At 39.9% G+C, this 71,338-nt stretch overlaps 1 long non-coding RNA gene across 1 annotated transcript; it reads left to right on the top strand.

Moving 5' to 3' along the window:
- The first annotated feature begins 27,612 nt into the window (after nt 1–27,612).
- Nucleotides 27,613–55,329, top strand: LOC308064969. Its single transcript, XR_013928613.1, has 2 exons — nt 27,613–29,692; nt 32,626–55,329. It is a non-coding gene; the product is annotated as an uncharacterized lncRNA (long non-coding RNA).
- The last annotated feature ends 16,009 nt before the right edge of the window (nt 55,330–71,338 follow it).

Here is a 71,338-nt window from a genome sequence, read left to right as displayed (position 1 = left end):
ATGCACACCTGGTGCAAATTTCAGCTAATCTCTGCCATTTACTTAGGCACTATCATTTAAAATCAAATACACTCTTACAATCATTTCACAATCAGTTCAGCCTGGCTTAACACAGAATGACTCCCAGTAACTCCCAAGGGAGCGTCATATTTAAATAATCCTGATATTTTATGTCCATTTTAATGAGCAAATGAAAATGCATTAAAAGTAGCTTTAGACTTATTTTTATAGAATTAAAAAAAAATAAAATAAAAATCTTACATTGCCCTTGAAAAACAAATTCCACCACAGAGTACTGGTAGAAGCACTGCAGATCAAACAGAATCCAGTTCTTGATGCTGAGGCCCTTCTATACTAGTGTTTGACTCAACATTATGGCAGATGTGCATGGTTTTGGTATGCATGAAAGTGCAGAGAGCAGCTTTTAGCACTGAAAGCCACTCTGTCAGCCGAGGAGCACAGCAGCTATCTTTGTGTTCTCTCTAATACCATGTGTATATTATGGAATAGGCAGTTTGCAGCCACGCTGACTGTTTACCAGCTGAGGACTCCCTCACAGTACAGCCGTTCCCAGCTAGCTTTGAGGAATTCACTCGCATTCTCCAGAGGTTAAGTCTCAAAAAGGGTTTTAGGCAATTTGTTCTATACTGGGTCTCAGTAATATTTAATATAGTTTTCCAAATGCCAGAGGACAGAAGTTGAAGCACTCATGGTCAGGCAGCATCTGAAAAGCAGATTGGAAAAATGGCTGGAATAAGCAATTAGATTGTTAAAAGATTTTACCCAGAACGTCAAATCATGTTCTCAAAATATAATGTAGGACAGATGTTTGCTCCACATTATAGGAAACTCAAGGATGCAAGATTAGAAGGGACTTTCTGAGCTCTTAAGTCTAGTCCCACCAATTTTACAGATAACTGAATTAGTTTCTTTTCAGTTCATAAAATGTCCTCTAAAAAGCAGTCTATATTTCTTGTCACAATAAGTTGTTTCCAGACTTTGGCCAAGAGCTTTAAACTATTAACAGCTTCTGTTGGGTTGTTAAGGGAGTATGTTAAACAGAAATACAGAATATACCATTCCTCAGTAACAAGAATTGACTTCTTGCTAAACATGAATTATCTTTCATCATAGAAAATCAATATTATATTTTTCTCTGAGTACAGATACGGATTCCTGACTGAAATTTACATCATACAAGCACTGATAGTCTTTAACCAGGAAGAGCTCTCCCAACTGTCCTCCTTGAACAAGGGAAAGCAGGAAGGAGACTAGCAAAATTTTAGATATAAAAAGATAAGATAAAATCATAGTCTTTCATTTTTTAACCAGTTCATGTTTAATCACCATTTTCTTTGAACCAGTAGAAGTATTCAGAGACCTTGTGGTGCCATGGATAACAAGTTGAAAGCCTTGTTAGAGTAAGGCAGCAGTATCTTAGCCAAATCTCAGTAATTTCAAAGCTTAGTCAGAGGCTTGTGAATGGATCACAACTTCTCTGCTTGTTAAGTTTGAACAATTCACCACAGAACAGTTCAGCAACCTTTATATACCCTTTCTCTTGAATGTATGCAAGGTGCTACCTTGGAAGTAATCAGCTCATAGCAAAGAGAAACTATGAGATCATGGGGCAGATCATGTGCACATAGTTTAAACAGAAAGCAAGTTGGTTGCGTTTGTTTAATCATGAGCACTCAGCATCTCTCTCTTGCATTTTAATGGCATGCTTTGTAGCTCTAATCTTGCAATTTAACAGGAGAAAGGAATAATGCAAATATTTGCAGTGGTGGAGAGGTACTGATATTTAATATTCAGAGTAACCATAAAGATAGGAACCCTGCATAAAGTTCATGGCCTTATGCATTCACAACATTAATTATGAAGGATGATATTAAGGCCTTTTAAAAGAGCAGGTAGCCCCTTTTGCTTCATTTCCTTCAATTTCATTTGCTTCAATTAGATCCCTAGAAATAGGTAATAAAATCTAGTTAAGTTGTTCACTTGCAGTTATAAAAATATTTTCAGAGGTTTGCCATTGGACCATTATTTTTAAAAAATCGAATTTAACTGAAGTGCTATAGATTCGAAGTGCTGTTATAACAATCAGATTCACAGATTCAAGTGATCTGTTTTTTCTTGAGACAGTCATTGTACCTACAGTTCAAAATCAAAGTTTACTTAACAGAAATCTCTTTTCAGAGAGCCTGGGACATTCAGGCAAGCTGATTTCTGGTCTGTTTCCTTACTCAACATATGCTGTGGGATTTCATGCCCTATTTCCTGCTTTGAGGACAAATCTTTTATGAAAATTGAAGAAATTAGGATTGCACAGAATAACCTTAACCTTTATAGTAATTGCTCCATGTACCTGTACCCTGGTTGCATGATTGTTGTGTGTCGGTTTGTTCACCTGAAAAAAGTCTCTTCCATGACATCTCAGTGATGATTTATAATCAGTTGGCCTGAAAGTGGGTGGTAGTAATCTCATATTTGCATTTCCTTCCGGATAAACAGGGAGATAAAGCAAGGATTACAAAGTTTGAACCTGGGCCATGGCAAATGAATCTTCAGCGTAGCTAGAGTATCCTTTTTTCCCTCACCTTTGCTGCTGTAGAAGGCCAAAATATTTGCTATTTTCTTACCTTTATTCAACCTCTTCTCTAATGTAAAGGGATATAAAATGCTCCAAAAGGGATAGATATGGCTTTTCCAATATAGTATATATTAGTATATACTTTATCCCATAATTAAGGTACATGTTTTCCTGTTGCTTAACCTCCTCCTTTTTTAGAGGTGATATGAGACACAGGTATTTATAAGCTGTATCATCTCCAACACTATTTCAGAAAATTGCTGACTGCTCACAGTATTAAAATATTACTCCCGTGATATCGACTGGCTAGCGAAATAATGAATTTCCTTTAGCTGGCACTGAATGTAATGGATGATGATTATACAATATGTGACCTTTTCAATGCTTATAAATATTATACGGGCTTTTACAGAAGACAGTTTCAACACTGTCAAAATATTTACTTACTTATTGTGGATTTGGGCTTATAATGAGCTGAAGGATCCTGCCTCATCCATCCAAAGTAATTGAAGGCATAATTGACTGAAAGCAATTTCTACCAGCCACCTGCATGAAGGAGCATTTGTTGAAATTGCCTTTTCCCTGTAAGCAATTATCAGATTTGTTACTGACAGTATCACATCGAGCTTCATTAACCAACAGCTCCTGAATCCTGCAAAACAGAACATGCTTAATTATAATCCCAGCCTACTATGCTTATTATTGCAAATGCATCCTAACCATAAACATTAAACTTATTAATTGGAGCTTTAATGCTAAATGAAGCAATAGCTAACGTAGATTTTTCTAGTTTGCGTTTGGCATGGAGGTTGTGTGGTTGGACAGGGAAACACTATAATTATTGCAACTGAAGGGAGTTTTTGTCACCTCTAATATCTCTGAAAACTGAGATGTGATATCATGCTAGCTGGCAACTTTATATTGCAGCACTCTCACTGCTAAACAATAATTTTGTGGGCAGTGGAGCTACTGAAGCTGCAGATGCGATTTAGCTGACAAATTAAGATGTCTACAAGTGACTACACGTAGGTGTGCGCTAGGTATTCAGATCACATTGCAGTCAACAGAGCTCAGACAATACAGGGAAACCTATAGCTGTTCTGCTGACCACGTGTCTGGCTGAAGAGCTCCAAGACTATCACCACTTTTCCCCTGTTAGGGGCACAAATTTCCATTTTTGTTCTCTATCTAGTCAGTGATTTTCACATCATTTTAGGTTACGTACCTACAATGAGTCTGATGGCACTAAGTGAAGCAATGCTAGGAAATGATCCTGAGCACATGGTTGCTGCGTTTGCGTGGGTCCTGGCCTGATGTCGGCCTGGGACAATCTGTGTTCTTCCAAACACCTCCTGGGCATGATCGGGGGTTAACATGGGCCAAAACCCATTACTAGAGACTGTTTGGATGTGGCTACCCGGTTTGGGAAGTTACAAAGCTGTGATAGTATGGCATGGCTGGTCCATGCCCTTGCGCCTATGGGCACAGTGTTAAGTTTAGCTGCAGCCGGTGAAATCTGGCAAACATAGGAGGGTGAAGAGTGGGTTCGAACATTGTTCAGGTAAACAATGGCTGCCAAAAATAGGTGTACAGATGAAAGGTGACTAGATATCTTGATAGCATTTTAACGAGGCTAATAATACGCTACCTGAAGTAAGCATGACTCAATTATACCAACCTGAAATCATGTAAGTCATATCTGGGACACAAACACCATTTCATATTTACCTAAGAGTGGGTTGCCATGGCTTCATCTTGAAGGTCATCTCTGAGAAGTTTCAACCGCACCACTGCCCTAGGACTTGTGTGTTTACCAGTGTGGTGATTTAGTGCATTCTGTCATATCCACAGATGGCAAGGGCATGCCAACAGACCCCTCATTACTGGAAAACTACCTGGGTAAGCTAAACATTGTCAGCTCCTATTCTGCTGCCATGAGACCAACTGCCACAATCTGCCCCATTTGTGCTCTGAAAGAGGGAGTGTGCACCTCACTGTGTGCTCAGACAAGATCTGGTGTAACTCCTGAACCCTGCCTAAGAAACATATGGGACGGTGCTTACGGATCCAAGCCAGATCCAGGGACCATTCTAACACCTCAGCATCATAGGAAAAATTCAAATTCTAGTGCAAAACCGTGTTCCCCACCACTGTTGGATTCACTAATACAGGTGAAGCTTCTGAGAATGGGTTCATTCAAGCAGCAGTCACAGTCTTTCACTAACCCTCTGAACATGACATGTAGTTTAAGTGAGTGCAGTACAACATGCAATGCCCCACTGAGGTGGACGGATACATGGTGTTAGTGGGACTCTGAATAGAAGTGTTTGCTAAATCTCTTAGGATATGACCTCCAAAGCCTTAGGAAATGACCTTTAGTCTGAGGACTTGTAATAAATCATATTATTCTGCAACAAAATTTGCAACTTAAAAAAGTTCTGACTGTTTTAAGGAGAATAAGATGCTTTCAGCTTATGCCCACACCACAAAGACATCCCAGCAGGTATAGCGTGAGATAACTCAGAACCTGAAGTGCTGAAAGTAAATTTCACAAATGCTTACATTGATCTATCTGTGCCAGGAAGCACCAAACACTATGTACTTGTTGCCTCAGGTTGGCTCCAGTCTGATGATTCTTTATTGCATGCCGTTCCATGCTGCATAGAAGACCTTCCTCGCTTTGTTTTGCAGATCATTCATTGAATTCAACAGCCCTACCTTTCAAGCAACGTGGTTTGGAAGATGAACCAGGAATTCTCTCTCATAGTTGAGATTTAACTTGATTAGAAGTGCACAAGTCATGCAAAACAAATTTCTTTGTTACTATGTAACAGGACCTAATTCTGAGTCGCAAAGCTTGCTGTTCCTTTCTCATGTTGCCTTCTTATGCCTCATTAAACAAATGGTGCCTACCCTTAAACTTTTCCTTACCTGAGTGTGAAAATCTGTAAAATAATTGATGAGAGCAGGCTGTGGGTCTAATGAATTGTTCCTCTGGAGCTTTCTTACTTTCTGTTCCCAAAACTGTGCTTAGGGTCTTTATGTATATTGAAATATTTTTTTTAAATCTTGGGGGGAAAAAAGAATGACATCAAATCCTCTTATGAAAAATCCTGTTGTGAATCATAATGGATACAAAAAAAGAGTTCAATCCAACTGTCTTTAGTAATGCCTAGTAGTACTGCTCTGCCTACATGGCAAATAGTACATTATTCTTCATGGGTGTGGATTTGTTTGATGGAGGATCATCACAAAATTGAAGTCAATATCTTTAAATCAATATCTCCTGAAAACTTGCTATATTAATGACACTGTGTTAAGCCTAGTGATAGGGAAGTCTGGCATGGAAAAACATTTTGCAATAAATCTTTGTAACATTAAAAATCTTTCCTTTCCTGTGGTGTCAGCTGCTCCCCTTCCATTCACATATGAAACAACTTTTAAATGTCAGAAAAAACATAACTCCAAACAATCAGAAGAAATATAGGTATATTCAGGGTTCACTGAAATGCCTTGGTATGCCCATATTGGCACATGCACACTCCTTTCTTTGACAATCCTCTAGCTGAGAAACAAAATACAGCCTGAAACTGAATTTTCCCCGACATCAGGGATATTTGGAATCAGGTTTTGATTTGAATGCATTTTGTCAGTTATGTTACTGACATTTGATGGGAATTATATCTAAGATATTTTTGTGTGCGTGTGTGTGACATTTGGTTTAATTAGGAAAAAAAAACCCTGCAAATGTGAAGGCAGGTGAAAATATTCGTTGAATTGTTAATTCACCTTCTAATTAGAAGCAGTGAAGTACCTTTGAAATAGTCTCTGGCTGAGGGAACACAAATTCAACAACTCTTTTTCTTTTCTTCTTTGGTTATTGACTAAATAATTTTCAGGTATGATTTGGCTGTTTTTAAGTCAGGGGAATGCTTTTTATGTTGGAAATCATCTCCAAGAAAAATTCTACCAAAACACTGTTTTATTTTTGTTTGATGAAGAAAGAATGAATGAAAAATCAATAAATTGATAGAAGGCTGATGTTCTCTGTCTTGGCTTTGTAATGCCTTTGGCATGATCCCACACAACATTCTGGCCTATAAATTGGAGAGACATGGGTTTGACAGATGAACTGTTAGATGGATAAGGAACTGGCTGGATGCCCACATCCAGAGTTATAGTCAATGTCTCAATGTCCGTGCGGACACCAGTAATGAGTGATGTCTCTCAAGGCTCTGTACTGGGATCAGTACTGGTTAATATCTTCATCAGTGACATAGTGGGATTAAGTGTACCCTCAGCAAGTTTGCAGATGACACCAAGCTGAGTGGTACTGTTGCTTTGCTAGAGGAAAGGGATGCCATCCAGAAAGACCTTGACTGCTTGAGGTGTGGGCCTGTGCAAACCTCATGAAGTTCAACAAGGTCAACTGCAAAGTCATGCATCTGGGTCAGGGCAATCCCCAGTATCAACACAGACTTGGGAATGTGCCCCTCTACTCTCGTGAGACCCCACCAGGAGCTCTGCATACAGCTCTGGGACCCACAGTGCAAGTAAGACATGGACCTGATGGAGCAGGACCAGGGGAGGACCATAGTCAGAGGCTGGAACACTTCTATGAGGAAAGGCTGAGAGAGTTGGAATTGTTTAGCCTGGGGTAGAGAAGGCTCTGAGGAAACATTACTGGTACCTTCCAGTACTCAAAGGGGGCTTATAAGAAAGATGGAGAGAGACTTTTTATCAGGGTCTGTAGTGGCAGGACAAGGAAAAATGGTTTTGAACTGAAAGAGGGTAGAGTTAGGTTAGATATAAAGAAGAAATTCTTTGCTGTGAGGGTGGTGAGACACTGGCCCAGGCTGCCCAGAGCAGCTGTGGGTGCCCCATCCCTGGCAGTGCTCAAGGCCAGGCTGGACAGGGCTTGGAGAAAGCTGGTCTGGTGGAAGGGGTCCCTGCTCATGGCAGGGGGCTTGAAGCCAGATGATTTTTAAAGGTCCCTTCCAACCCCAAAATTAAAAATTATGTAAACATTTACATTCAGGCAAAGAATCAGTATTACTCATCCATCAATCAATCAATCAACTGATAAATTAGTGTAGGACAAGCTGTATAAAGGCATACAAGTTTCCAAGGTTTTTTGGGATTTTGGAAGGTAGACAATACTTAGTGAAAAAGCAGAATTTCTCTCCTATCTTTTTCCTTTGAGTTTAAAAAAATCATAATAAGAAATCTGCAGTACCAAAAAAGCAGTATCTGCTTTTGGTCATCAACTGTAATAATCTTTTTTTGAGAATACTGATTAATTTCAGCCAGTGAAAATGAGAAAATTATTTTAAACTGATTTAACTGTAATTAAAGGAAAGCAAAGCATATAAGTATACCCTGAATTTGCAGATTCTAACTCAACACTACTGTCAGCATTTCCTAGAGTCATTATCTGTCCATTATAGCAAATTATATTGAAGATAGGATTTAAGATGCTAAGCATTTTCTATGCAAGCCAAAAAAAAAGTCTTCTAGCAAATCTCATGAGTTTGATTACAAACCAGTTGATCACAACTTACATCAAATTACCTGATCAAAAACTATGAGACTTATGTAAAACTTCCTATAATTTTTAAAAGCTTTAAGTTTATGAATGGGAGCTAGATCTTTCATCAGATGATAATGAGCTGATAAAATAAATATAAATGAGTTAAATTATATTTATTTTTATGCTCACTAATGTAGAAAATATCTGATTATTTCACAAAAATCAAGGAGCAGAAGAATCTTCTTTGTCAATTATTAGTTTTCAAATGAAAAGGTTGTTTCAAAGAACCAATACTACCTATAATAAAAATAATGTTTTTCAGTTTTTCCTTCAGAAATGTTGATAGAATGATCTGTAGGAAAAATGAACTGTTAAGCTATTTTTATATGTTCCATCAGAAAAAGTAATTCTTACTTTTCAAAATGCTGAAGTAAAGATGATAAAGAGAAAATCAATGTCTTATTTAATTTGCTTGCAGGACACTCCATGTAGTCCTTGTTTATGGATCCTAAAAATAGGATCCACTTTTTTTTACACTAGTTTTTGAAATCTCTCTGAATAACATCAATAATTTTCCCAAATTAATCTTGCTAATATGACGTACTTTAGATCAGAATTGTCCTCCTCAGAAATAAGCAAATGCTTTAGTTCAGTCCCAGTCTGTTGGTTGTTTTTTTTTTTTCTGTCAAGGTTATCAACAGTCTGATAGTTGTAAAGTATCTTTTAAATGTAGATTCCTTTTTGTACAGAGACGAAAAATACTTAATCTGTGTCAAGCAACAGGTCATGCTTTCAACTATGTGCTTCAATTTTTTAGCTTGCTTTTCCTTTTTAGGCATATCTTAAAGCAAGCAAGATAATTCATGATATATAAATCACGTGCAATGAGTTTGAAGTCAAGGTATTGGTTTTCAAAGTGATATGTGAGGGTTAAAGAGGTTTACTTTTGTTCATAAATATCATTATAAATCATATCAGTTATCCATAAAACATTTAGCTAGGCTTAAGCCACCTAAGCCAGTGGCACTATAGGGTTGTTCTTTAAGGTGTTTGCAGAGATTCTCACCATTTGTCTGGGGTTTCCTGCTTGCTGCACCAGCATATTGTCTCAAAGTACACCATTCATGAACTCTTTGGAGATGTTGCTTCATTCTGCCTACACACCCTGCATGATCGGACCAAAATTCACCACTGATGCCTTTGGACACTATTTCCACATAACCCCTGTTGCCATTACTTACCACATAAGCAAGGCTACTTATGGGGCCTCAGGTATGTATCCAGAAGTAACAGCTCATTACTTTAGAATATTATCATGAAACGAATGTTAGATCAGCTTAAATTTTTCTCATATAAAAAATATGGCTTAAAGAGTTAAACATGAGTTTCACAATTTTGTGTGGAGTCATATCCATGTAATATGTTTATGGTTTTGATTTTGATACTACAGACTAAGATGACACAACAGTAGTAACTAGCTTTAACTGTCAGGTTATCTGTGTAAAAAGTGTAGACCACCAAAAGCACAGACATCACGACAGATAAAAAGGGTGGGACAAAATTACTTGGAGTAGAGCAGGACACAGCGACAGAACTTATGCCTTAAATATTATTGTAGCATTCCTGTAAACACAGTTGTCTATATCTGAAGGTAGCAACTTGATTTCTCTTTGAAGCAAATGAGAAGAAGGCAGCATTTTAACAGTGTGGTTCGTACCAGAGAGTTTAGTGTTTGCTGTAGGATAAGATGAACTGAAATCTGGAAACACCCATTTCCTCTTTAGACCACAATAGGGAGACTAATAGGCTTTCAAAAGGATTTTCACTTCATTGTTTGCCAGAACTGGAGGAACTGACCTTCAGGGCTTACTTCAATGGCCTACTTTGCAAGCAAATAAAGTGTAACATCTAAGTAGGGAACAATTATTTTCTTGTTGTGCTTGCATCTGGATCACCTAGGAAAAGGACAAAAGCTTACAGAACAAGTTGGGTTTTTACCTATGACAGAAATTTCATTGAACATCAGTCTACTAACTGTAAATGAAATACATTCACAAATATGTCTGTAGATATATATACTTAAATATATACACATATATGTAGTTTGCATTTTCCTCTATACTGATGTTTTAAAGAGGAACTTTTGCTTTTTTAATCTAAAAGTTTTTATTTCAAACATTATTACTTACATAAATATTTTCACAAAATTTAACCGCAAAAGTTGACAAAGAAACCCAAAACAAATTTTCAGGTTTGTTATTGAAAACATCCTTCTTCCCTTCCAGGCTGACCGTCATCCCTAATAGCCTTAATGTGGAGAACAGTTCCTTCCCAAACCTGATTTTTTTTTTTAAATGGGCACAGCTCACTGCAATGTTACATGCAGCAAAAAGACATACGGCCTCATGGCAAGAAACTTTTTCCTGAAGTGGGAAGCTTATGAATGAACAAGTGCCATGATTTAGACTCTTAATTTTTCCTTTTTATTCTCAGGCTAGGAATAAAGAAAAATTACTTAAAACGTCACTATATAGGTTTACTGTACATCTACCAATCTCGCTGCTTATGAAAAGCAAGGACAGCAAATTTAAAAGGAGATATCATCATCAGTTTCAGTAATGTGGCACTCTTAAGACATAGGAATAGGTACAAAGTAGGAACAGTGATGAAATTAGCAGTGTAGTCACTGGGGTGGAAAAGGAACATCAAATATCCTGGCTGACATCTTGCATGTCTGTATGACTGAGCTCCAGTTGTACTGCCTCAAAGGAAGAATTCTAGAGTCATATAGTCCCACCTCCTATTCATTGTGGAATTGAACAGAAAATCAGTCTCTGACCCAACTCTCAGAGTTCTTAATTTAATAAGGTTTTTATAAGTAATTAGTAAGGGATGACTTCTGTCTAAAAAGTAATTAATTTAATAAGGTAATGATACTACCCATGTACAGAAATATCATCAACATACTTCATATCTGAAGATCGTCAAAGATATTGAATGTTGTCGTTTTATGTAGGAAACTAAATATGGTGAGAATAAAGGTTTGGTAACCAGAATAGTAATGCCGGCGGTTGGACTAGATGACTTTCAAAGGTTCCTTTCCAACCCAAACCAGCCTATGATTCTATGTTTAAAATGAACAGCCTCTACTACCTGGATAAAAGTGTTCAAACCTTCAAGGAATTCATTAAAATGCCAGAACTCTCCTTATTATTCTGGTCTTTGATTTTAGCTGAACTCACTGCTGAGTATGCTTGCAAGCTTTGATCAGTCAATGACCTTGAGAGCGGAATACATAAATTGTGTCTATTTTTAAGTACAAACATGGTATCCACAAAGTCAGTGCAAGGAAAATGGAGTCTGTCCTTGCTTAACCACCTGAGAAAATGGTTTGGATAAACCTATGCAGCTGCAGACTCTTACATGATTAGAGCTAGGAGGTGCTTTAATGGATGGGTCCATTATAATATATTGGCCCATACGGACAACAAAGTGCCATCTCTGTTTTAAATGAAGTAAATGTGTGTTGGTACACACTTTGTTTAACTGTGAAAATATTTTGCCAACATATAATGGAACTTACATAGGATTAGGTATTATATTTTTTAAAGTTCAGTTCTCCAACTGCCTTAGTCAACTGTATAGTCATTTCAGAGCTGTAGCTGTCTCTGTTTTGCAGTAATAAAATTCCCCAGAGCTTGATACACTGTACATGAGCACATAAGCATTCATTTCCTGCCTAGGTTCAACTTTGACTCACAAAGATAATGTTCCCTTGCCTGTGTCATTTGAGGAAGCAGACCTTGACCTCATCGGCATCCTCTGAACAGGCTTTGTGTGTGTCACAGAGACCAGGCACCACAGTGAAGCCTGGCTGCTGTTCTGATGTACTGAAGTGAAACATCAGCAACAGAAGCTCCTGGAAGCAGCTGGCAATGGTCCACTTCCCGATGACACTTCAGTAGCTAAAACAGGTACAAAAAATGTGGAAGGAAAGGGCTGAGGTTCTTTTCTTCCTAAATGGAAGTTTGGTCTTTTCAGACAGAACCCCAGCACGAAATCATTCTGCTTCCAACTTCTTGTTTTATTTCCATCCCTGTGTCCCTGTAGAAACCTTTCCCTTGGTTGCTTGCTCAGGGCTTGACTGAAGTGAAAGGGATTCAGAACTGAAGTGAGGATGAATAAATTAATACCAGCAAGCTGCTCAACAGAGTAGTTAAAATGTTAGGAAAGAAACTGAAATATGGATCATTAACCAGGGCTTCCCATTTAATTGTAAAGTTTGGTTAACCTTTAACAATGTTCTCCTTTCTGGAAGAGGTGCTTTGTTTTTATGGCTTTTGAACTCTTACCTCCATGTAGCCATATAATTCTGTATACCTATGTACTGTAGGTAGATTACATAGCAACAAACTACTGTATCTATACAGAGAACAAGCGAGAGGGAGATAGTTGGTCACAACTCATAGCATTAACTCAAACATTTCTTCAGCAATATGTAGCACAGTGAGGCCTGCTTGAATGATTGCTGGAGTTAAATTATTCTGCAATATGAAAGCGTCTATAAAATGTAAGCAATAACCTTTACCCTAATAAAATCTTAGCATTAACAGTTCATTCATAGAATCAAAGAATCATAGAATCACTTAGTTTTGAAAAGACATTTTAAGATCATCAAGTTCAACTGTTAGCCCAGGACTGACAAGTCCACCACTAAACCAGGTCCCTAAGCACATTTTTTGAACACTTCCAGGGATGGTGATCCCACCACACCCCTGGGAAGCCTGCTCTGGTGCTTGACCACCCTTTCAGTGATGAATTTTTCCTAATCTCCAAACTAAACCTCCCCTGGTACAACTCGAGGGGGGTTCCTCTTGTCCTATTGCTTGTCATCTGGGAGAAAAGGCCTACCCCCACCTGTCCGCAGCCTCCTTTCATATAGTTGTAGAGAGAGATAAGGTCCCCCCTGAACCTCCTCTTCCCTAGGCTGAACCCCCCCAGGTCCCTCAGCCGCTCCTCATCAGCCCTGTGCCCCAGCCCCTGCCCCAGCCCCCTGCCCGGCTCTGGACACGCTCCAGCCCCTCCACGTCCCCCTGCAGTGAGGGGCCCAACACCAAACACAGTAGTCATGACTCATGATTCAATATTCATAAGGGCCAAGGATAATCTGCATCCTTTATTAGGTGTTGCAGGGAATGTTGCCACAAAGGATGAGGAAAAGGCTGAGGTGCTTAGTGCTTTCTTTGCCTCAGTCTTTAATAGTAAGACCAGTTACTGTTACCCTCAGAGTCCTCAGCCCCCTGAGCTGGAAGACAGGGACAAGGAGCAGAATGAAATTCCCACAAGCCAGGAGGAGAAGACCTGCTGCTCCACTTAGACACACACACGTCTATGGGGCTGAATGGGATCCACCCGAGGGTGCTGAGAGAGCTGGTGGAGGAGCTTGCCAAGCCACTGTCCATCATTTATCAACAGTCCTGGCTAACTGGGGAGGTCCCAGAAGATTGGAGTTTAGCCAATGTGGCACCCATCTACAGGAAGGGCAGGAAGGAGGATCCAGGGAACTACAGGCCTGTCAGCCTGACCTTGGTGCCAGGGAAGGTTATGGAGCAGCTCAGCCTGAGCGCCATCATGTAGCACATGCAGGACAACCAGGGGACCAGGCTTAACTTAGCTATCTCGCTGGCACAGAGTCTGAGAACTGAACAAGGGGAGAGTCACTTCAGGCATGATCCATTTCCTCTACCTTTAGACACCTACTGGATAGCTGTCTTAATTTAAGTTCTTCATCTAGACTCTCTCTAAAGTCTGGGAGAGAAAGTTTCTGGTTGCAGTTCGTGTTATCCTAACTGGATGGCCAATAAGGGTGGGACACAACATATTAAATGTATCTATTTCTTTCCATGGACTACAAACTGACCACACAGTGATTTCAGACATAGGCAATTGGATTGTCAATATCTGAAGCTTGGGGATGTGAACCTGATCATCTTTGCCATCTCCTAATGACAGTGTGAAGACTAGACTTGCTCATCTTTAATATCACATCCCTCTGCATGCAGCCTTTCTCACTTCCAGAACTAATGAACACACTGCTAGGAATAAAGTAATGTTCAAAAAAGATGTATGAGATGTGGAGCACATCCTGTTTACAGCGTCTCCAGAGGATAGTCTTTGAGGGGTTTATGGCAATAGCATTTATCCCAGAGGAGAGGAGACAATGGCTGTGCCTGTGTTTTCCTTGATTTTGTTTTTCCACCAGGGAGCCTATTCACAATACCCTCAAAGAGCCTATTCACAATACCCTCAAAGCTGTTTGCTCTTTGGGCTCTGAAGGGAGGCTACTTTTTTTAAAAGATAGTTTATCTAGGAGCAAGAGTAACATCAGGGAAGAAAACACTATGGGAAAATGCACCACAGAATACAGTGCAAGCAGAGATACTCTTCTATTTTCTGCCCCCTTACATGCATAATATGGAATGACTCTTCCAAATTAGACTAAAGAAAAGATATAATGCAGATTAGATGAAAAATGTGATCTGGAGTCAAGTTCTTCCAGTCTCTCCTATTGAAGCAATTGAATTTTTGGTTAAATAATGAACTATTACTTTAGCTGGAGAGATGTAAGGCAGTGTCATTGTATTCCTTGATAGCTGCAGAACACTTCCCTGTTCTGTGGAAAACCAGATGTTTCTGTTGCACCCAGTCAGTCTGTGTCATCATTTGAAATCATATCTCCAAGTCCTGAGTATTTTATCTACTTCTAGTTCACTTGTAATAAAATACCTTGTAATAGAAAAGATTTTAATGTCCCTAAAACCCCTGTTTCTCATCTGTAGCTACATATTTTATTATCAGAAGACACTTAACTAGCTTACATATCTAAATTTAAGAGAGGGGCTGTGATGGAAACCCACTGTAAATTTATCTTTGGGGTGCAAGGCTGCCATTAGCTCTAGTGTCTCTCCACAGAGTCCACCAACTGTGTGAATCTCACCCTTAAGTGACAACTGTATTGTATGTGGGCATGGTTAACTAATTTAAAATTGGAAAATCTTCTCTGGAGAAAGAAGCCTAAAATTAGGTTCTGCAAAATCTCAAGGTCCTTAACATGTCAAGTTCCCTGCCCATGCGTGACTGAACCTCTTCAAAATAAGACAATTTATAAATTCTGCAGAGGTGTGAAGATAAAATTCCTGGTTTCTAATATTTGCCACAAATTGTGGACTAAGGGTATTATTTACAGCAATTTAAATCTGCTTTCAGTTGTAGTTCAGTCAGTGTTCAGAAAGGAGCTGCTGTAGGCTGGCTGCAGTACCTCTGTGAAATAAATATTCCCTGGGGCACAACTGACCTTTTCCCCTGAATTCCTCTGTCCAGCTGTAGAAAATACCCCTAAAAGATTGAAAACAAAAGGTTCCTGCTAAAATGGACTGAGAAAACTGTGATTTTCCCAGTTCTAAAGTAAAGAATTCAGAATTCCTGAACACCTACCAGGGAGCATAAGGCCTCGCTGATACATATCCTTAGACCAACTACATTTTCTTCCAAACTGGGATCAGTCCCTTTTTCAGTGAAGGGAACATACAAGTCCACACACAATGATCTGAGTTTTGTCATAAAGAGAAATGTCAAACAGCTGTAGAAGCCATCTTAAGTTAATTATTTTACTACTCAACAGTTAATTAGAAAGGAAAGACAAGTCTTCAAGCAGTATGGGTCTCTACTATGTAGGCTATATCATGCACCCCACTGTGCATGAGCACATACCAATACAGATGTTCAGGAACACTTGCATTCCCTTGAAATAGCGTGTTTGCAACTGTTAGTGATTTCTCTAAGGCTGTTGTGGCATCTTAAATCTTTTCCCATGCCTTGTAGCAGAGCTGGTTTGAGACATCTTAGGAAAAACCGCATTTTGTGACTGTGACAGAAGAAGTGTGAAGGTTTTTATGGAGATAGATGTGATGATAAGTCAAAAGAAGGATCAGTGAGGTTCTGGAGGATGAAGATGTGGGTTTAAAGAAAGCTCCAGGCATGTGAAGGGGGGCTTTAGGGATAAGACCAGCAAGGTTTGATGAACATTTGAAGAGCAGTGAAGAATTTCAAGAAGTTATTCCTGAAAGAAAACTACCTTTCCTCCTTTCTTACCTTTCATTAACCTCCCCTTGACAGCTGATCAGACTGCGAGGTTGCAGTGGGACTGCAGCATGCTCTTCCACTCCCAGTCTTTTTCTCCCCCAAAAGCACCTTCTATCATCTCACACGTTCCCTTACGGAACTGTAGAGTCATAGAATGGTTTGGGCTGGAAGGGACCTTTAAAGATCATCTAGCTCCCACCCACCTGCCACAGGCAGGGGATTTTTCACTTGATCAAGTTGCTAAAGCCCCATCCAACCTGACCTTGAAGATTTCCAACAACAGGGCATCCACAACTTGTCTGAGCAACCTGTTTCAGTGTCTTACAACCCTCACTGTAAAACATGTCTTTTTCATATCGAATCTAACTCTGCTCTCCATTTAAAACCACTGCCTTTTGTTCTGTCACGACAAGCCTGGGTAAAAAGTCTCTCTCCACCTTTCTTATGAAAGGTCCCACATGAAAAGACCTCCAGACCCAACCTAACAGGTCCGTGTTTTTCCTGTACTGGGGGACCTAGAGCTGGAAGCAGTACTCTAGGTGGGGTCTCAGAAGAGTGGAGTAGAGGAAGAGCATCAACTCCCCCAACCTGCTGGCTACCTTTCTTTTTATGCAACCCAGGAGATTATTGGCCATGATTGACTTCCTAGGACTCTTGGGCTCCCATCGCTCCAGTGAAGAGTGGGAGGGGTTTTGAATGGGGGGAAAAATTGCCGGGAGCAGCCCTGGGAAGCTGGGCTCAGGGCAGAAGAAATCCTGGGAAAGGCAATGGCAGTGCTGGCGGGGACCTTCCCCCTTCTGCTCTGCCAGGTTTATCTCAGTGGCAAGAGCAGCGAGGCTGTTTGTGCTGAATTGTGCAGGCAGGAGACAGGGGTTAGCGTTTCAGATGGTGCAGCTTGCTCAAATAACCAGGCCTTGTAACCCCTAGTGTAGGAACGGCAGTACAATTACTTTATTGTTCCAGCAGACCTTTTTCTGAGATAAACCCTTACTGTGCCAGCTGTAAAAGCCACTTCTCAAGAATTCTGTTAAGGTAAAGCATGAGCCATACAAACACGTCTCCAGTCATTAGCTCTACTGTAACGCAGCAGTAAAAGGAGGAGACATTTGTCTCAGAGTTCAGCTTCTATTTTTTTCTCCATAATCTCTACCTCCAAACAGTACAGGAGGCTGAAAACCTGCTTGGACCTGATGAACTCGAAAATCTACTACAGTTTGGCTGTTATTCACTGGGATTTGATCAATTGCATAATCAGAAAAAAAATTATTCCATGAAGTTTCACTGTGTTCAAGGTCACAGCCTGGAACTGATGGCAGACACTGCTCCAGGCTCCTGGTCTGACCAGGTGAAATAGGTGAGCTTAGCCCTATAACAGTCCTCTGAGGTGAATCTTGCCAACAATAAAAATGTTGTCAAAGGGGAAAGACGGTTGTGTAAGATTTTTCCCACTGCTCCTCACAGTGCGAAACATGGAAAGCAGAGTGTAAGAATGTGGAACAACAGGAGACAAGTAAGGCCAGAAGGTCACTCCTGTAGCTCAGCCAAAGTTAAAAACAAAACAAAACAAAACTCAACATCTGGTATTATTTCATGTCTGATTCTTTTAGATGAAAGAAGCTGAGCTCCTAGGCCCAGTAAGTCACATACCAAACCTTCACATGTCCAGCTTTACATCATGGAATGAGGATACAGATGTATAGCCACATCCCTGGGCAATTTCGTAGTGGTAGCTTCAGCAGCTCCCACTGCTTTATCTGCTTTCACCAGAGCCAGATTACGCAGCAGGTGTTCAGCCAGCGCAAACCCAAGGATGGTTTTGTGGTGTCTTCATCATTCAGTGCTGCTCTGGGACACCTTCTAAATGGCTCAGGAGCTGTAGGATGACAAATCAGACAGCTGATGGGCTTCTCTTCAGAAGATAGTAAGAAGACCTGTTGTGACACCCATGTTTCGAACTCCATCTATCCACTGATGTCTTCAAGCCTCAGTCCATCATCCTGCCCGATCACGCTTCCTTGGCCACTGAAAACCAGAGCACAGCTATCTGACATGGAAAATGGAAGTTGTGGAAGCAGAATTGAAATGAACAGCTTAAATAACAAATCAACCCAAAGAAAGACAGAAGATCTAGTGTAGAATGCCCTATTCATTATTGTCTACTTCATACTAAAGATTTCCATTACTTATTTGAATCACATATTGATCCACATTCTGTCAGAGACATCAATGAAGACTCATTTCTGTCTTCATGAAAAGTGCCTAAGGAAGACTTCTCATACACAGACACCCTGAATGGAGGGCTTCAAAAAACATGAGGCTTTTAAGCTCTTTCAAGTCACTTTTAGGAAGCTAAAAATAATGTCCAAGAAAGCTCTGAGATGAACTCATTCTTAGTTATCCATTATTCAAGGAATGCTGGGTTAAGTGCAATGGTGTGGAATAAGAAAATGAGTCTACAAAGTGTGCATATATGTTGTTTTATGCCACACCATTGTGCTTAATCCTCTGTTCACTAAACCACACTGTAAAAATAAATTGGCATAAAATTAAATATATTCTGGAAAGAAGTAGGAAGTTCCTCCTGACTGACAGCGGCTTGCAATGCCAGGGCTTGTTCTATATTCATACTTACAAAATGCAGATTATATTTCTCTCATGCTGGCAAGCCAATAACTAAGCTTCACTGCTTTTGGCATTCACTAGATTTTTGTCATACCTCCCTAATATGCCTTAAGGGTACTTGTTGATACCAAGAATTGAAACAAAGCTTATGCTTTCGGTTGCCAAGTCACTTCAGCCAGATGGAAACATAAATCTGGAGCCAGAAAATATTATTACTGTTATTTGAATTTGGAATGTACAATGGTGGCTTTGTCTTTACCATGTAAATGTTTCTTATCATGGAAAAGTCTAACATAAGAAGAGATGTATCTTGTTAAGGCTTCCTTTGTTGCCATCCTAGCAAGTTGGCTTGAATATGTTGCAAGGTATACAGCCTACTTGTGGCAAATAAATGTACGGTGTTCCTTTATGGAGTTTACTTCTTCTTTAGCTGAGGAAGGAATAACAATGAGTAATGTTTGTAAGATGAAGTCAGGCAAATCACAGCAGAACAGTGCACGTGCATTTAACAGAGAAAGTTGAACATCTCTGGTATTTCATCCTGGTGTCTTTAAATCAAGACTGGATACCTTTCTGGAAGATCTGTTTTCATGCAGCTTGAGGAGTTTTTAGTGTAATGCAGTGGTGTCTGGACAGGATATTTATTGCTGTATTGTACAAGATATGTTAGGAGTTGTAACCATCTCAGTTGGCTTTATAAACTCATGAAATCCTAAAGTCAACAGCAAAGGTCTTAATTTGTTGGCATTCTGCACAGGGCATCTTTAAAACAGCAGTACAACTTGTATTTTTTGTCAGGCAAGGTGTAGTGAAAGGAGAAAAGTGACATGAAATAGAGAGCAAAGTATCACTGCAACGCTAAACTTCTTCAGTAAAAGGAGATATTTCCCTGTGTGTATCACACATTAGTACTGAGGTGCTCTTCTGAACATCAACACTTTTTTTTGGCATTTACTTCTGAGGCTGGGAATGAAACTGACCTTTAAAAGGTAACAACTAAATTAGGCAACGTGTATTATCTATTGAAAGCTCTCTGGATTTGAGAGGTTGCCTGGAACTACATGGTGTCAGCTGAGGGTGATGAAGACTTTAACAGTTGTTCTTACATCACCGCAGCCATTGCAGCCCCATACTCTTAGACCAGACGCTCCTTATTCTTTGTGGGAGACACTGATCAAATTAAGATGACACTTCCAGCCATCCCAACTTCAGCATCTGCTTCAGCTGTTCTGCAACAACCAGCAGCAGAACAATGAGGTTCATCAAACTTTCCCAAACAGTGACATAGGCCAGGGTTCTGCCAAAGGCTGTACAGTAATGATTTTCAAGAGTGGTGCTGTATTTTCTTCAAATGTGGAACTGACCATGCAAACAAAAAGTGATGGGCCCACACTGTAGGAACCATCAGTTTTCTGATTTAAAATTTGAAGTTTTATCAGCCCAGAGAGACTGGAGAGAAGCAGCACCAGCTGACCAGAACAAAACCTAAGAGAATACGTGAGAGTCAAGGAGAAATAATTGATGTTTTTTACGTATTACTTGCCTTATATCAAACGACATCAGAACCAGAGTCTTTTCTTAACGCGCGTGCAGCCGAAGGGATGGCTGCGCTGCTGGGGGCACGTGGGGTCGGTGGCTTCGGTGAGGTGCTGGATGCCCAGAGCTGCCTGACTCCCGGGCCAGCTCTCTCACCAGGCTGTCCAAACACCTGCATCCCACCGGCTGGTGTCCAAGCCAGGAGCCAGATGGTCTGGGAGTCTGGAAACAAGAGGACCGACGCTTCCAGGGCAATCTGCATACATGCAGCCTTTCCAGGGCTGATCTGGAGCTGCGAGCCCTCCAGCCTGCGCAGCCCTGATGGAGCCTGGCCAGTGCCACTGTTAAAAAGCACTGCTGTTACAGACCAGATTGTCCCTTACTGTCAGCAGCTGTCAAGGTACCTAGGGAGTGCGTTTTGCTTCGGGATCACAAGCGTACCAATATTACTGAAAGAAGGCAGTGCGGATTTATTATTATTATTATTTTCATTTTTTAATTTACTGATATATCTCTGTTTCTGACCGTCTTTCAGGCAGAACAATTTTTTCTTTCCGCAAAAATCCCTCTTCCCCAAGACTCCGGAGTTACCGTGTGGTGGACAAGCCGGTGCCTGCAAGCACGGCAGATTTTCCCGGAGATTAAAAGCTCCATCTAGTGGCGTCAGGGTGAGTCTACAGGGAACAGGGAAATTGTGGCTCGTTTGTGGTCGATAAACTGAGTCACAGGCAGTAGAGGTGTCAGGGTCCTACTTTGGTGTTTCTCTCCATCAAACCATACGGAAAGATGCTTGCTGCGTGGAAGACAAGCTTGCAGGCTGCACGGAGCTTTGTCACAGGTTCAGCATCCCACCATCCCCACCCCACTTATTGCCTGCTCACAAACAAGACAGTGGCAATTTTACTTGGTTACCAAGAAACTGCTGACAAATCCTTCAGACCAGGACTTAGGTACTTTAGATAATTCAACAAGACAGGTTTCAAGCCAAAGGAAAGGTTCTTCTCAATGCCTCCCCCAGCCCCCCCCCCCCCCCCCCCCAACCCCACCCGCCACCCCATCCAAGACTTCAGTCATTCCTATTTGGCTTCAGAACAGCCTATGTTATCATTGTTGGCAAGACCTACCTTTGAGCATAGTGGTCAGCTTTGGCCTGCACTTTCTTCCAGCTGGTAGCCTGAATGACCAAACTCCTTCACTTCTACCCCCACAGACATAAGGATTCACCTATCTTACTGGATACTTGCTTTCCAGACACATCTATCTGTCCTGTCAAGATGTCCCACTGTTCTACTCTGTAGGATACCCCATCTCTCTAAGCTGTGATGGTGCTATAATGATGCAGGCCTAAAGCACCGAGAGATTAGCTACTGGAATGATGGATGGGAACTAAACATTTGGTTAGTAAACTAATGAGCTGGATGCCTAACATCTAAGGATTAACCAAGAGCCTGCACAAGACAGCTGATGCATTGCAGGAAATCCAAGGAAGTCCAAACACAGCTCTTCAGTTATGTATAAAGACTGACAAGACCTTGCTGTCAGTGACTGGAGCTGGTGCTGGTAATTAACCTTTTCAAATGGATCATATTTTCTGTGCGACTTGCTCTAGGAGAACCTGCTTTTGCAGGGGGTTGCACTAGATGATCTCCAGAGGTCCCTTCCAACCCTGGCCATGCTGTGACTTTGTGATACTGCCATGCAGAGGCACAGGGTGCTCTGTGAGCATATGGTGAAGGGAAAGGAGAGGAAGGGCAGGAACCAGAGCCCAAGACTTAGACACCTAAGTTTATGCACACTGTTTTGTTATGCTTGAAGGCATGGGTCTGAAAATTTCTCTTTCCCATCAAGCAGGGGCCCCTTTCCACATAACTGATCTGCCTCCCAAGCTTTATCCACTTCCTTATGTATTGCATTATGCATTTGCCTTATCACCTTTTATCAGCAGCCTTGCTTCCCACTGACTAGAAACACCAAGGGTCACCTTCAAATTTTGGGATCATTAATAAACTTGCAGTTGGAATCATTAATAAACTTGCAGTTTGGATCATTAATAAACTTGTGAGTTCTCATGAACTGTTCTTTCTTGGAGTTAGCCTCACTTCAGTGCTAGGGGCTTCATTTTTTCAGCAAAGTGATGGCTAAAACTCATGGAAATCACTACCAGGTCAGGGAACTTCTGCTGGGAAAATTGCTTCTTTTCTGCAATCCAGGTCCAGCTACTGGACTCAGAGGAATTAACAAGGGTAGTGATGCCCTCTTTGGCTGGCTAACCCATGAACTTCAGTTCTTGCCTGTTGACTGTCTCAGTGGCAGTTCAGTGCCCTCATGGAGGTGGGATTTGAAGCTTTGGTGATGAAATCAATTGCAATAAATGATGTATTTTAGGGACACACTTGTCATATTAAGTCCTTATTTTTCACATAAAATACAGGAGGAATATATCTTGCTCACCTCCTACATAGAAAATAAATTTCAAGACTTGTCCTAAATCTAAAAATATTATTACAAAGAAAACATTCTGTCCATATCACCCTCACATAATTACATCAACACATAGATGACAGTTTGACTGACTAAGTTGATTAACTACTGGTCATATATTTCTGAAAGGATGCATTTGTCCTAATTTAGAGAAAAGCCTTCCATTCTTCTGTAGTACTCCATATCTAGTAGGTAGATTTTGTACAGTTCAAAATAAGTTTTAGCTAGCTAAATCTAAGCAGCAGTCTAAAAATCATGAAAAAAACAGGCAAGGTGTCTTTTAACGTACTGAGATACACACACTCTTTGGTAATATAAGGTTGGCCAAATGGCATCTCTTAAGTTTCTTGTAACTCTTCCGGGGTGAAAAAGCAGCTCTTGGAGCATAAACAACAACATGAGTAACAATAATTAATGATCATGGTCTCTAAGCTCAGCTGGAAGTGTGAACTGGGGGCTCACACTGAGGCGAAATGTGTGTGAAGCAGCAGCTCCTGCCTTCTGCTGAGTTACAAAATCAGCTTGAGCCAAGGAATAAAAGAGGTTGAAGGCATAAGGGTGGGGTGATTAGAGAGGAGGAAGGGGAGGGACACAAGACAGCATGTTGGTGGCAGGGGTGGAAGGGGCATCCAAAGTCAGTAAGGTCAGTAATGCTCCTGGTGATACAATATATTTTCCTGGTGTTTCATCAGGGAAAGAATGGTTATGTCCAGGCTAAACTGTTTTCAATCGTGCAGGAAAGCAATGCCCTTGAACCCAAACCTGCTAACATAATTCAAGGGCTGGTACAAGAAGCAAGCACTTTATGCAGGAAAACAACCTGTTCTGAATCTGTGTTTATCTTTAAGCTGCTGAAGTTGATCGCAGTTAAGCACGCGTTTAATTAGAAAGGTACACACGTGCTTAGAAGCATATATAGTTTTAAGATATTGCTTATATTTTTTTCCTGTATCCAAGATTTTGCATTTATTAATACTGTTATAACATCACATATGTGTATAGCTTTAAAAAGCAAACATGAACCCAGCATAGAGAGAATACAGCAGCAGAAAAGTGAAAAAAATTATGAAGATCATCAGCCCATGCTGACTTGTATCTGTGTAATTTCATTATCTACTTAAATAAAATGAGATTGATTCTTATTCTGAGGTTGTTTAGTTCTTGGGATCTTTTCCTTATCAAGTTTTTCTTTGCTTTTTCCGTCTGCTTTCACATTTTAGTGAAATACATGCAAGTTCTGATATAGAGCAATTTGATTTCTTATGCCTTTGAAACCCTAAACTGTGCTGACAAGACAGGTTACTGTTGATCTGTCAATAGCTCATATTTGATGCACTGGAGAAAATGCGGATACAAGATAAAAATGTGATGGCTTTAGAGAGAGATTGAGCTTAATCTGTTCTTTCTTGCGTACAAACATTAGAAGTTTCAAAGTGCTCTCTCAAAAGCATTTCTCCAGACAACACATAATCTTTAGGGAGATAAAATCAAGGGAAATACTGGAAAGTAAAAAGAACAAACTTAAAATACCCCAATCACTGGCCACAGAGTAGCGTGAAGAGAGCAGGAGTCCTTCCACAAGGAATATCACTTCAGGAGTGTGTGGACCCTCTCTGGGATGTGCTAATATCAGGGATATTTAAACTATGGACAAAAAAGTTTTAATACAGACAGACTGGCTGACCATGCAGGGTGGAGCAGAAAAGATCCTTTGCATCCTGAAAGAACCAAATGCAGAGTTAGAGAGGGAAAAGAGCCTTCAACCACTCCTCCCATCATCACCATCCATCACCATGGAGATTCCTACATCACATCACATACCTGTCATTGAAACCACAGAAATCTTCCCGCGCTACACCTCTCCCATTTTGTCTGGAGCTGTGTCTATCCAAGTGAGTAACCTATATAGCTGCTTTTTACGTAAAAATTGTAAATGACAGCCGCAGGTCCCTTTAAGTTTTGCTGTCTTAGGTCAGTTGATTTGATCTCTGGACATGTCGTATCTTTCCATCAGCTATAGAGAGATCTCATGTGTTTAGCAGTCCAGGATAACTACCTGTACTGTACCACACAGCACATTTGTATTAGCAAATGAAACAGGACTGTGGCCTTGGACAGTTGTGGGTTACCAATGACCAGGGACCGTTTCTGACAGATGGCTTTCATGCAGATGCATTTTTTTTCTGAGAATAAGAGTGTCATAGTAGGGACATAACAGACTGTGGACAAAGAATGGTCCCGGCAACTGCTTAGTTTAGTGTTATAGGTACAACCACAAAGTCATTTTTTTCTTTGGAAAAATGAAGAATATATGGATGTAACTATGTTAGGTTTCATAACCAGAGGTCATGGACCAGGGAATTCTTCCTCAATACAATTGCTTCAAAGCCTGTGGTCTGGCAGATAAATTGACTGATTAGTCAACTATGCATTTTATGTACAGGATCATTAAGAAAAGAACAGCAAATGCTTTGTCCCATCAGCACACAATGAGCACACGGACTCTCAGAGGGTTTAGGCACTTGACTTCTCAACAGCTGTTGGGTTCCATCTGTAGAAACCCGAGTGCTACATACCTGGTGAGTATTTGGTACTTGCATACTTCAGGGGAGGAATCTGGGCAGAAAAGCCCAGTTTCAAGAAGGAGCCACCACAGAAGCTGAATACTGTTTTATCGAGAAGGAGCTATCTGACTTGGCTTCATTACAGATTCACACATTCAATCACACCAACATCACTTTTCAAATACCATCTCTTACAAATGGATGTTGTTAACTTTCCCCGACAGTAAAGGCACAGCATGTGATTTTCATCCATCAGAGGAAGCTTAATAAATCAACCAGTACATTACAGCTTCACGCCAAGTTAGCACCTTCATCATGGAATGAAATTAGCAAAGCAAATACACTGGCTAATTGTGAAATATGCTAATTACTAGCTCAACCCGTGAAATAAGGCATGAGTGATGTGTGACGAGCTTTGTACAGAGTCGTGAACACTTGGAAATGCGACACTTAAATAAAGTCTAAAACTGCTTATGCAGAGAGAAAGGAGAACAGACAGGGCTACGGAACAGGCATGGTGGAAAAATATTTTCATAAGAAGTTTGAAACCTTTTCACTTCTGCTACTCTCATGGGATTAAAGGCTGGGAGTAGGGAAATGCACTGATAACAGGCTACAGACCATTTTTCATCTATTTCACACCAATCTAAATCTATTCAAGGTCATTACTGAAGAGAACTGAGCCAGCACTTTGGGATAAATTCACCAGTTGGCACAGTTTGACTTGAAGTCAACAGAGTTGTGGTTTTCCATGAGTAGAGAATTTGTCTTTTTATTTGATGAATTCAGACTCTTTGCTCACAAGCTAGGCACTGACAGTTAGTCTTTGTAAATGTCTTCATTAATGAGAATGAGAAGATGATGCATGGGAGCATATCCCAGACTAGGGGTTTCTTTGCCATTCACCTTGGCTATTATGTAGACTCTTACTTGTATTTCTGTATTGATCTCCTAAATTATGTAGTGTTTTCTATATTTAAACAACAGCCCTACCCACCCCACCCCCCTCAGTTTTTCATCCTGCTAGGGGTAAAAAAAAGCCATCGAGAGAAGGATAAAGTCTTACTACAGTTCGTCAACGAGGGAAAGCTGCACAGATGCAGAGCATGAGTCCTCTTTCAATAAAGCTGCCCATTTAATGCCCAGCTGTTCCCACTTCAATTCTTTCCACGGAGTCCAACCAGGTCTATTCAGATGCATCCTTGGATCAGAGGTGCAGGATCTAAGCCTTCAGAGACTTGAAAAGCAGTGTCAATGTCTGAAAATGGTCTCATATTCTGATTTGTAAAAATGGAATTAACCCAAAAGGTTATTTCATAATAAACAAACAAACAAGATATCTATTTTTAAAAGTTATTTTCTGAAAATTGCTACCTGGAGCATTCCCAGCCCTCCATTAGGTTGGCATACATTCAATGTGGTTTTTTTTCAAATTCTGCTGTAAAACAAGTGCTAGAATGAAAGTGTCCTAAATTAAATATTTCCAGAAGTGCTCAGAGAAACTCAAGACTGAAACTGAACAGAGTTTGCCTTTTTATATCTCACTGGGTTGAAAAAAAAAATGCAGTTCACTTAAACAAAAATGGGACGTTATCTCATGATTTGGTATTAACAGTAGAACAATCTGCAGCTGACCACATGTTAGTAAAACAGAAATTGTGTCGACCCTTAGCTTTTCTACCTTTCCAGTGGCCCCTAATCTTTGTTGACAAAGATACAGACATTGTCTAGCTCATGCAAGCTTTTTATAGTAATCTCAGTCGAGAAAAATGAGTAACTCCATGAACACTTTAGTTAACAGAGCTCAGCACCATTGCCAGACTATCCTATCCCCCAGCTCTTTACTGTCACATCCTCCCTCATGCCAGCATGGGTGCTTGTGTGGCCACACTGTGAGTTGGATCAGGAAACCGATCCAGCTGAAAACTCAGAGTGATTCTCTAAAGATCTTGAATTTGATTTATTGCGTGCATGGGTGAGTCTTAGAGAAGATCTGCTTAGTTCAACACTGTCCCCAGCAGTGGCTGGCAGCAAATACTTTGGGAAGAAGAGCATGCAACTGCAGAATGAAATGTCTCCACAATTCTTTGTTTGTCTCTAGGCAGTTTGTAGCTCAGGGGCTACGCACTTTCGATAGATGCAGAAGCTCTTTGCCTCCAGACACCACAGAATGAGTTACTGGGTGCCCAGAATGAGTGCATAGTAGCCTGGAAAGGGTTAACATGCAGGTTCTTGATAAGTTCTTGCAGCACAAAAAGCCCAAATGTATATTCACCCTTTTTTCCTGATTATCAGCTACTTGTTGAAAATATAATAAGGGCAAAAGCAGGTGAGGATTGATATTTTTCTATAAATTTGACATAATTTTAGCTACCTGTCCCTCTGTCTACACTTAATTGAAAAAAAGAAAAAGTTATGAATACCTTAAAATTAAAACTGAATTTTTGCAGTATTACTTTGGTTTGTTCCTGGTAGGGTTTTTTTGGCTCTGCTAAACAAAATATTAACCTTATTGTTGGGTTTTAGCTGGTTAAGGATCCGTGTTCAAGACAGGCTGAAAGGCAGCATCCTGACAGAGTTCAGATGCTGGCTTCTTGCATTAAATTGTTTCAGTTTTTAAAAATTTCTCCTCTTGAAGGGTTAAATAGCTCAAATGGTCTATCAAAAGTTTGTTGCTGGATCCTAACAAGAGTAAGGAGATGAAAAAAAAAAGACATCCTGCAGGTAGGGCCTGTTCATTTTGCCTCTGACAGATGTGCAGAGAGGAAAGGGTGGGAAGGGATGGGTAAGACCACCAAGAGCACTTGTCTTCTTGTCACTCTGGAAGAAGGTGATGAAGACACTGGTGGCAGTAAGGCCATCCTGTGATGCAAGGACAGGAGATCGAACACTATAAATCAGATATGGCCAAGATGAGCAGTCTAGAGCAGAAGTGCCAAAGATCTATATAGGCAGAATACGGATGTCTCACAGCATGTAAATCCAGGCTGGGAAGCAGACCATGGAATTTTGAGAGAGGCATCTGTGGGAAACGAAGTGTCTCCAGGTCAAGACTCACAGTGAAAGCCAAACTCAGCACACCCTGCCTCACACAAAGGAGAGGTACCACCAGTCTTCTCATCACCAGGATCAAGCCCGTGGCAGAAGGGGATATGCCTCACTCTTACACGAAAGGCAAGTTGGGTGTTGCTTCTGTCAGAGCCCGAAGAAAAGGAGATTTCGGACTCTGGTGCATTGCGGGATTAGACTTTATTAACCTCATCTTCTTCTCACATGCTGGTGGCCTGAATCAGTCACTAAAGTAATGCCCACATAAGGCTGGTAAGTCTGGCAGGAGAAGCAGGCATGAGATTTTAGCGTTTGGAATATTAGGTGTATAGGGGATGTGGGGGGGGAGCAAGATGATGTAAAGAGACAGTGTGTTTAGAGGAACTTACATGTTCCTCAGTGAATTTCCCTTGACAGTTTGCAGAAATACAGTGAGTCAGCTGTCATCATATAATATATTAGTATAAAACAGTGTAAAAAGGGACAATATGCTTAGGCACTGATTAAAAAGAAAAGGGGAAAGGAAAAAAAAAAAAAAAGCCCACACCAAAAAAACCAACCAACCAATCTCTTTGTTAGTGAAAGGGAATTGTGAGAAAGTTTGGAAGTGTGCCTCCACTGAACTTCAGGAATTAGTTTTGAATTAGTTGGAAGTATTTTCATTCAGGCTGCAAACCAGCCCAAAGACCACCTGCTGTGAAATAAAGGAGCACAGACCAGCGGTTATTATAGCAATAGCCATAAGTTTATTGCTTATTGGTACTAAACTTAAATCTTAGTAATTTTGAATTACTGAGTTAGCTTAGATTTATGGAGATGCAGGATCATTTAGAACCGCAGTCATTCCAGAAGGGTATATTATCTAAACCAATTTTCTTATAGTGATGCAATTGCAATACCATAGTTACGGTTGTATCAGCTTTTCCATTATAAACTCCTATTTTCAGGGTTTTGTAATTTGACCATAAAAATTCACTCCTTGTTGAAACTTGGCACACAGGGTCTGAGATGAACAACTTTTTTTTTTCCCAAAAAAAATTTAAAGAAAACAAAATCTGATCTGTTCAGCCTTTTCTAATGTTCCAGCTCTGCAGACAACAGCAAGAACAGAGCAGAAGATGGCTGTTTGACATCCTTCACTGTCCATTTACCATAACTTAGATGAGAACTTTCTGGGTAAGTAGAAGATGTCAAATCACTCCTGTGTTGTGATAGGGAGGAAAACAAATCGTATGCATCGTCGAAAACACTTGGGGAAAAATTTGCACTTCTGTGTAGCTTTTCTAATGTGGATGGATGAGATTGCAAGTGTTCATGAAGCAGTTAAGAACAGCTTTTTAAGAATCTCTAGAAGCAGAAAGAGGGCTCACGTTTTGGAAAGTTATGTGGTTCATATGATGGCACAGGCCTTATGAAAACACCTTCTCTGAATTATTTTTTTTCCCTTTTAAAAATTTTGCTCAGAAACATTATCAACCTCCTTCTGCTAAAGAATTACCATGGATGTAATTAAGCTAAAATATTAATATTTACCTAAATTAATTCAATGTTGTTTCAATTTGTTAATTTAAATTCTGATTGACTTATTAGCATTTCCTCATAAATCAGTTATGCTGATGTATTAGGAAATGTACCTCTCTATCCACTAGAAGGCACACCTTACATTCAGATTAATATATTTACAAACGATGCAGTCTTATTCAGAACCATGTTGAAAAGCACATTTTTTCCACCTGATCTTAGAATAATGCAGATAAGGACTGACATTTCAGCCAACAGAAAATATACCAGGTTTGGCTTTAGCAGTAAATGAAACTAGCAATGATTATTTTGCCTCTGGCTGCTAATTATTGCCGTATAGTACTTCAGAAATACTTAAAGCCACACAGTGTGTAAACCTACAGCAAAGTTTGCAAAGTCACAGTTGGATGAAGTACCTACAAAGCAATTGCTCTGGCAAAGCCTTATTTTAATCTCATGGTGCATTTAGCTGAAACTGAGATCCTGTAAAATCACCCCTTTTTAAGCCATTCTTTGAACGGTGAGAAGGACCTGTATTTTTGTTTATTCCTCCTGTGGTTAATAAGCCATTGAATTGGAAGGTTTGGGTTAACCTCAGAAAGGATGTCAGATACTACTGCTGATTGAGGGGTTGATCCGATGCTCAAGGAAGCCAATGACAAAATGCTTATTGGTTGCAAAGAATTGAGTTTAAAGTAAAACCAATAATAATAATAATAATAACAACAACAACACAGTGTATTATATTCCTAAAAATCTGAATTTTGAAAGTGGAAATGATGTGATTCTACATTAGACATAAATTGCACACATGTTTAAAACATGCATACGGTGATGTTTCTGATGGGGAATAGGAATGAGTGCCAGCCATAAGATTTAAGTTACAAATCCCTGCCTGATTTACACAAATCAGTATTCATGAATGTCAAAAGTAGTGAAAATTCTTTTTCTATTATTGAAATGAAGTAATCTTTTTTTAAAGCCTCTAAAACTGCCTCTTATTTATTCCTGTACTCATGAAGAAAGTTGGTAAAATGTTGAAACTGCGTAAAAAGCTAGGGATAATGTCAGGATTTCTTTCTGCTGTCATTTGGATATTTAGCCTCAAACATTTAAAATTATATGGTAGACACGCAATTTACAGTGCTTACCGTTTACTGTATACTGCCAGCACACCTCAAAACCAAGCTAAGATTTAAACCAAAACGGAAGTGTTGCAAGAAAAAAAAAAAAAAAAGCGTTGCCTTGCATGCAGTCCTGCGAGTGGTGGTAAGTTGTGTGATGTTTTGAAAGTGCTAGTATACAATGCCTCCACTTACTGACACGTGAGTTGTGACAGTTAAAGGAGTGTGCATCTTCAATATGGCTACTCAAAAGAAAATTTTCAGTAGACTTAGACATGTGACCTCAGTCAAACAAATTTGGTAATCTTGGGCTAACACTAAACAGTTGAAATATCATGTTGTTATCATTATGAGGCTGTATTATTGGCTTTATCATAATGAAACACTCCTCTGACTGCATTTATATTGGTGTCCTTAAGATTGGGCAACTATCTTGCCATGATAATCTTTTGCTTCTAATAGAAAAGATCAACACTGGGTAAGACCAAGGAACTATATAGCCTTAGTATTTTACATATACAAAATCAAGGATGGAATAATTGCAAGTTGGAGGGCACCGTTCAGATGTGGAGAATGAATGTTACATCCCAGGCAGTTCTGTAGGGGAAAAAAATAAAGTAGAAATTCAAAGCAGTCGGTCTTTTTAAATTCCCCAACACCTTGACAAAGCAATTCAGAATTACCTGTCTCCCTTATTCTGGGTATATTTTGACAATGACATGAATGGAGCTTCAGCAGTGGACTTTGCTTCTGCTCTGCTCTGGAACACTTCAGTGGAAATCCAGAGGCAATTGTCCTCAGCAAATCAAATTGGCCTGTGCTATCCTAAGTCCATATAAAATGTATTCAAAATTTAAGACTTCATGGGGTTTCTTTAAGCTCTCTTTGATGGCACTGAGACAGAGGTGAATGACTCAAAATCAGAACTGACAGAAAAGAGCCTCTAAACAATGATAATTTAAAACTTTCACACTTTTTTTTTTTTTTTTTTTCAATTCTGGTACAAGACGAGAGTCAAATAGCAAACAACTTCACTAGACAAAATGAAACCAAATAGACACTGCTTTGGATCAGGTCCAAACCAATGTTTGTTTTGATAATTTTAAAACATTTTGTTTAAGAATCAGGTGTATTTCTACATATTCTTAAGTGGCAAATTAACTCACAGTTTGGAATGCTCTTGGGTAGAAAAATCCTTGCAAATGATGTTTTCTTACACACTGAAGGATTTGTTTCTGAAAAATGGGCATATTCTAATATTCTGCTGAGGGGAGTGGGGAAAAAAGCTTCAGCTGTAAAATTCCTGAACAATATCGCTTAAAATGTATAGCTGTTAGGAAAGGTGGGGGAAAAGATGTGGATCCCAGGGGATACCTTTCATGTTGCTTGTACCTAGCTTTGGTTTTGCCACTGTCAGTGAGAGGACACTGTTTTTCCAGGAGTTAATCTAGCTCTCGTTTTCAGGTATTCCATCTTTATTTCTGAAACCGCCTCCTGCCCACCTCCCACATGGAAGATATATTCACACAAGCTTCTTGTGTCGTCAGCAAAACAGGGAGCTGAATTCTTATGGCATCTCACCTTATAGATTCAACATCTTTTATTCTTGCTTTCCACATTGACAAGAGCAATGCTTTATATTTCATTTTCTTTCCTTTTAGTGTTTGTATGCTCAAAGTCATTAATCTGGATAAAATCTGGGTTAAAAAAAAAGGTATGAATGTATTGTCAAAGACAACCAAGTTTATCAAAGTCAATCATTTATCAATTAGAGAGCTGATAAACCTCTAGTGTTTATTTCATGACAAGCAAAAGATTGCATTGATTAGGTAGAGAAAGAAGGCATCCTCATAAGCAGATGCATGGATTTACATTAAGGGATGAATCTATACTAGCAAATAAAATGGGCCATAGACGTTTCACTGGAGGGAGATGGCATTATGGACTGCTAGCAGGCCCCAGCCAAAGCTGTGTTGAGGAACCTGCTAAAAAAATGGTGGGAAGGCTTAGGGGGACAGCTCAGGTGCCTTGGAGATGGCTGTTCATTTGTATAGATGCAGTCCAGGAAACTGGGTTCTGTTCTTTTCTCAGTTTTTCGTATTTTAGAAAAAAATAAAATCTTAGTAAACACACTTCGCCTGCTTATGCTTGTTTCCCCATTTGTTAATGGGCATAAAAATACTGACCTCCTTTGCAAAGATCCTTGCAATCTGCTGATGAAAAATGATACGTCAGCAAAGTTTTTTTCATCAGCGTTATGCACACAAAAATTTTGAAGGACAATGAAATTAAATCACGTAATCTTTGCTAGGAAGTGAAATGAACATGAATGACTTTGGCACCAGGCACTACAAGTGGAAGTATTGGTGTGATCAGGGCCAATAAATTTGGAACAACTCTGGTTGTTCCAGCCAAAAATGTGGCTTGCTGGCAAGTAAAGAACTAGCCAGACCTTTGCCAGGTATGCATGCACAGCTGTATAGATTATGTGCCATTGCTGTTCCATCTGTAAAACAGGCCCACAGATCCAATACTTCATGACTGGACTGAGGTTGAAAGGGAATTCATTAGGAAGAAAAAATAAATAACTAAAGGAATGACCTGTATCTTGGAACAAGAACTTTTTTTTGTCAGATTATCTTCATTCCTTTTCCTTTTCCTTTGTATTTATACAAATCCACTAAAGTAAAAACTACTAGCATTAGTTTACTTATTACTATAGGGATGAGAAACCCTTGTTCTGATCCAGAACTCTACTGAGACATGGAGAGAAAATGCCCCAAAGACAGAATCATCTAGACTGTGTTCAATCATCTAAGGAGCTGAGACAAAGCACTCTGAGTGAGCGATATACCCAGGGAGCGATATATGCCTTAGATAACTATTTTAGGAAAGCATCAAATATTTCTGCAGAAATATTCTCTTTCTCTCTATTCCTGCTAATATTCTCTTTCTCTCTATTCCTGCTAACTAGAGAAGGTGTCTAAATGACCATGGACACAAAGACAGAATCTTCTGGCATCTACCCCTTCATCCACTGAGACCTAGGATCTGAAGATAAAAATCCTCTAAAAATCATGCTGAAAGAAAGTTTAGAGGGATTGGAGGAAACTGTAAAAACACAACTACACAAAATAAGGGGGAAGTAATATGGTTTAAAGAAAAGCAGTTTGGATTTTCTTGGTCAGCTTTGCAGAAAACGAAATGTGAAGAAGAAAGATGACTCTCTGAAGCTGGTTCTGACATATGACTAGAGAGGATTGTATCAGGAGCCAAATCCATTTAGTGGATGGTTTAGGAGGCAGTTCTGAAAGGTCCAGTATAAAGCAGTAGAAAATGAATTTCTTTATTTGTGAAATCAAGTGTGATATAACTTTACACCGAGTGGTCAGATGTATCAATAATCTGTACCAGCTTCTTTGTTTATTATTCTTTGAATAAACATCTGAATTGGGAACGTTAAATACCCTAGAATTCTAGATTAGAGAGAGACCAAACCTTCCTCATAGATGTAATTTGGCAGAGTAGGTTTAGGATTTTTCCAGGAGACGCATGTCAGCCTTCAAAGAAGCCTAAATTCTGATTTCTAGTTTTCTCCTTTGCTTACCTGCTACATTCAGAAAGTAGTGGAACTGGTCCTGTATGGAAACAGAAGGCATTTGAATTAAGAGGGAACACAGCCTTTAAAATACAGTATAAGAAAAAGGTATCTCAGCTATCCCAGCCTCTAAAAATATGGTTCAACTCCTGTGATCTTGTGTTCAAATGCCATGATGTGCTGCCCAACCCACTTTCTTAAGTAATCCTCTCCTTTTCTATGCTGGTTCTATCTCAAAGACAGATCTTTTCTCTTTACTTCTTTCAGAAATATTAAAATTTATAGAGTGTTGTTTTGAATAAATGCTGAGGTCAGATACCATCCTTAGTGGCTGTAAAGACAGAACAGTACTGGTTGTCTTGAATTGTTATTACGAGATACCCTTACTTTGTTTAAATCTTTGTCTACATTGTGTAACTAAATAGGCCAAAAGGCAAAAGTAATGAACACAAAACAAACCAAAAGTGGAGTTAATGTTGCTCTCTTCTTGGAGTTAATAAATAAAATCAGCTTGTCTTCTAGGGCAAACTGGATTTTCTTGTTCAGCCCAGTCCGTTTCACCAGTTTACTTTTGCTCTCTTTCCATAACGATAAATTAAATTTACTTTCAAAGATCTTTCAGTCTTATGACTTTGTTGTTAATTTCCTCCTAATTCAGTGTCTTTCTGTCCAGTCTACTGATTCTGCCGAAGCATTTCTTTACTAGAACCAGTACATATGTCCCTGCTTGTTTCATTTCCTTTGCTGAAATCAATATCCAACCAAATGCACTGCAGCCCCTCGGTCTGAGATTCACTTCACTCTGATTTTCTGGGTTTTTTTCCACCAAATTTAGATTCAGAATTCCCTGCCCAGTAGGAGAGGGAGGAAAGATGCGTGCTGGTCATTTGCATATTTTAACAGACGGAGCTGCTTTTGCTGTGCAGCTGTCGATGCAGAAGAAATATTCTTTGGGGTAAAGCACTAGCCTAGTCAAAAAAGTCTGTGAAGAATTCCATCTCTTCCACTCCTGCTTTTCCACCAATGGGCACAGAAGATCTTGTCATGGTATAAGATTATCTGCCCTCCTGTAGTCAGGACAGATATCCCTGGTGGCTTCTGGAAAGCTCAGCTGCCCCAGACACTAAAATCCTTTCTATTTTAATACTCCAAGAACAGATGAGTATGCTTTGCAACTGCTTGGATTTTGTTAATCAAACAGATTGGATTAAATTTTGCACTAGACCCACAAAGCAGAAAGTTTCTAGCTCAATGGTCAGTGAGGGCATCTGCTGCAGCAAAATTCAGTGTATTCTTTCTGGGAGAAATCAAGGCTTAGGATCACACTAAATTCTGCTTCTTTGCAAAACCAGGCATTTGTGATCTTTAAACAATAAAAGAGTGATAAAGAAATGAACAGAAATGATGAATTTGTTGCTGAAAATGGTAGAATGGTAGGATTAACCTATGTATTTTTAATTGACTACAGATCAGATGTACAGGAATGTATTACCTAATTCAAAGCACTTAATACTGGAGGCCTAAAAGTTAGGCTGAATATATAGCCTGTTTCCTCATTCAACAGGGGGAAAAAACCCATCTTGAAAGAGTTATTCATCATACCATAATATCTTCTCTTTAAAGTAGAATGTTGCCCTGGAGCTGCCCTATTTTATTAAATGTGAGGAAATATCAATGATTAGCTTAAACTCAGCACACAATTTTTAGAAGGCTAAACATGGATGTGAACGTTTAAGCCTGGCTGGATTTACTGAGTTGCAGTGACAATGATTCTTCCAGTCTTTTGGTAATGGTGCTTAAATATGTCTGGTTTTCAGAAAGCTTCCTTGTCTTTAAGTTTTCCAGGTTTCAGCTTCTGAACACAGGGATTTGATATGCCTTTGTCTATTCCATCAAACTGTGTCCAGAATTGCTATCAGGGTGGAGGTAGTCCCTGCATCAAAGGCAGTAGCACCAAAAGTTTGATAGAAAAAAATGGGAACACTGAAGGAAAGTAGCAATATTTTATATACGAGGACTGCAGGGAGATGTCAAGATGTCATCCACTCCCTCTCTCTACATCCAGTCCTTCCCTCTGACCACTGATGCCATCCGTGTGACCCAGAGCATAGTTATCAATCCTGGAAGTTTTAATTTAATTCATTTCGGTCCCCCTAATAAATTTTCAGAGTTATATTTTCCACCATGCTTATTGTTAGAGCATAACCCAGTTTACTTTATATGCTTCACTCCTCAATACAAAATGTCATGTCTTCTTTTTTTTTTTCCCCATTTATTTTGTGTTTGTGAATTGTGTCCAACAATACTGCCCACATATTTTAAAAGTGGCAACATAAGGAGTTATTTGCAAGAAGTCTTGAAGCACCATCAAGGACACCTGCTTGCATGATTGTATTAAATTGAGATCAGCCAACATTACAGTGTATTTCAGCACTGGAATCAGCCAAAAATATGTCCCTAGCAGTGCTATTTTCATTATTCAGACCTTCACCCAAAATCTGTGTAACTGCCTCTTAAATTAATTTTCACACTTGCCTGTCTCTATAACTAGCTTCAGCAGCGTGCTGTATATCTTAACTACAAGGAAATATTGCAGGTAGAAGAGTTCTCCCTGAAATCACTAGCATCCTCCTTAAATTCAGTTCACGGTCTCTCAGTCCCACGCATGCAGTGGGGGGCACCTGTCATCTTTTTCATCATGGCAAGCTATGCCCTAGATTCTGCACCCCCTCCCCTTCCCACTGCACAGGTACATGTGAGTGCATGTTCTTTTCTAACTGAATTTTTTATTTGATAAATAAATAAAACTTTCCTGAAGTTGCTAAGGTCTCAAACGTGCAGGAACTTGTAATATGAAAAAAAAAAAACAAAAAAAAAGAAAAAGAAAAGAAAAAAAAAAAAGAAAAAGAAAGAGTTCAAAGACAACCAGGCAAGGTAGAAAGGAAAAGATCAGTTTGCTGGGACATAACAGGAAAATGTAGTTGTTCTAGACTAACCAGTGGAAGGGATGGGAAATTTTAACAAAACCCAAATCATATTGGTCTTATGCATTTGGGCCAAAGTCATGTGGGCTTGCTGCAGAACCTAGAATGAGCACTGAAATACTTAGGGAGTGCAGCAAATTTTCACCGGTAGCTAAATACAGATTTTCCAGGAAGGCAAAAATTAATGATACCATAATGAAAGTATCACTTCCCCCCTGAGAAAGATGCAGTTGTACTGGACTTTTCTTCCTCTGAGGTGATGTGTAGACTAGGCTTTGCTAACGTCAGGCATAATGTATAGAGCAACATTAGCTTTTTGTAAAATCAGGCTAAATCTCAGAGTTTTCTGAAGTGCTTTGCCTGTCTTTTGCCTAGTTCCATATGTTGAAGCGATTGCATAACCTCTTTATTACATTGGAAATCATATTAAAACTGTTGGGACTTGATCTCAAACATAATACTAATCTGTTTATGTCTACAGCTCCCGTGTTTCTATCACAGCAACCATTTAGGTATCTTAGAGGTAGAGAAAAAATGCGTTTAGATTATTTTCACTGAGTAATTTTCACCATTAATCTTCAGGCTCCACCTAAAGGAGAGGCAACAAACAAAAGGGATGATCCCTACCCTGCCTTGAGCGGTCTTTCCACTCCAGCTTTCTATCTGCAGCATGGACCTTAGCTTTCTTCACAAAACATTTGTTCATTGAAGGCCAAATATTCCACCCCAAACCTTTTGATTTTCGTGAGGGAGCAGCAGGTTCCCATTCAGGTAACCTGGGATCCACAGCAATGTTTTTTTGAAATATCAGAATGTCCCCATCATGAAAGTTTCCAGTTCTGTCCAAGAACAGCACTGCTGTTGAAATACTTTTTGTTCTGTCTCTAGACTGTCATGTTTGTTGATATGTTTTTGATTGTGGGCCAAAAGTAAGCAGTTGAAATGTGTGAAATGTCTCAAAGTCATGTTGGTAGGCAACCAGTGTCAAGGAGCTTCTTGAGGTTTGTTTTGGGCCCCTAGAGAATTCCAGTAATAGAATATTACCTGAATTGATTTGCAAGTGTTTTTTCTTTCTGTAAATAACTTAAATTAAAAAAAAGTTTTCTCTGAATTAAATTATAAGTTGTTTTCTTGAACAGGAACCCTCTCCAAGATGGACAAGACTTCCATCTTGCCAATCTTTAATCACAGCTATGCTTGATTATTCAGATATGCTTCTGAAAGCTATGCTTGGACAGAAATCTTTTAGTGGTGTTTCTCATATTTTCCTTAGGATGTCAAATGCAGGCAGCTTGGTGAACTCCTGCAACGTGGTACAGAAGGATGGTTTAAAGTTCATGATTCACAATGGCCCGGTTCAGGAGACGTGCCTTCTTTTACTAATCCGTTTGTAACTCTAGGTACTACATGTCACCTTATGGGTTTCTTCTCATGCTGATTTCTCGATTAAAACAGTAGGGTCCTTGGGATATGAACTTTTTGGATAATGATGAGTACAGTGGGGCTTGAGTTCATGTCCACCAGATGTTTTCATTGCATGAATAATAAGTAATATCAGGCTAATGATGTACAAGGCTTACCCTGGACTGCTGCAAAAGGGGAGTTTTACCTGCTGGAAAAAGCCCTTGGTGAAGTCAAAGGAACCTCTGCAACCCGAAGCTGCTACCACACTTCTAGCTCACACTAAATTATCTTTTCCACCTTTCATGTGACAATTTCCCAGATGAGATTTTAAAGGCCATTGCCTTTGCCAGATATTTAATTTTTTTGAATTATTCTTTTGCAACCATCTTAATTCTACTCAACTCATGAGGGAACAGAAAACAAGAAAAAAATAAAAAGAGAGCAAGAGCGAGACAGAGAAGTTAAAAAAAAGGCAAACAAACCCATCAAAATGATAATTGCTAAGTTATCATTTGCTTGCTCTTTTCCAGTCTAGCTGCTGCAGCAGCTCCTCTCTCGTCTTCCACTCTGCCTTAGCTCCCAAATGGTATCAATTATCCACAAATCTCATAGGGCCTGCACCATCTGAATAACAATTCATTAACCTTCACTTTCCTCCTGCTGATTAACTCGCCCCCACCACCTCCCTGATGTAGGAGACAGCATGTCGGAAATCCAGCCAAACTTTTTAATTATGCAAATAATACAACACCCAGAGATAATTATTTAGCCCAGGACTCAGACTGCATGGTCTATGCTCTGCTCTGCTCTCATAGGTTTTTCAGCTCCATTCTCTTCTTTACATCATCATAGTTATGTCAAGGAGAACGAAGGATTTTCGGGTTCGTTCTGTGCCGATGATTCATCAGACAAGCCATGCACAGGCACGCCGTGGCGTGGGGCAGGACACGTTGCTGCAAGGCTGCCCAGGGAATGCAAAGAACCAGTTTAACTTTCCCATATCTATCTTTCAGTCAGCAGACTTCCAAGCAGCCTCTAGATAAACCCTGTGTGGGTTTACCAATCTTTCATTGCAGGGCTGAGTTTTGTATCTTACATCTGGTAGGACCCCATCTGCATAGCTTGAGGTTTTTTCTCAATGCTGGTGCCTGGTATGGAACTGCTGAGCACTGCCTACTTTTTTTCAGTCAAAACCCTTTCCAGTCAAACTTAATATTTCATAAATGAATAATTGGAAATCAAGTTGAAACCTTCCAAACTTTTCTTTTTGACAGAGATAACTTAAAAAAAAAAACAAACAAATTCATGACCAGAATTTTGTTTTATACAGATACACATAACTTTCACTCAGAGCTAACTCGGGAATGGCAGGATGGATTAGTTTCAAACTCTCTAGCATGCTTTTTGACAGACACATATGGGATTGTTTCCATTATGCAAAGGGTAAGATTCTGGGCACATGAGATTTTGAACGTGGGTCTGCAATCAATTTGCCTTAATTTGCCTTAATTTGCCTTATGTGCCATACACATAAATACGTCTATGCTACAATGCAAGTGATCTACGTACTTACCTTTGTGGCTCTGGCTGGTCTATTGACTTTCTTTACCTGTAAAATAAAGGTGACATTGGTTTATGAAGAATTTTCAAATCTCTGAACTGAAGCTTTCTTAGAATTACAAATCACATCGACAATATCAAATTTTACCATCTGCTACATTCATCTGACATCATTCTTGTACATTGGAAAAAGATAATTGATTCTGCTTGATAACCAACTTCAAATATAGTAGCATAAGCAACCCTTTGTGAGATTAAATGGTGCAAAATTCAGGAAAGATAGGATTCCTCTGGCAGTACTTTATATGTCCTAATTTAACAGTGTTTAAATTTCATTCTTGGAAGCAGATCATGGTTATGTATTCAATATCTCAAATTTCTGCTAGAAATTTTGTAAAATTTGAAAATTTCAAACACATCTGAACTGATTTCACTGTTCAGGATGTAAAAGAGAGCAAACCTACATCGTTATGATGTTTTGGTGGTAAACCTCACTTAGTATCACTTCAAAACAAGAAAAAACAATACCAGGCCATTCCATTATCTTGCAATTCTCAATTTCCTAGATATTTCAGAGTAGCTGAATATAATTATATCAGTTTGGTAAGTGGGAAAGTAAGGATATAGGCAAGATAAGGCCCTGTTCTTAAGCCTTTTTTTAAGCTTAAGTAGGAATTGCTAAATCAGTAAATGAATTATGGAGAATGTTTTCTCAGCTGCTTCCCAATGGAAGAGGACTCCACTTTTTTTTGGCACCTTGGCTGTTCTCCAGGAGCATGAACTTTTCTTTCGGTGAGCATAAACTACTCAATTCATGATTCTGGAAAGTTCAGCACCTAAAATCCCAGCATTTCACAGCAGACATACCCTGTGCCCTCTCTTGCCAGTTAGGCTCAATCTTCTAGGAAGCTGAAATAGGTCTGGATGACACAACATATATAAATGTTCACATAATTAAGGACTGTGACCACGGATTCCTCTTCCTCTCTCTCACATTTCTTACTCTCATAGACAGTCCCTTGCTCAGGCTGTTGACTTCTACAGGTCTCATCTTGAGGTACCTAGTTGTTCTCTTACCTTTTATAGGAAACCAAACTGAGGGTACCCACCCAGCAACAGGAGTAAGATGTAGCTACAAAGTCCAAACTGAAAGTAAAAACCAAATGTCGTAAACTGTTTAAGAACCTAGTGCTTAGAAAAATATCCTGTTTCACAGAGATGCTGAGCACCTTTAACCATTATTGTTTACAATGGAAGAGTCAAATGGTCTTCTCTTCCAGAAACAGGTCACATACTTAATTGCTTATGGATGATGCTTCATAACTAACTTTAGGGACCCAAGTTTTAATGGTTTGCCCTATGGAACTGGAAAAAATCACACTGAACAGCAAAGTCAGTACTGAAGTGAGGATAAAGGCAGTCTTAGCTCTCCAGCCCACGTTCAGTGTTTTGGATTATATTGCTTGTTTTTATCAATGTTACATATGAGTCACTCTGCCTGCCTAGGGGTTGATTCTGTCCTTTTCAGTGGCCAAAAAATGACAGACACTTAGAATATACAGAAATCGGCTTGAGAAGTTAAGTGAAGAATAATATTTGATCCGAATGAAACATTTGGGACAGAGAATCAGGCCTATGCAAGATTAGTAATGGAATGGATTCACTTTCCCAAAGGTTAGAGAAGTACCCACTAAATACCTTCTGTGAAGACAGTAAGTGGGAGAAGGTATAAACATCTAGCTTCAAAAGGTATCCAGGACATCAGTCTTTCTAAATCTTCAGCCATTGTGAACAGCCAAGTTTTGATTTTTTTCACTGACTTACAGACATCCTTACAGACGTTGATTGCATAATGCCACCAAGGGACGTGGGTTTGGTATCAGTAGGGATTCACAGGCAAAACTTTTCCTAATGGAGTTCTGAGATTGCATCTTGCACCATTCTGAAGGTCTCTACACCTCTGGTTGCACTTTTGTCCTTCAAGTTTTCGTACTTAGGCATAAAAGTATGCAGAAGTCTTCTATGCTAATACTTCATTTTCTACACCCAATGAGATATTGATGATTAGTCTAGGTCTTCTTGGGTGCAACCATGTCAAATAAATTTAAATGGCCCATGATATTCCCATGCCATTTTTGGGAAGAGATGCGACATTGATTATGTGGCTTGCCTTTTCATTTGTGCAAACCAATACTCATCCTAGCAGTTTTCAGATTTAGAGCTGGAATAAGGTTTCCAGGTAAGACTCACTGACCCCGTTTCTCTCTCCAGCTGGACTGACCTTCAACACCAAAGTTGGAGAAGGACTCAGTTAATGTATGTCTACAAACTTGTAACTTGATTTTTATATAAGTGCTAAGCTAACTCTGTTTAATTGATTTTCCACATTGTACACTGAGAAATAGGATTTTTATGGCTCTTGAATAATTCAGAACTTTGATTCCTAAGGCAAAAAAAATGGGCAAGGAATAAAAGCATAATTATCATTGTAGCAGAGGTCAAAAGGACAAGCTGGCCATAAGTTCATAATGTGCTTGTGCTCTTGGACTCATTGTGGACTGTGGAATATTACCTTGTTGAAATCTTATTACTTAAAGAAAAGAAAAAAAAAAAAAAAAGGCACACAGGCAGTTAGCTGCAAAAGAAATGGAGGAAGTGTTAATTTTTAAGCAAGTTTGACAAAGATTGAGTTTCATATGACAAATACTGTCAGCAAGACAGGATTCTGTCAGTGGAAGAAGTTTAAACATTAACAATTTCTGTCAGGCTGTTGACACAACCACGGCAGACATTTCCCAAGATGCTGAGATGACTGCTGGCATTTGTCAACAATCCTGTCACAGTGACAGCAATAAGACCATGTCTGGAAATGTGACAGTTTTGGCTTTGTGTTCCCCTGAGCATTGGCCCAGGTGTTCAGAGAAAGTGTGGGAAAAACCCGTATTTCTGCATTGTCATTCGAACACGGCAAAAACACAGGAGGAAAATGAGCTGTCACTCCAATTCCCATGATGCCTTGCTGCTTAGCATAACTCCACTCCGCGGCCCAGGGTCCACTGGTCCATACTCTGACAGATAATTAAGAAAGCAGCAGCTTTTTCTAGACGGCTCTTCCTCATGATTTGCATTTTAGCCAGAGGCGACCAGTTATAAAAAAAACATGATGGAAAGATGGTAAGAAGCCAATTAGATGGATGGATGGCTGACTGACAGCTCTCTGGTATTATTACTCCAGATTTCATTGTATGTAGCCTGGCAGTTTTCAACAAGAACCAACTTTTACAGGTTTGTAGAGCTGTTAAATGAAGGACTATATATAGAACGCAATAGTTTTGCACAAATCTTTTACGTTTTCCTGAAATAAACATCTATTTATTATTTCATTTCTAGTTTAAGTGCAATAATCTTTCTTAATTAATCACAATTTACCCAACTGCATTCAGAAATTCTGGAAGGGTTTGTATTAGAATAGCTCTGTCAATACAACAATAATTAAAAAGTGAGCTGTAAGTTAAACGGACACTTCACAACACAGCAGAGGTGAAGCCAGTTAGTAATTAATATTTCTAAGGAACAACTCTAATTCTTTATTGTAACCAAATGACACTGATTCATTTGAAAGAATGAAGTATTTCTTTGAAAGAAATAATTACTTGAAAGAATAAAGAGAAATCTGAAATCTATCATTGTGCTGTGAGAGTAAGCTCTCAGTGGATGTTTCCTTTCTTCTGGGGATCTTTTTCTTTTTTTTTTTTTTTTTCCTGTTGTTTTTCCCAGAAAGAAAAAATTGTTTTGCACAGGACCTAACAGTTTTAAGTATGAAATAGCTTGTAAATTGCTACTTTCCAGCTCATCTGTTCAGCTCCAACAGCTGGTAGCCAATCAGAAATATCCTCCCATGCTAGTGCCTTGTGGCTGTATCTCACTATAAAATTCAAACATTAGCAGTGCTTTTGTTTCACTTTTGCTTTGTTTGTGGATTATGTTTTTTTATATGAATACCAAATTTAACAAAAGCGCTGCAGCAATTGCGGTTCCAAAGCTCCAACTGCTATTCGAAGTGTAATAGTCTTCGCCAACATAAAAAGTCCCTCAGCTTTCTTTGGGTTCTGCAAGTTTATCCGATGCTGGTAATTATCTCTTGATGAACGGTTGGTCGTTTTAGCAAAGTTTCCCATACACCAGATCTTTAAGGAACATGACTTTGTGGATGTGAGTCATCCAAATTGTTTGGAGCATGGATAACTGAAAATGTTACTCCTTCCTTTTTCCTGCTGTAATATAACAAAACCAAAGCAAACTCATTGGAATCTCCTTGCTCAAACCTGGCTAGGATGTTTCCCCCCGCTCCCCCCCCCCAAAAAAAAACCAAAACCAAAGCAAATTCTAAACATGTTAAAGACCAAGTTATACTAATTCGTGTTAAACAGCAACCTGTGAGTTTTCCACTGGAACAAAATACACTAGTGTATTAATAGAGTAAGAAAGTTTATTGTATAGTGAATTGCTCAGAGCTTGCAAAACTTTTAGAAGACTAAGAAATCTTCCAGCTTTGCCTTCTGTTTTGCTTCATTCTTCAATACATCCCTATTTTCCATAGTCTAGGAAAAACCTGAATTATGGGCTGCGGGACATATTGTGAACCTCATGAGGAAAAAATTGGATTTTTAACACGATAGCTTGTAGATCTTCCCAAAAGTCAGGTCTCCACTACAAGGTCCTTCATCACTTTTTTATCATCCAGCTACACAGACTCCTCTCCCATGTAATCTACTATTACATCTGCCACAATAGATGGCTCTTAAGACTCTTCATCGCCTTTCCGTTGTATCTCTTTCCTCCTGAAAACTCTTAGTCCCAGACTATTTTTCAGTAGTAATACTCAGCCACCTCCATATTAGTGATAATCCTACTGTACCGGAGATTTAGCCCCAAAGTATCGCTGCTGGCAAGCACTGAAGGCTAAATACAACATGATGCCTAAAAACTGGGGTACTGAATGCACTTTGCCAAGTAAACTCCTTGAAGAAGGAACATGCTGATCTGTGACACGACTTGGAAGACTAGTACAATTCTGGAAAAGCATTAGTATAGGAATTGTGACGTCATGCTCAGAAGTTCTGCGTGGCTGAGGAAAATCTCCTGCTACTTTTTCTGGCTTGAATTTAAAACCTTGGGAGAATCCTCCATGAGAAATATCAGAATGTAGGCTTATATTTATATTCATAAACTTTGACAGGAACTTGCCATCTTCCTTCCAAGTAGTAACAAAAATACAAAGATGCTGTTCATGATCAACTCTAAACTGAAATTACCATCTGCCGTGGGAATGGCCAGAAGTTAGGACAAAGTAATTTTACATAAATTGAAAAGTTTGCTAATCTTGTATATTCCAGATCATTTAAATATACTTTCCCCCCATTAGATTTATGCCCACATTTACTTATTTCAAATTATCTGTGTATTTGCTCTAGTAGCTGTTCACAAAAATTCCTGTTATTTAAGCTCTAGGTCTTCAAAATACTCAAAACAACATGAAAAATAACAAAGCCATCATTTTTTAGGAGGAGAATATTCTAATGGTATGGATATCTAATTAAACCAAAATATATTTTTAGTTGATCCCACAAAGCATTTTATATATATATAATATACACAAATATGCACACACATACATTCAAAGGGAGGTTTCTGCAAATAAACCCCAACATTAAAACTTTCCTCACAGAAAATTGTGTGGATTTCAAGAGACACAAGGTCTGGAAGGAAGATGAGAAGGTGGAAAAGAGGAACAGAGGAAGGTTAATGTAAATTTTTACTATCATGTTTTTCCAATGTTCATTTATTTATTTATTTATTTACCTAAAATCTAAAATGTGGACTAATTTCAAACACTTCTTTATTTGGAAACAATGCCACCAGTGCTTATGGATTTTATTTCAAGGTATCTAACAGTGATGTAACACTGATACAGAAAATCCACCATGAAAATTGAGTTGATTTGACTCACCACTACTAGAAAAGAAATAAATAAATATCCATGGCATATTTTTTAACTTTTCCCTCTGTGAACACCCTAAAAGACTGGACAAAGTAAACATTGCACATCTTGTTTGCTTGAGCTATTGTATTGTTACCGCTGGGTTTCTGAGGATGGAAGGACAGGGAATTAACTGTTAACACAATTATTACATGAAGGACGGAAGAAGGGGTGATAGAGTGTGTTCATGAAGATTTCAGTGATGATCTGTAGTGATGAAATTTGGAATGTGACTGTGATACCTGAAACTACTCCTGTTAGAAAGATTCAGGGACGTTATAATCTAACTTTGCCTACATAAAAATTACACATTTAGTTTAAGTTTGATTCTTCTGATGTCAGGTTGAGAGAACCACTCCAGGGATGATCCATCCTTTCCTAAGACCAAGTGTCTTGACACTTTCATTATTAATCTTTGTAAGCTATAGGAGGGAGCTGAATCTCTAGTTTAAAGCAGTCACTCACTTTTTAGGTGGTTCACATTGGACAAAATGGATCCCACACTCCCTCCACACATGGCTTTGCTGTGGGATTTAGATTTTACTGAGTTCTTTAGCTTGTATCCAAGACTGGAGGCCAGGATATTGCTTGACTCTGACACAGTGGCTTGTGCGGTAAATCATTTTCTTTAAGGAGAATCCAGAATTCCCTTATAGATTTTTTGCCTTACAGTCAATTCTGTCCAGCTCCCTAGATGAGTAATATCATAAGTCTAGCGGTGTTTTAAGCCTACCTTTCTTTGTTCTTTCAGTGTAAGTTGCTAACTGTGACCTGCTGCTTTAGTATTATGTAGTGAAAATTATTCTTCTGGGGCGTTTGATGCCCTCTTTCCCCCACAGCAGCGATGAAAAATTGTATATAAGATAAAGGCAGAAGATCCTGAAGGTAGGAACCACGTCATTATTCACCACTATTTATTATTTCTAGTGCAATAAAATATAACAATAACACAGATTCCAAATATAGCCAAAATACTTTGGGAGAAACATTTTGCCCATGATCTCAAAGCCAACGCAAGTGTAATTTCACATTAGATGTTATGATGGATGTACTGAACATGACAAAACACCAGGCTCTTCAATCCAAACCAAGACGAATGTGACAGATGAAAACAACTCTGAAAGTGGAGCTTAAAAGCAGAGCAATCTTTGTGTAGAAACATTGCAGCAGGTCTTAAGGTTTGACTAAAGACCAAGGAAAAAACCCTTGCATTTCCCTAGTGGCCTGGAGAGCAGGTTCAAAAAGCATAGGGCACAGCAGCGAGAAGTCTGATCACACAGGGGTTTAAAACAGAAACGGAGAATCACAGATATTCCCTAATTGGAAGACTGGAGAGAACAAGGGTGAGCACAGATTTCTAAAATTCAGAAGAAGGAAGAATGAGGAAGATGAGGCATTCACTGAAATGTCAAAATAAAATCAATACAGCATTTTCTGGGAAATCAATGCTGAGAGTGGAAGATATTCAAGATAACAGAGAAACAAATGCTTTCTCTGGAGCGGATGAAAACTCCGACAGTGGCACTGAAAACAGGTGTTGTTTTCATAATTAAAACTCAAGGGAAATCTGCCTAAAGGGAGCTGTAATAATGAAATAGGGGAAAAAATACCCATGGAGAACAACATCTCATTAGGAGAGATAAACTTCACATGCGAACAATGTTGAGTTAAATGATAAATTGTTTTTCTTAATGGTACTCTGGCGTGAGACAGGTTCAGAGGTTCTGCTTATTTCGCTGCAAGCCGGTGATTAATGACTGTGAAGGTTTTCACAGAAGTGTGAAAGACAGGGATGGCAAATGAAGATGCAAGTTGTCTCTCCAAAGGGGCACTTTGTAAAACCAGTGTCTGGGCAGAAATAGTAAAGCCTTTGAGAGGTTAGAAAGCCCTTATAATAACCGGCTGTGGAATGACCCAGTTTAGTTATTTTCTGTTTGGTTTCTAGTTAATACTGTTTTCCCCTTGAAACCGATGCACACTAAAACCTCAAGAATAAGACCCTGAGGCAATTCTGAAATCATCTACAGTGTATTTTCTCAGAGATAAAAAAACATCAGCAACTCCAGTCCCTCTGACTCAGCTTGGTGTTCAGGTACCATGGAGTCAAACGCAGTGCAGACAAGCAGAGCATTGCCAGAAACCCTCCAGGAAATCTGAAATGTCTGGGTGATTCCACGCTTGATTTTTCATAACCTTATCAATAACATTCCTCAAATAGGGATGTTTAAAGACGGAGAGAAACTGCTTATGTCAAGGGGTGGCTTGTAGAGCAGAGGAAAACTAGTTTGCTCTGGATAAAACTCTTCTGCTACGAACAGAGTTTTCAGAGAAGGAGTGTGGTGCAGGGGTTTCTGATAAGGGGTTTCTGGGATAAACGTCTGCGGCAGATCCAATGTTCTCCAGTTTCTATGTGCTTAGCAGGCACAACTGGGATTCAGCAACTGTTACAGTTGACTAACTACCTGCTGCATGTCCAGAAGTACCAAATAGGCCAATAAATCCTCAATTCTGTAAACAAACAAAGCCACTATTCCAGCAAGTTCCTGGGTGGGAAGTAAAGATACACCATAAAGAATGTTGCAGATTGCTCAGCAGTAAAAAACTTGGCCGTTGTCGTGTAGAATGACTTGGAATATTTAGTCAAACATGTCTTTTCAATGACAACATGTTTAAAATGAACAATTGTAAAGCCAAGCTTGCATAAAGGCCCTGTTTGAAGACTAGGTTCAATATCTGCAAGAACAAATTTTATAAGGGATAATATTTAATAACATTCTTATGTCAGTAACATAGGGTTATTAATGAATAGCTGTGATTTCGTCTCCAAGCACATCACTGAAGAGATCAATACTTTATTGAGTTCATATCTCTAGACATTAAAAATGGGTGTTGGGAAACTGAAAAACCTGTGGAAAGCTACTGTCAGCACCGAAAATCTTACACTGGAAAAATTAAGAAGTTCCATCTCTTTTACTACACCTCCAAGACTAAAGAGTGACAACCCTCAATTTATACTTCACATGCACAGGATATGTGGAATCATAGTACTCTTCTGTCTCATAGAGGAAAGCTCATGATATACTGCCTGGAATTAAAAGTCAGGCAGATCAACATTAGGGAAAAACTTTTTTTTTTTTCATTGAGGGTGATGAATCAGAAGAGAAATAACCTGTAAAATTACAAATGATCTTTTATGGGATTTTACCAAAAATTATATTAGTCACAATAACAGTAGGGTATTGCCATACAAATTACATGTACACTTGATATGATTAAGCTGATATAGGTGTCTAGAAGAGATAAGACCTTCCTGTGACCTCAGATCATCTCTGTACCAAAGACCTTTTCTGAAGGTGGCATGTGGGGACAGAGCGTTTCTCTTGTGTATGGTAAAGAGGTAAAGGTAAAGAATCTCAGTACACATTCCTCTGTTCTGCCAGGTTTGAAAAAATTCACTTTATTTTGGGAGGCAGTGTGCAAATGTGAAACATGATTGAGCAATGCCCCATGAATTCAAGGGGGACATACATGTAATCTTTTGCAATTAAAGTTGCACAGGGAGTATGGATAGGTGAAATAGTAATTATCAAATTGGAGCCTTGCCAGAAAAGTGGGACAAACTTGTTGTCTTTGTTTGGTATCTCAAACTTATATCTTTCAAGAAAAAATGGTTAGGATGTCCCTCCAGAGGCCTTACACACCATCCTCATCCAAGGGACTGCTTTGCAATTTTATACATTTAGGACTGCCGCCTTAAACACTACATCTCACAGCCGGAAAAGAAACCTAAATTCAGCTGTTCCCAGCTGCACAGTAGCTATTGCCCAGCCAGAACTGAGAGCCTGTGCCTCCTGCCCAGGCAGCAGGACAAGTTATGTTCCTTACAAAAGGATTTTAGGTGAATAATTTTAGCCAGCTAACCTGAAAAACTAAAAAACCCCAATGTGTCCTACATGATCACGTTTTTTTCAGCCCTGGGGTAAATATCACTATGAACTTGACATTCACTGCTGTAACTTTTTTCCAGATTTCCATTAGGGATAACTGAGTCATTGGGTGGCAACTTTTCTACACAGAGGTCTGGCCTTGACAGGAGGTGGAAGAAGGGGGTTCCATCCTTGCCTGCAGCTGGACAAGCTCTTGGTTTAACCTGCTCTCCGTGTGGAAAGGAACAGAGAACCCAGGTTCTGTCTATCCTAAAGGACCTCTCCAACCCCTAGTTGGCATTTAAAAATGAGCCTCTACCTCTTGTCTTTGGTTTTAAGTGGAAAAGGCCAGCTGAGCTTTCTTGGGCAAGTCAACACTACCAGTCAAGGCACCCTTGCGGGATCACTTTCCTTCCTTCTGGATGCGCCAGTCCCACGGGTCCTGAATGACCTACAGGCATGGCATCATCAGCAGAAGTCTCTGCAGTCAAAATGTTGTGGAGTTTTACACATCCCACACTGTTGGTATTACGGACATCTACATTCTGCCATAAATAAAGTGCCTGTATTTGAGACCCTTTGGCTGCAGCTGTGCTACTCAAGTACAGCCAGGCCCTGACCCGAACACTGCCATGTGGTAAACTGTACTGTCAATTCCTAGAGTGGTTCCTGGGCTCACGGCTCCATTTTGGCCCAGGCCAACCAGGAACAACCACGTAGCCTTGGATCATTTGTACATTAGGATCACGTCTAGCAGGAAATTCCTGTGCAGTCATTTGTTGTGAAGGATAAGAAAGCTGATCTGTGTAGCTGTGAACTCTCTTGCCTTGGATCAGGGAAAAGTCACTGACTTGTTTTATAGTAATAAAATTATAGTAGAGTAATAAATTGTCATTAAATTACATTACTAGCATAATAATAAAAGGTTAAACTTATTTTATTACTATTATAGTCAGACCAAATGTCCCTAGAGTTTCGAAGCCTGTCTGTGGGTAGTGATGGGTAAAAGAGTCAGGGCTGGACCAGGCAGGTATTGCTCCAGTGTACGGTCCAGACCCCACCAACTGATGGCATGGAGCATTCCTGAGCCACTGCCTGTGCTGATGTACTGAAACTCCTTCCTTGCTTCTGGGGTCGGAGCACTGCAGAGTCACTCAGCTTCTGGAAATTTGCCTGTCCATGAAATAACATCACAATGGCCAAATTAACAGCCAAGGACTATGTGATAGCCCAGCAGTACTTAAGCAGTGGACAAAGCAGACAAGGGAGATGTGCAGCAATCCAACAGGAATGAGATGTGAGGAAGAGATGTTTATCTTGCAGGAGCAGCTAATATCCACAATGAGGGTCAGAGCTTGTGTGGTCTATATAAATTTTATATGTATATATATATACATATAATTCCATATATATATATAAATCCACAATAAAATAATAAAAGATTTCTATATAAATATATAGAAAAAAATCATAGTAAACCCCAGATTTTGTCTAAGGAAGCTTAAAACAGGTAACAATAATAAGAGGAAAAATAACACAAGCAAGCAAAACATATTTTTTCCATTTTACAGGAAGGGATCAGAGGCACAGAGTGACTGAATGATTTGCCCCAGCATGAACAGGGAGTGTGTCCTGACCAGGAATTTCTCTCCTCTGCTTCTCCCCTAAGATTATCATTAATCAGATTTGTAAGATTCAGACTGCTTCATATATGGAACACCTACATATAATAATTTCTAAGGAGCCCTGCAAGTAAAGCCTGTCTCTTAATGTCGGATGGGGCAGAGAGGCTGAAGGTCGGTTGGAATTTGGAGGAAGGATTTAAGAAATCATAGGATGAGGAAAGCTACTTGAACTAGACCCCAAATGCATTTTAAAGCTTAGGAGAACAAGATCTATTTGCAAATGCATATTAGCAATGAAATGCAAAGACAGCAAACTGCCTGAATCAGTCATCATATACTAATTTTAACAGACCTGCCAAAACTCCTAATTATGGTCTCCCTTAGGACTCTTGTTTTCTATCTCATTATCCTGATAAAGTGGACACCAATGAGTCTCTTAATGAGGATTAAACTGTAGGCTTTAGTTGAATTTGCATCTCACATTTGCTATTGATGAGACCTTCCTGAAATCGGCTACATCTACTTGCCAGTTTCTAACTCAGAATTCAAAATACCCGACGAAAAATCTTCCACTGCTTTGCCTAGCAATTGTCAAAAAAATAAGAGATAAAATTGTCTGTTTTGATAAATACAGTGTTTTCCCATCCACAGTCCAACAGTGTGTGTCATATTGCTATGTATCTGGCTTAAAAGGGACAGCTGCTCCAGGGATCTGGGAACACTCTTTAGTTTTTAACAGAATGAAAAACTGAAACGGAAGCAGATGTTTGTGACTGTATCATGCGTGAGATAAGGCCTTTGGAGACTTTTTTTTTTTTTTTCCCCGACAGCAAGTGTTTAAAGTCTCATCCTCCTTAAAGAAATTTTGAGTTCATGCCTGACCCAAGAAATATGCTTTGTGTAAATTCACATGACAGAGTTTCTTGCTGATGGTTTTAGTTAATGCTGGGGCTAAGTCAATGGGTTCTTCTGAAACCTGGTTACTGCCTGCTCTTAGCAGAGAGATGATCCACTGGCTGGTAAGAGTTTGTTCTTCTGCACCTCCTCCATCGCTGCTCTGTTCATTGTAAGGTAGCATCACTAAAGCCTGTACCCTACAGAGGCTAGGAGCCTTCTAGGTCCTAGGAGAGAGAAGGGCCACCTGCTAGAAATGAGACCAAAAAAAGTCTTTTCGGCATTCCTAAAATCCACAAGTCCTGAATTAATGTCTCAGTCAATTTATTCAGTGTTCAACAAGCCTTAATTAGAACCCTCTAAATGAAATTTGTATCTGTCTTACAGAGATCTTCTGTGAACCCAAGAAGCTCATTTCTTTCGAATAACTTCTTTGCTCTTCAACATAAACAAGGATCGGCACTGACACTCCCAGCAGCTTCTCCACCACACTTGCTCAGCTCTTATTTCTCATTTCTTACCTTATTCATTGACATCTGACAGTAGATTGGTGAGGCAATTTAACCTTCAGAAGAGATGCCAAATGTTTACCCTTATATATAGTAGGAAATGCACACATACAAGTAGGTATCTTTGCCACTACGCACATTTGGAGGTATTTTTGCATTGATGTTTAAATCAGGAAAGACTCGATATGTTGTTTGAATTTTGATGCCTGGGTTATCCAAACTCTTTTACACCTGTACTAGATTTTGTGTTTACAGAATATCGGTTTGATAGAAACCATGAAAATTTTAGACTTTAGGATATCACAGAAAAACTTGGAAATACCACAAGCACACCTCAGGGTTCAAAATCTGAGAAGAAAAAATCTGCAATATTTACTGTCAATTCTGAGATCTTATTTAGGACACTCTCAGGGTGTATGTGCATGCATGTGGCCTGATGCACAGTTTTTTTTAAAATCTGGGAGATAAAAAGCCATTAATGAAGTAATTTCCATCACTTTTGCATGCCATCATCTACTAAATCTGAGCTGTGAAGCACATCTATGAATGCTCTTGTTCTGGAGATAAGATCACTGTTCTTAGGTTCAGATAGGGAATATGACACAAATTGCAACCACAATAAAAACAATGAGACACGTGAAAGCAAATCACAGATGTCAGGCAAAGTCAAAGGAAATATACAGGAAGGCTACAGTCTTAGAGGCAGTGTTTCCCAACTTTGGCATTGTTGCCCATAATACGATGTCAGACAAAGCTTTTTTTTAAAAAAAAACACACCAAACAACAACATTGCTTCTTGTGCCTTCCCAACAGTAGCCACAAACAAAATTCTGTTCTCTGTCTGCTGTGATGACAAACCAGTATTCAGTTTGCAGCAGAGCTTTCTTTTTAAAAGGTTCCACCATACACATAAGAGCAGCGGGGGCCATAGGTGATGCCCAATTTGAGTTATCTTCCAGGCAGCTCTTAGAGGCATTTTCAAATCCCTGTTCAGCATCTTGGTTTTAGAGTGGGGTTACAGACAGCAGCTGGAGGGAAGAGCGACTTTGGCACAAGCTTCTCCTTCCCATTTCATGGCAAGAAACAAGAGCAGTCACATTCATTCAGCAAATCAGAAACACTTGGGATTTCCTATTTTTTTAATTAAGTAAAAACAGATAGATTGGGAAATGACTGTTCACTGTCTTGGTGCAACAGTGAGGTAGATCAAATGAAACAACAGGTCAGAGATTTAAAACAAACTAGAGAAAATCCCTGATCATAGAACATGCAGTCAGCCCATGGAATTCCCTGTTTCCAGCCGCTGATATCAGATATTGCAAGTGCTAAAACTTTAATGACTTCAAGTGTTGCCTACACAACTTTGCAGAAAAGTTCATTGACTTCAATCCAAAGTGTGATTTCAGGCTCAGGAAATCGCTGAGCTGTAAGGCATTGCAGGATGGAAGAGAATTCAGAAGAACTGGTTTTTTATGCTTTTCCAGGCATTAATTGTTGGCTCCTTCTGGAGACAGGATACTAGTCTGATCCAGTACTGTGCTTTTCTGTTATTAAATATAAAAATGTTTCCTTTGCAACATGCAACATCTTGTCTTCCCAGTCTTAATCTCCAAAAAAAGATAATTTTTTTTTTAACACAAAATTAAAAAACAGGAAGGAAGAAAATCATACAACTTCTTTCTTTCTGATTAATTCAAGCTGACTTTTCTTTTGATTTTCTTTTTCAACATCAGATTAAAAAAACTGTTATTTGCAGTCAAAGCTAAGATTTGCTTTACTTAGTTTAGTCAGTAAATCATTTGGACTTGAATTTAAGCAGGTTTGTATGACAGTTTGTTACGCATCTTAATTTGGGAATTAGGGATCTTGGAGGAACCCTACTGTTTACCAGCTTCAGTAAAAAAATCAATTTTAAATTAATTTCAATGACTTCTGTTTCTTGTCTTCCCGGTGGACAAGCACACCTCATATCATGTGCTATGCTAGTTATACCGGCCACCCTAACTGACAGATAACACCTGAGAATAGTTTTCATAGATGTAGCAGGGACAATGATTTTCAAGCAAAAGCAGATTTTCCTGTTTGACTTCAGAAAGTGGATAAAATTTAACCTTGGTTAAAAGTTCTCAAAGCTAAATCACCTCTGGTTCAAGCTTTCTTGTGCCCCAGAGACCATACTTTGCACATGAGACGTCACAGCTGACAGTCCTGAGATGTGTTTGTTTGGGGACAGTGATAGAGAAATTATTTTAAGTGAAGGGCTTGACAGCTTGGAATTTGCTTCTGCCCTTTGTGTAATGTCAGCTGAACTTCCTAATTGTCAGGGCATTTCTGCAAAGCTTGTGTCTACATGAAAACATTCCCTGTGAACCGACTATAAAAGTATAACGTTGCAAAGTTCAAGCAGTAACAATTAAGCACCTAACTGAGCTGATTAAGATTTTCATAATTTACGAGACCTATTGTAAACATGGTATTCTAGTCCTTCCACTTTTGGCTCTAACTGTAACAGTTTAACTCAGGTGCGAACTCTCTTCATAGGGAATCCTCAGAATTGCCACCTAGATTTCCATATGTACCTGAGCAGCTATAAGTAGGCACAAACACCTGGTGAGATTCACAGTAGTGTTAAGATGCCCAAATTAAAAAAATCCACAGGATTTATGCGCTTAAATGCTTAAAAATAAAATTACTCATGTTGTTCTAATTAATCCATTAAATGAGAGGTGTAGCATCCTTGTCTGTCAGCTCTGCTTGAGGGCTCCTGTGCAAATGGGACCCAGTTGTCAATGGCCAATGTCATTGTGCCTGACAACTTCCTTCACAACAGCTTTGCACTAGCAGGGCTGAGGTGGCTGAAGTTAACGGGCAGTCAGCCCACTGACGTCAAGGAATTTGTAGTCACACCAGTGAGGTCAGAAAAGAATGCTTTTGAGTCACAGGATGACATTGGGAAATGAGTTGGATGAGCTCATCCCTACCTTACGTTTCAGGAAGTCATTTACAGCAGTACTTACTGGAACTGGGAATGACCTTGTTACACTGCCATCACTTATGCATTGTAGGTACCTAAATCTGTGCTAGACTTTTTCAACTCTGTCTAAATCCATCTCAGAAAGATCTGCACAGCCAAGCTGGATTCTCTTTTCTAAAGGAGGTCAGAAAATATGTGCTTCAGAAGAACATATTTGTCCTTAAAGAGGGTGTGACTGTCTCAGAAATAGACCCCTTCAGTTAGTACTGATGAATCCTACCCTGAATAACTTCACCTGTTCTCTGCATTTGATTAATACTCAGATCTAAAAGTCAAAGATGGGTCAAGGTCAGGGCCTACTTTACTTTGTCTTATGGTGAGAATGAATGCGATGTACCTGAATACTCCAGTTTCACTTTAAACACAGATTTTCGGGTGCTCACCTGAAAAACAAAGTTTTGTTCATCTGTTATTTACACAAATGGAGATGATGACATAATGCAAAGATAACCTCCATATGATAGAGAGAACCAAAATCAGATGAGTATCATACCTGTAATAATAAATTTCAGAGCACCAGATGTGATTCGAAAGAAGTCACATTTGGTGGGGAGTGGGGGCTTGTCTCTGTGCAATTACATCTCTTACTTTTAAAAGAAGGGAAAACACTTAGTAAAACAATTAAAAGGAGCAAAGTCTGCCGTTTCCCCTTCTGCACGCACCTAGTAAGTCATGTGTAGAGCCAGGAGCTCTCAGCCACCCATTTACCAGTTTTAGAAGGCATGTGATGCCTGCTAAAGAGACCAAGTTACTACTGTATATTTTAGTATGGGAGGAAAGTATGTCTCCAATGGTTTTGGACACCTTGTTACATCCCATTCTGAAATCTGTCAAGCATGTAATGACGGCTAGGACACAGAGGAATACTTCTCCAGTTCAAGAACAAGAAGGCCCACAAGGAAAATTTGCTGATTTGCTAAACTCTTTACATTTCCAGATACAGCTGTAGGATACTGAGCATATTACTGTAAACTATCAACCACAAATATCAGGACTTTTGCCTCTGTGGGTTATTGAGCCAGGCAGTTTGTATCTGAACAGTTCCCCTGTAACCTGGACACTGCCAATAGAGTAATCCTGAAATCTTGTATTGACAGATGGAGCCGCATTTGGTTCATTCAAATGCAAGTTGCCTAGAGGTTTCGGTGGAACATCTTTACAGAGATTTCAACCCAAAGCGCTAACCACTTGTGTTTGCTATCAGCGTACTGACACATCTTACCTCAGAGAGCAAGTAACATGTAGTTTTGGGTGTATTTTTATTAGGGTAAATGGTAGCAGTAAAGATAGCCAGTCCTAGAGACATATCCATGCTAGTGTTGCAATTAGTATGACTGTTCAGTGAGGAAGCATACACGAGGGGAAAGTGATTACCTTTTGCTTAAATTTTGTAGTAGAGTAGTATCCAAAATGTAGTCCCCAGCTTAGTACCAAGGAGATAAGAAGATGATGTGGTGGTATAGACTTTAATACCAGATACCTAGGTACTCTCCAAGCCTTTGGTAGACTCACATGGCACATGCTAAAGCACTGTGTCTTCACTTTAAGCCCATATGGGTAGATGAAAACTGCCATGACGACGCCTGAAATTAGATCTAGTATGAAAATGTACAGGTAACCTAAATGACTTCCAAAATCATGCTAAGTAGGAGCAAGGCAAAAAGACCATCTGCAGCCAGACTGTTTCATTCCCATCACTACACCTTTCCTGCCAGAAGTCTCTCCACTGCAGCATGCCTGGAAATATGCAGAAAAGGCAGCTATTTCACTTAGCAAATCCTCAGATCAATAGAGTTACAGTAAGCAAAACTTTGACCCTTCTCCCTAAGACTGTCTAGAATAGATGTTCTTATGCTGTTTTCTTCTGGGAATAAAACCCTAGCTCTACCCTGCAGGAATCCTTTCTCTCTTTGTAGTAGCATAGTCACCAGGATCAAATTTAAAATGTTCAAACTCCCAAATTCCTCAAAAGGTAGTGTGAAACTGCACCTCACTTGTCACTGCAAAAGCAAGCAAGCAAGCTTTGATTTATTTCAGAAGTGGCATGTTCCTTCACTCTCCCTAAAAGTTAGTTGTAGAGGAGAGGTGGTAGTGTGGCTAAAATACAGGGTTATAAAGATCCTGGTTCTTTTCCCAGCTTTACCACAGAATTAAATCCAGACTCCCCTCACCCAAAATTACCCGCCTGAAAGTTAGGCATCCAGCCTGAGTCCCTACGGCTCCCCAGACAATGAGCAGAGAGAATAAAACCACAGAGAAGATGATGTTTAACATGTTTATTATTATGTGTATCGATAAACACAGACTTATTAATAAATGGTGGTTTTTAATAAACACATTCTTATGTAGGTTGGATGTATTATGACCTGAGGGTGCTGCCTGTCTCTGTTTGAAGTGGAAGGAGTCTGGATGACCAGTTTAGGCTTTATCCCTGCAGAGCAGATAGATTTCTATACGACAAATCCCACTTTCCATTTTAGCAGCGTGCAGTGACTACAGTATCAGTTCCTCACCTCTGGGGAGCCCTTTACACGCACTTTGACCGAGATGGATCACCCAGAAGAACCGCTATATTTCATGCAACCTGTCCACACCTCTGAAATCCTAAAAATCTGTCAAACATTGTTTTGTACTTGTTTCGGTTGCTGAAACGAGTGATTTCCCAGGCCACGTCTGAACTGTACCACTGGAGCACTAGGTGGCAATGTTGTTACAACGAAAACTCCTGCCAGCTCCATGAGCCATGGCTACTGTGAGCCACCAGAGATCCCAGCCAGGCTTCACAGGCACTGCAAAAGCTGAGAGAGCTGCCAGCACTTCCTCAGTGGTTGCACCACATCGTTTGGGTTGCCCAGACTTGCTCCGAGTGAAAAGCTGTTGCTCGGTTTGTTTGCATTTTTAATAAATAATAATAATAAAAAAAAAACACAACCAAAAAAACCAAAAACAAAACCAAAAAACAAACGAAGATGATGACCTGATGTTTAGCACTACTTTGGTCTTCCCTATATAATTTCCAGTGGCTCTAGGGAACGTTGAATAGGAGACAGAGGAATTAACTGACAGTCCTGCCAAGGTGGGATTCAACCATCTGACAAGGGGAGGTGAGAATTCAAGCCTGATCCCAATAATACGGGTGGGATCATAAGACTTGGCTTGTACCTTCCCCTTTCATTATGTACTAATTCCAGTGAAATCAAAGACAAAATTCCTGGGTATAAAATCTAGGATGTAGGCAGATTTTTTAAAGATTTGTGCTTTTAAAGAGAGAAGAGCCAATGCCTGCTACAGCTTTCAGTTCAGCCTGTGCTAGATCAACTTCAGACAATTAATCAGTATTACCCAGGTCATGATTCTGAGTGGCCTCTGCACACTGAGTATTTATTTTAATCCACATCATTTACCATTCTCATAAACTGTGTGAATTGCATCCATGGGTACCAACAGGATAAGGAACGGTTCTGGTCTGACTTAATCCCATCACTACAGGAGCCTCCCATTTTAATTATTTTTTTAAGAAAACACTGCAGCCTGTTGATAGCAGCTCTTGTGCCTAAAAGCAAAAATGTTCACAGTGCAGAAAACCCCTCTGCACACCCCAGGGAAGGGCAGTGGGCTGCATTGGCTCTCAGTGCTCCTTCAAGCTCTGCTTTTCTACAGGACTATGAAGAGTTGGATCCCACAACAGGTATTGAACTGACCTGCGGTGTGAGCATCTTGGACTGCACTAGAGTTACCAAGGGGTCAGCACAGTCCCTCATACAGCTTCTCAGTGATGCACAGTGATGGTCTGCCATGGTGCTCAGGACAATCCAAAGATGCATCGGTGGTAGGGCCAAGGGTCTAAACAACCCACCTACGTGTTTGTCTAATCTGGAGCTTTTTCTACTGAATGTGAGCAATACTATATCAGTTACTTACTCTACCAGCTTTAGTTATCAGCTAAGTAGCTGCTGTTTTACTCTACATCTTACATGGAGGTCATCTGCCAGGTCAGTTTCCAGAAGAGATTTTCACAGTGTGAGTTTCCTCAGAGTATTAATTACACTGCAAAACTACAGCAATATTGCAAAGGAGTGAGATACAATTTTATCTGACTGGAAGAACAGGAGAAAATTACAGGTCTTACTTAGTGTGTGCTAAGGAGACATCACAATTACTCTCTGGATTTGTTTGGGGTGGTGAGGAAAAGATTCTTCTTCATTACTTTGGTCCTAAAATGTCCTTAAAGTTTCATGTAGTTTATATAGAAGTCTAAGCAAAAAAATGATGAAACAATTGGATTCACATCCATGGACTCGTAAGAGTTTTGCCTGAGTATGTGTACCCAAATGTGTAAAGTTGTTTCATGCACTTATAGTTGAAATGCTAAACTCAGGCTTACTTGAAGTTTTTCAGTGGGAAAAAAATTAGTAAGGCTGCTGCTCCAAAGGGCAGCATTTTCCTTTGGAAATCTCTCATTTTTACAGATATATATTTTTTTTTTCATGAAAATGCTACTAGAATTTTTCCACAAGGATGGAAATTTAGTTACTTTGGGTGGAATTGGTTTTCTTTTTGAAACAGCTCATATATCCTGTTTTCACAAATCATGTAAACTTGCCAGGATGTGAGCTGCCCCAAAAAGGTTTCTGCTCTTTCCCTGTCTTTTATGACCTCCTTTTCTTTTCCCTTCCACATGCTTGCACTCTTCTGCAGTGAGTCAGAGCAGAGACATTACCTGCTTGAATACAGTTTTCTTGTCTGGTGGGATAAATCCATGGCCTAGTGACCAGGAAAGATAATGTGACTGGAGGTGGGCAAAGCCAAGCAGCCTGCATGAATTTGATTTGAGCAGTCAGTAAAGCGTCACTCCTCATGCTGGAAAATTCTCTTTGCTTGATCAAATTCTTAACAATTTGGTGACAGTTAAAAAAAAAATAATTAAAAAAATCAAAAGGGTGGTTAGCAGCCCTGAGGAGTTTTTGTGGGTTTGGATTTTGTTTGTTTGTTTCTTCATGTCCTCGTTTCAGCTGGGATAGGGTTGATTTTCTTCTCAGTAGCTGGTGAAGTGCTGTGGTTTGGATTTGGCATGAGAACAATGCTGACAGCACACGGATGCTTTTGGTTGTCGCTGGGTGAGGTTTGTACTTAGTTTCTCAGGCTCTGCAAGTGAGAGGGCTGAGTGGCACAGGAAACTGGGAGGGGACACAGCCAGGGCAGCACCCGAACTGGCCAAAGGGATATTCCATACCATAGAGCGTCACGCTGGGTATATAAATTGGGGGACAGAAGGAAGCGGGGCTGGGGGAGGTTTGGTGTTATGGTGTTTGTCTTCCCAAGCAACTGTTATGTGTGATGGAGCACTGCTGTCCTGGGAATGGTGGAACACCTGCCTGCCCATGGGAAGTGGGGAATGAATCCCTTGGTTTGCTCTGCTTGCATGTGTGGCTTTTGCTTTACCTATGAAACTGTCTTTATCTCAACCCATGAGTTTTCTCCATTTTACCCTTCTGATTCTCTCTCCCATCCCATCGTGGGGGGAGTGAGTTAGTGGCTGTGTGGGTCTTGGTTGCCAGCTATGGTCAAACCACGACACCTTAATATCTCATTACAAGGTGGAGACAGAGACAGGGAGAAGTTTGATTAATACCATGAAAAAAACAGATTCTTTTTTTCACCCAAAGCCATCCACTTAGATTGGAATAAAAATAGAGGGATGAAATGAGAGATTTTTGCTGGGTTTTAGCCATGTGATCATACATAGACTTTGACAGCACAGTGAAGTTGTGCTGATATCGGAGGAAAAATGAGAAGCAGCTAAAAGATGGAAAGTTTAAAGAAGTGAAAAGATGTGCATTTCTGGCCTTATTCATGTCTCATTAGCTTCTGGCACAGTAAATTGCCTAGGCCAGCAAAAACACTTGTTCTTTCTCTTTTTTAATGCAAATGTTGGGGTAAAAATTGTAACATCAGTGAAAAAAGTGGTGCCCGAAGAACAGACCGGACTTAACATTTTCAGAAGCGTCAGATATGACAGTTTAGAGTATGTGTCCACCATCCCCCTTTCCAAACTGGTTTATCACCCCATAATTCCCTTTAAGACAACTTATTGACAAGTTTTCAAAAGCATATTCCTGCTGTTAGATTTTCCATGTTTCTGGGTTCAGGCAATAAATTAGGAATAAAGAATTTCCCCCCAGCCCAGAACTGGGATGGTAGAAAATTTACAAAGGAATTAATTCAACACATACTGAAATCAGCAGTGTGAATTTCTAAAGGTTCTTGGATGCTGAAATTTGTGGCAGAAAATTCACATCTTTTTGAAACCTCTCTACACTTTCAGGCACCAAAATGTCTCTTATTTGGTCCCAAGGATCACAGTGATGTGACAGCCAATTAAATATCCCAGCAACCTCCAAGCCTTCCTTATTATTTCCAAAATGCATGGCTTCCAAACTCCCAGATGAAAAAAACAGTGGGGAAAGGCAATACCCTCTCTCCTTACTTGTGGAAGGCACCATGACTCAGGAGAGGCATTTTAAAGCTCAGAGGGCTTCCTTTACACAGCCCGTTTGTGATTCCTGTGTGATTTACCTCCTACTTTCTTCACTGAATTCCCTAGGAAGCACCCCAGTGGAGAAATGTAAGGCACATGAGCCCAGTCAGAAATCCTGGAGCCAGCTAAGTCAAGCAGATCATTAGAGCAGGTGGAACAACCCTGAAAAAAGCCAGCCTCTCTGGAAAGCCTCTAGCTGGTATGTGAAAGAGATTTTTTTTATTTTTCTTTGACTTTTTTAAAAAAGGACTTCCCTCCCACCCCTGCCTTTGCAACTCCTTCTCATTATTAATTTTATCCCCAAAATATTTAATAAAATGCTTCAATAGACAGTGATGTTTACTAATAGCCATGACAAAATAAATGTTTTCATTTATATAAACTAAAAATTGCCATTAGGTAGTGTCTATCACCATTTCAACATGGGTGCTTAAAATATACTCTGAAGTTAAAAAAAACCTAAACCTCTTTCTTCTCTTTCTAATAATTTTTTTTTTTTTTTTTTTTTTTTTTTTAAATACCAGCTCATGAAAGCTTTTACATGCAGTTGTGTCTAAACTGGGATGGTGACATGGGGACCTTCAGGCTGTACCCAGAACTCCCTGGTAGGAATAACATGTAGGGAACTAAACTTTGATGCTCTGCTATGTGATATGATACCTAAATTATACATGTTTATAGGAAGGAGAAAATGAGGGGTGGTTTAAAGATGGCTTTTTGCAATGGAAAATAACCCACCTACCGGTCCTTACAATCACAGAAGAAATGAGATGAGGAAGAGCAAAACCAGCAATGCAGATTAAGGTGCTCACAATTACCCCATGGAAATCACATGCTAAAAGTTGCTGAGGTGTCCCTACATATCTTCAGTTGAAGCGGGGTCATGAAGACAGGTGCTTTCATGATTTTCCCTCGTAAGTATTTTATTCTCACATGCCTATTCTGACAGCTGTTTCAGCATTGTCTTGCACCTGAAGTAGCCATCATGTTAGTGCCAGGTGACTGTCACTATGCCCGGGCTGGAGGTCTTTCCTACCTCTACACAAGCTGCATAACTGATGTTGGGCAAGATCCAGTGTAAAAATCTTGCAAGCAAGCAGATGAAATTGCTTAACATGTATTACTGTCTGGTTCATTAATGTATAGTTTCAATAAGTAGTTCCACTTATTGTAACTCTCTTCTCAGGTAGTTAAAAGTACACATTACCGTGAAAGACCATTCTTGCTGCTTCTTGCATCAAAGACAGTCTTTTGAGGCTGACCCCCACCTCCATGAAGCCCACATCTTTTTGTTATAGCCATTAAGGCAAAATTTAGCATAAGAAAGATGTTAATCCTGGTACAGCAACTTGGAAAGTTTTGTGCCACAGCACAGCATGAAACAGTAATTAGATGGAGAAAAAAATAAGTAACTCTTTTTGTTTAAATGGTGATGTGCACTTTGAAAGCAGACATGCAGTCCATGACTTTCCCTAGACTCATTAAAGAGAAAACCTTAGCCTTCCTGCCCCTTTCAAAACCATAAATTCTGCTAGGATTACATGCCAAGTTGATTTAAAGTGGGTGCTCAATCAAAAAAAAGTGTTGACTCTAAATTTCAGTGCTTTGTAATGGTCTGAAGCAAGCTGTAATCTGCTTTCATGGACAAAATGAGACTTTTCACCCTTGCAATTTGGATTGTCAAGTTTTTTATTACTGGTATTATGGGATAATCACCCTTTTGTATTGTTCATTGATTGGTCTGGTTGATTTTTTTTCCCCCTCTTATATTTTTTAAAGGCATCACTGATTGCTTCAAACAAAACTCGCTTGACATCCTTCAGAGTATCTGCCCCACCTGTGCAGCAGTTTACCTCATCCTGTGTGATTCAGTAATGAGGCTTATCCCGACCGAAGCACAGCACAGAGCGCTCAGCCCTTCATTCTTTGGGCCCTCAAGATTCCCACTGCAGCACTGAATGTTGGATTCAGCCCTCTACAGCAAACATATGTCAACACACAGATGGTCACAACAGCAGCATTTTCCCACAGACATTCACTTGATATTTTTAAGCAAACTCTCTTCCATTTGTCCTCAGACCTGTTGCTCACCCAAGTATTCCAGGCAATTTAACCTACAGACAGATTTTTTTTTCCCTGAGGAAGACACACAGATATGATAGCAAAAGGAATCCCAAAAAATAAGCTGGGAAGAAGGTTAGTGAGCCAGATGGACAGACAGACTGAACATTTTGTATGCAGAAATAGTTTGCTTGGAGCAAATTCAGGAGGATGTTCAGAGAACACAAATTATAATGTAATATTATAATGTATATTTAGATTATAACGTAAATGGGAAGAGTTCAAAGCAGGAACCTGATATTGCAAGACAAGCTTGTGTAGGCTGGAAAATAAATGTGTGTGATACTTACAGTTTTTTTTTATCAAAAAAACAAAATTCCCTTTTCCCCCTGGAAAGCAAGGATTTTAGCTGGAAGGTAACTTTAGGTGAGATTGAGACACACTGAGTAACAGGAACATAAGTAAGAGGATGAAGAACCCTCTGGAGGTATCTACCTCCACAGACCATGGAAGAAAATCCAGATGACTAATTATGGGGTATGAACAAGTAGGGATGAAGGATTATCTTTTACAAAATCCAAGTAAAACACTACCAAGTCAACTGTTGGACAGCTTTAGCAATCTTGGGATCCTACAGTTCACTACAGGGGGCAGAGCCCTGTCTGGAAAGAAAAGCACCAATGCTACTGAAGTCCCATGGTAGTGTGAAGGAACACATAGGCTCAGAGATGTGAGACAATTTTAAATTAGGCTAACTCTCCTGGGAGTGGTACCAAGTGGGTCATTTCATCTGAACACAAATAAACAGGGATGATTCTGCTGTACAGAAACTGGAGCACTTAATTAACACCTGGCTGTGGATGAGCCTTTGTCGTGATCAATACTGCTGCAATAATATGCAGAGAATTTAAACAGATCCAGGACATGATTCTTCAGTAAACTTCATGGAGTTCCAGTGCAGACCAGGCCAATGGCCCCGTTTCACATGTTATTCTGTAGATACATATATACACACCAGATATTCTCCAGTAACAGCATAGTCAAAGACCGTCCTCTCCCCAAAGATTTCAACTCTTATTCCTTCTCTGTCACACTCGGGAGGTTCCTAGGAACTGTTAGACCTCTTTCTGTGACTCTGCTTTACGGGTATAAATAAGAACTGCCAGACGAGACTATATTGGTGCATATGTAACAGGGGTCATTTAGCCCAATCTTCTGGTAGCCTGTTACGTTGAGTAATCTATGTGGTAATAGATGACAAAATTGAAAGGCTTAAAATAATTAATCTCTCCCTAATACTCTATCAAGCCACTGTTACATGGTTTTCCCTTTCAATACCCTGCTGACTCTCCTTCTCCTACATGTAGATCTCTGCCAGCCTTTTGCGACCATCAGACTTCTCAGTCCTTCAGTCCGTGTTCTCTCCATTTTCTCCTGCCTTTCCACAGGCCTGATTTCTCTGGGACCCCACAAGTTTGCACCCTGCTTTGCTAGCCCTTTTACATCTCTTCTTTTATCCATATCTCCTTTAACATGCTAATGTCTGATCTGATATAGGCACATCACGCTTTGCCTCTGCTTCAGCCTTGGCTCCTGCGGGCAGTGGGAATGATATCCATGGTGTCAATCAGCATCATCCCTATTGCCTTTAGCACAGCTACCTCCAATTTACACCAGCTGAGGATCCAGCCTTCTGCTGCCAAAAGTACTAATGACTTTGCAGAAATATGGGTGTCTCTCTCCCTCTCTTTCTTTTTTTTTCTCCCAGCATGAAAGTTCTAATTACAAATTGCTGAAGGCTTGCTGCAAATAAAATAAATAAAAAAAAAAAGAGGGGGAAAAAAAGCTACCCTTTTGCCTTTGCATTGTCTGTTACTAATTTACTGAAAGGAATTGGATCTATATTTTCTCCTGAATAAATATTTCTTCTCATGAATGCTGAGAACAACTATTCAGTGAAATATCTCCATGGAGAGTTTTTAAACTTATTTTCACAGCTGTGGGTTTGTTCAGGCTGATATTACTGGATATCAGTACTATGAATGATAACAACATTACCATGGTATAATGTTAACAGATCCATCCAGCCTGGCTTTCTGCTCTCTGGAAATACCAATTATCGTACCTCCCAATAGTTTCAATTCAGTGGATGGGATATGTGACATATTTTTATTTCTTATGATTGTATTAAGGATGACAACACAGCAAAGGCTAAAGGCGACATTCATACCAATAGGCCAAACAGTGTGAGGGACTTTTCTCTGCCCCTGGGGCCAGATGCAGTAGGGGCTATTTCTGATTTCTCCTTGGACCCCCTGCCAAGGTGTGCCCAGAGAACACTGGATGGATCATGACAGAGGGGTCTCTGCTCTGTGATGCTTGATGGAAACAAAACATCTCACAACCAAAGGAGACAAAGAGACTATTGGTCATGGGGCAACTGCTTACGTTTGGTGGTATTGATGTCTGGAACAAAGGGCTGAAGGAAAGCAATATGAGTTTTGGAGTCCTAGTCCCCTCCACAGTTTAAGTAAATTCAGGAAAGTAATTTTCTGAATCTAGGCCTCAACAATTTGTCCAAGGTGTGGAAGCTTCAGGCTGAGCCAGGAATGGACCCAGAGCTGCCTGGCCCCCAGCTCACTGCCATGAAGAAGACCACCTTCTCTCTACTTGTGATTACTACAGTCAGTGACAGTGGCAATGTGCTTTCCCAGGGAAGAAAAAAAAAAAAAATCTGCTTGAACTATTTCCACGGTGCTTCCAATCATCTGAGCCCTGGGCCACAGGCACCTCTGTGGGGACAGGGACAGGCTGACACCAGGCTGGGATGTCAGCTCATGGGCCAGGTTTCAGGTCCAGACCAACAGTGCCCATCAGCAAGTCCATGCAGGGCTGTGGCATGGTGGGCCTATAGCTCATGTGGGGTCACAGAACAAGATCACCAGCCCCAGGCAGCCGCCCCAGGCAGAGGGATCAGCCCTGGCTGACCCCATAATACAGACCTGGAGCCCTGTCTAAAGCCACCAAAGGAAAGCAGACAGCCCTCCTATGTGCCATCTCCAGCCTGGCCCAAAGTCCCAGCGGTAAGACCACCAAGGCTCTGTGTGTGCCCAGGTCCCTTACAGTGTCTGTGGTCCTTATCAACCTCCAAAGGTATCTGTTTTCCTTAATTGAATATAAAGGTAGAAAAGGCTAATTATCTTACCCTTTAGCAAACTAACTTCTAGGCGTTTAAAGTTGAAAGCCATGAACCGAATCCTTAGCACTGAATGCAAGCAATTCTGACAAGAATAACAAGAGGAATAACATAAATGATAAAACTGCATGGGACTAACTCCTGTTCTTATTGAGGGGAAAACTCAGGTGCAGAGTGTGCCCAGCAAGGAGATCCTTATGGTCTCACAGGTACTGAAGAAGGTACAAGCAGCCCTAAAACTGAGCTCCTGCCAGAGGCCTTCAAACCTGCTGTTGAACCATTGCAATGTGGTTGAGATTGGGAAGGACCTCTGAAAGTCATCTTGTCCAACTCCCCTGCTCAAGCAGAGCCACCTAGAGCAGGTCATCATGGGCCATGTCTAGATAGGCTTTAAATATCTCCAAGGATGGATACTCCACTACCTCTCTGGACAACCTGTGCCTGTGTCTGACTGCCCTCACAGAAGAAAAAGTATTTTCATGTGTTTTAATTTGTGATCGTTGCCTTGATTATGACTCTTGTCCTGTTACTGGGTACTGCTAAGAGTCTCTCTTGTCATCAGCTGTGGAGCTGGAAGCAATAGAGATGTACCCGGGGACTGAAGATGATGAGTGCTACTGAAGGCAGTGTGGATGTCTTGGAAGTAACACTGTGCTAATGGGGATATGGCCAAGAATGAAACCCTGCCCCTTGCTTTTACCTGAAAATTATATTCGCTCCATAGTAACTTTTTCCATAGCTGACTTTTAATTAAACCAGTGGTCTGATGGTTACAGAGTCATCAGTCTGCATTGGAAGAACTTTCTGTCCTAGTTATCATCCTCCATTACTTACAGTGAACTTTCTGTAACTAGTTGGTACGGGCGCAAAACCGGAAATCCTGCTTACATCACCAGAAATGCTTTCATCTTTTTCCTGTAGGCATGGAATGACCATTTTCTGTCTTCTGAAAGGACTATATCCCTATAATTTATATACTCACTGACCCCTGTAACATCCTGACAAAACAAAGGTGTATGATTGCACATAGGATTTGCCAAGTGTAAATGAAAAAATAGAGTGAAGGTGATGGCAAAGTGGACTCAGAAAGAAAGATGGGGAAACAGCACGTGAGTCAGCTGCCTAAGCATATGGGCCATGGGACTTATAGTAACAGAGTCCTTCTGGAGATGTGACTCAAGGCAAGGAGGGATATTCTACGGCATTTCTGATAGCCATAGCTGTTCTTAGCTGGGCCTCTGCCCTGCACACCAAATGTCTCAATCTGAAACCGAACCTTCCCCAAATGTCTCAGTAATCCATCAGCCACCAAAATTGTGAGGAAAAAACCTATGTCTTCTGAAAAGAACACTTCTGAGATTTACACATGCTTTGGCACAACTCCAGGCACCAGCATGGTGCTCCAAAGTCGGAGCAAAACACTACCAGTCACAAATGTTAACAAATTTGTTTATACATTTGGTTCTTGTGGTAGGTTTCAGTTGGCTGAATACAGGCATGTAGTGACATTTGAGATACCCTGAGATACGCGCACAGGGTGGGCTGGTGTGACATAAGGTCTTAGGGGAGATCTGCATACTTATCAAGCCACAGAGTCCTCCTGAATGACAGTGAATTAAGGAAACGGAATACTGCCTGCAGTGCCCGCTGCTTTGAATGCCTATGCAAAGAGTGGGGACACAGTGAATCATGTCATTGTGTTTATTGTAGAAAACTCTCTGATCTATGTGAAACAAACACCTGAAGACAGTTCACCTCCTGCTATGAAGAGTTTTTCTGTGGTTAATCAAACAACCCAGATTATCTATAGAGAAACCAACAGATTTCCTTAATCCTTAGCAGTGAGCCTGCTCTTTCCAGACCCTGAAACCCTTTTGGCTCAGCAGATCATTGCTCATCCTCTTATGCTTTACAATACAGGTCATGAACTTGGCGTATAATATTCCAGCACTTACGTTTTTAAAGTGCAATCCGTGTAGCATTTTAAGCATAGTAAACAGTCAATTAGAAGACAGCACGATACTCCCAGTATGATGTTATGTGACAGGGAAAACAGGACAAGTAATTGTATTTGTTTAATTTAAGAAATCAAGTGGACAAGGGTATCCAGACCTTTCTCTTACCCTTATTACTTGTTTCAATTTTGTTGCTGGTACTTTTCCTCCTGTTTAATAGGCAAGGCAGCTGACAACTGAATTAGTACTCTTTCCGTAGCATGCCACTGGCTCATGACAATAGCCTTAGGGGTAAGATATAGATAACTGAGAAGTTTTCTCACTGTTGTGATATATTTTTTCATATGGTTAATAAGGCAATTGGAATGACATTCTGTCACAGTGGTACGATCCAGTGTATTTGTGATTTCCCTTGTGTTACCACTAGGAGGAGATGCACCGTACGCATATCCCCCTCTCTTTTTCTTGGAGAACACGTTGAAAGGATATGACAGTCTGCAAAGCAAAGCATCCTTTAGTGTTGCTAAGGATTAGCTACTGTTTATTATCAATAATGGGAAAAGGCTTAGGGCTGAATTGTTGTTGCTCCACTGTGGATTTTGTTTCAAAAGCCTCGCAAGAGTGCCCTTATATTCTAATCAGTGAGTTCAGCAAAAGAAACACAAATAAGGAAATCATTGGCAATTAAACCAAAAAAATAATAATGGCTAAATCTGCATAAAAGCATGCTTAGTAAATCGCTTATAAGCAATTACATAGTTTTCCTTACAATAAAGCTTGCCACAGCGTGTTGGGCTCAGCTCATTTCTGAAATAACTCTGTTAAGGTCCTGATGCCAAATCCTGCTGTTGCT

The sequence above is a fragment of the Falco punctatus genome (assembly GCF_963210335.1).
Source record: "Falco punctatus genome assembly, chromosome: 5".
NCBI lineage: Eukaryota > Metazoa > Chordata > Aves > Falconiformes > Falconidae > Falco > Falco punctatus.
Note: the sequence above shows the minus strand (reverse complement) of the source record. Positions and strands in the feature narration are given on the sequence as shown.